The following is a 71,350-nucleotide window of genomic DNA, read 5'->3' on the forward strand; positions in this document are numbered from 1 at the left end:
TCCAACAAAGAATCATCTTTCTTCAGCTCTGTTAATAATAATGTAAACAAACTAAATAAATTACAGTGGCTCACGGCCGTAATCCTAGCTAGGCTGAGATCTGAGGATCATGGTTCAAAGCCAGCACAGACAGGAAACTCCATGAGACTCTTATCTCCAATAAACCACTAGAAAACCAGAAGTGGCACTGTGGCTCAAGTGGTAGAGTGTTCACCTTGAGCTGAAGAGCACAGGGGCAGCACCCAAGCCCAGAGTTCAAGCCCCATGTCCGACAAAATAATAAAATAATAATAATGTAAACAGACAGATTTACTTTGACAAAGCAGACATTTATTAACACATTAAACAATTTTATGTAGAACTTCTAAAGAAACAAGTTCAAGACAAAAATTCTAGTAAATAACAAAATAATTTTGTTTTAATTCTCTCTCATCAAGATGACTTTATTCCATAAAACAGTACATCATTTGCTGGGAAGGTTCACTTTTACCAAGCTTCAAATGGTAGTGTGACCATCACTATTGTTTTGTTCTGTAAACACAAATAGGATTCAATGGCAAGGTCATAATTCAGAGTCCTATGACCTTCAAGAGCAGGTGTGGAAACATCAGTGCCCAAAACACCTGGTAGTGGCTTCTCTAGTCTCTTAAATGTCAAAGTTACCTCAGTTTGTCTCAGTGTAGCCATGTCTTCATCCTGGAATTTAAAGATAAGGTACCTTCCTCTTTAAAAATCAAAGTGTCTCACAGAATATTTAATAAATTAAAAATAGAGGGGAAAAAGTAACTAGCAAAGAATTCTCCCTTTAAGGCGCTTTTCTAAAATTGGTATGTTGAAGGGTTACACATGAATCAGAGCATTTCACAAGTGCACAGCCACACCAAGGCCTTGGAACCAAACGCCAGGAAGAACAAGTAAAATTGAATTTTTTTCATTGTGAATTATTTTGAACAATAATTAAGTCCAGTGTGGTATAGCCAAAGGAGCATTTAAGACAAAGTAACTGGTTCTTTATGATCCACTTATTAAGGCAAAGTCAGAGATGAGTGTGCTGAGGCTTCTGGTCCCTTCTAAAGATTCTTACATGCTCCCAAAGAAGATTGTGGCAATTCCTAGACTTTCAACCATTCAGTGTGGACATGAACAACTCTCGAGTTTCTGGAAATTAGAGAATTCAAGAGATAAAACTAGCAAAAATACTAATAAATCTAAAGTTTACCAGTCACCTCTTTTTGCTACTTCTGAATAAAATGACTACCCAAGTATGCTAATGCCTTGTCATTTCTCAGGTCTTTTGCAAAAGAAAAAGAAAAAGAAAAGAAATACTACAATTTTACTAGACTCTTTGGTAGGACAGCTTTTACCTAATCTGATTTTTAGGAATGAAACTGAACAACCACATTTCAGTTCAGAAGGTGGTTTTATGACAAACTCCCCAGCTACACAGGTGCTGTGAGTGGAGATACTATGCCTCATAAGAGTTCAAGTTGTCATTCCTTTTTTAGTGTCTATAAACGGGGGTAGGGAGGAATGACTGCAATTATCCATTTCTTCGGTCCCACTCAAGGGTCTCCAGAGCAAAGCTGATTTGATTCGACTCACAAGGAAGAAATTGCTGAAAATTGGTAGACCCAGTCTAATTTCAGCTTACTAGAAAAATACCTTAGAGGATCAAAGAAGTAAACACTCATGGAAGTATAAGGCAGGGCGAGACCAGGAAGACCATTAACAGCAATTTCATGAGCTGGGTCAATGCTCTGTACTCTGCAGTTAAGACAAGCAGTGGTTAAATATCAAGAGAATCAAGCATTAGAATGATTGATGCACACAGCCTACAGCAGCACTAAGTGAGCTTACGTTAACTGCCCTGTTTGCTGATAAAAAGTGTAGCTGAGATCATGCAGGTCAGAAATTTTACAGGAAAGCTTTAAAAGTGGTGTGATAAAGCCATGCAAGTGAGTGGAGTTCAGGAACATCTGTAAGTGGTCATCCTTGCCCACCTCTCTGCACACAGTTCTTTTTCTCAGCTAATCTAGAATTACCCAGAATATCTCTATCACACACAATCTTGGTACACAACTGCAAGCTTTCATTCCATGTTGGTCAAAGCGTGAAGTTGTGTGGGCATGGAGTCTGTCTGTGGAGTCAGTTCACTGAGCTCACTGATGGTGGTGGCGAGCAGTGTGTCCTGGGAGTCATCTGCCTTGCAGGCGGTGTCTGCAGAACTGTTTTCATGCACAGGGGGTACACCACCTTGGACCGTGGCCAGGTTGTGAAAATGGCCATTTTCTGCAAAAGACAGCAATTTATCCGAAAGTTTGGGGGATGCATATTCTTCATCAGGCTGCTCCGTCTTGTGCTCTTCATCATTCTTGGGTGAGCCATCTACAATAACAAGGAAAGACTTCCATGGAGTATTCTTATCGTGTATCTACAAATCAAACACAAATACAAGTCACCATAATTGTCTCTGTAACTCTTGCAATTTATCTATATTTAATAACAAGTACAGCTTGTAAAATAGTCTCTCTGGAGCCAGACATGGTGGCACACACCTGTTAGTGTAGCACTCAGGAGGCAGAGGCAGGAAGACTGAGTTTAGGCCAGACTGTGCTACGTTGTAAGACTAAACCCCACCCCCAAAAAAGTCTCTCTCCAACTTAATTTTGGTTCTACTGCAGTGAAAGCCCTTTCTGTTAATTGTCAAACATCTGATTACCACTGCCACTGTTAGAAGGTGTCTAACAGGGACTTTGCTGGCCTGGGACCTTCACTTTATTCAGTGGGTAGAGGGACTATAGAGAATGCCTGGGGAGAAAACAGCTGCTGCCTCCTCTAACGATGACAGGCATTTCTGGCTGCTCAGGGTCATGTATCTAAGGACCAGCAGGGTTTCGAACTTCCTTCTCACACAGGCCTCCATCACTCACTGAGGTATGCCGCCGGAGAGTGGACTTGTCAGTAAACGTCCTTCCACATGCATTGCACATGAATGGCTTTTCTCCTGTGTGGATGCGATGGTGGCGCTGGAGGGCGTTGAGCTGGGTGAACTGCTTCCCACACTGGTCACAACAATAGGGCCGTTCTCCTGAGGCAGGAAGAGAAGAAAACAGGTAGGTGATGTCTTCAGCTCACGGTATTAAGTCAGAGTACAAACTCCTGGAAAGCCTTAGCACTCCCACCTAGGGGAGGCTGTGTTGGGAACGACTCCAAGGCCAACTTGACGGAAGAATCAAGCTATCCCAAGATGCCAAGCGTTTACACCTACACCAACAGCAAGCCAAAATTTTGCAGTTGATATGTTTACCACGATAATGGAGTAAAAATTCCAAGTTACATAGTAATTCAGTGCATGTGTGCATGTATGCTTATAAGTAACATAGAGTTAAGAAATTTGAATCCTTAGAAGTATAGCTGTGGCTCAGAGCTAGAGCACCAGTCTTGTGTAAAAAAGCTATAGAATACCCAGGCCCTGAGTTTAAGCCTCAGTACTGGAAAACAAAAAAATAAAAGAGGAAAAGTAGACAAGAGAGGAAGGAATGAACTAAGGAGGGAGGGAGGGAGGGAGAGAGGGAGGGAGGGGAGGGAGGGAAGGAGGGAAGGATGAAGGAAGAGAAAAATTTGAATTCATATACACATTAAATGTACACATGACAATGTCATCTGTTTGACCGTTTCAAAAAAAACTATACATACCAGCTGGGCTCTAGGGGCTCACACCTATAGTCCAAACTACTCAAGAGACTGAGATATGAGGATCATGGTTCAAAGCCAGGTTTATGAAACCAATTAATCAACAGAAAACCAGAAATGGAGCTGTGGCTCAAAGTTGTAGAGCACTAGCCATGAGCACAAAAGGGACTAGCCAGGCCCTAAGTTCAAGTCCCATGACAGAGAGAGAGAGAAAGAAAGAGAGAAAGAAAAAGGAAGAAGGAAAGAAAGAAAGAAAAGAAAGAAGAAGGAAGGAAGGAAGGAAGGAAGGAAGGAAGGAAGGAAGGAAGGAAGGAAGAAAACTCCACACCCCAAAGGGATGTAGCTGTCGTCCATATGTACACGAGTGCTTCTATTCTGCAGGCTCTCAGAACAATAAACTAGAAACTCAAAGTTTAAAAAAAAAATACCATAGTGGCATACAAAGTTTGGCCATTTTTCTCCACATGCTTCCAAATACTTTTAGGACTGTCTTCCTGAGGACACTGTAGCCATACCTGTATGGACTTTAATGTGCTGATAAAGAGAATTCCGCTGAGCAAAAGTCCTGAAACATACTTCACATTTAAAGGGTTTTGATCCAGTATGGATTCTATTGTGGTGTTTTAAATACTCCTTAGAAGCAAAACTCTTGCCACACGTTTCACACATAAAAGGCCTTTCACCTACAAGAAAAGATGAAATAGAATTAAAAGAAGACAAGCATTAAAAACACTTGGGAAGGAAGTGGTGCTGTAGCTCAAGTGGTATAGCGCTAGCCTTGAGCTGAAGAGCGCAGGGACAGCACTCAGGCCCAGAGTTCAAGCCCCACAACCGACAAAAATAAAAATAAAAAAGAATACAAAACACTTGGGAAGGGCACATCCACATTCGTAACACCCTTGATGGGGAGGATATGATCTTTCTAGTTAAAACTATCATACAATATCTGTTCATGCAAGATGCTTGCTTTTTGCTGAAAGTTGGTGTAAAACGTTCTCTTGGACTACAGTCCAGCCAACTCACATTTGAGAACTTTAGTCATTTCAAACAAGAAAATAATTTCACTTCTCTTTGGAAGACTTGGATTATTTTTAAATTGCTTCTGTAGATCTTTATCTTCCTTCCCTCTTGGAAGGAAGATTAAATGGATTATTATAGATAACTTCAAGAGTAGCGGCTCCAACTCAACTGTAGGACAAGGCAAGGAACAATCTTAAATACTATCCTTTTGAAGTTTAAGTCCTCTGTTCTCACAACCAGAACACATCTACTTAAGAGACATACCTATGATTTAGAAAAAAATTAAAAGTATTGAGTAGTAAAATCATAAATATTTTCATCAAATGACCAATTCTAATGCCGTCCTTTAAAATACTACATTGTCCCTAATTGCAACTTCCATTAAACACATATTCTACTCATTCTGCAGTCTAGATATTCACATCATTAAATAACTCAGCTCTCACTTGCATTTGAACTTGAGGCCATTGAAATAGTTCTTAGAGGAAGAACTGGTTTAGGATAACTACAATTTACAGATTCTGATCATTAGTGCACATGAAAACTTAACTTGGCTTTGTTTTGGCTCAGTTTATTGTGCTGAACCAAAATCAAGCCAACTCAAACAATTTTCCCCATTATAGATAGGATCATGTCACCAAAAATGTGGAAAGAAAGAAGCTAATTCTATCACTATCATTAATATGATAATTTATCATAAATAATTTATTTTCTTCTGGATTTTATGAGAAGATTTTCAATACAATTAGAATTAACTATACTTAGTTGTACATTTTAAAATTCATCATCTACTGAATGTATACATTCAGTCCTTCCTCTGGCTAGGTCATGAGCCAGGAGGTAGATTTTTATCAGTTTACTGAGTCACTTCTTGTGATGTCTCCAATTCTATCTTATTAAAAATAGCAAGAAGATCACTAATAACATATAGATTTTATTTAAGGCAGATTGTTGGAAATGTACTTTCAAGCTAAAAATGGTACAAAGTATTTCCCACAGCTGTACACCTAAAATCCATTTGTCAGATCCAGTTGTACTGTGGGGTAGAAGCCGTGACACTGTGAGCAGCAGGAGTACTTACCATCAGTTCTTACTAGATGGAAAAGCTACAACATGACTTGAACCTTCATCACCTCAGTAGACACCAACTTCTAAATTAGCCAATGACATTTTCCTTCTACGGCTAGGGAAGACACTGAATGACAACAGTGTAGGTATTTACCTGTGTGGCACCTTTTATGATAAATCAGCATATGGTTCTGAGTGAATCTTGCACCACATTCATCACAGACAAAAGGTTTTTCCCCTGTATGAATTCTGAAAGTACAACATTCACATAACTTAGGGTGTATTTCAAAGCTAATTTTGGCAATAAAATTTCCACTCTGTTCTACAAAAAATCATTTACTCCCGATGAGAATAACCAACAGAACAGCTGAAGAGTCTATGATCTCTATCCCCCCAAAAATGAGTTTCTGTGCAAGATAATGTGTAATCATCTATACACCTGAGCCATATTTATGCTGTAGAATAGGCAAAGATAAGAGACTATGCCTTTGCATATTCCTTCTAAATAGTAGGAAACACTAATATTTATAAAGCTTCCTCATTTAGAAAAGTCAGGAACTTGCTGACAAAGTACCACATGATCAAATATTTTACATCATTCCACAATATGACTTAACCAGTATGGAAAAGACGTCTATTTTCAAAATCTCAAAATGCTGAAAGAACTTGGTTTCTGAGGAGTAGCATTTTAATCACAACCAGCGTGATGAGGCCATCAGCCAAGCTTGACTAAACAAGTTAGTCAGATGTGTGCCTGTGTGTGTGCTGAGGGTGGGGCTTGAACTCAAGGCCCTGCTTTCTTGTTTAGCTTATTCACTTGAGGCTAGCTTTCTACCATTTGAGCCTCCGTTTCACTTCTGATTTTTTTTTTTTGGATGATTAATTGGAAATAGTCTCTAGGATTTGTCTGCCTGAGTTGGCTTTGAACCAGAATCCTTAGATCTCAGCCTCCCAAGTAATTAGGATTTTAGGTGTAAGCCAGCAGCACATGGCTTTGATTGGATTGGTTGATTGATTGATTGGTTTTTGCCAGCACAAAAGTTTGAACTCGGAGCCTCATGCTTGCTCAGCTTTCTGACCTAACTAGTGATCACCTCCAGTCTAGCTCTTTGCTTATTATTTTGGAGATGGAGTTTCATGAACTTTTCTGTCCAGACTGGCTTCACATTTCAATTTTCCTGATCTCAGCCTCCTGAGTAGTTTAGGATTACAGGCATGAGTCATTTGCACCCAGCTTCCGGAACAAGTATCTTAAACTTCCCCAGACTAAAAGATGATGATGAAAACACCATGCTACCTCCTTGAAGGCTAGCCTAAATTTAAAGGCAGACCTAGAAGAATAGAAAAACTTAGGTGCTTGCCTGGAATTCCCACGTCTATAAGAGAACTATGGAGCAATTTAAAGTAAAAGAACAGAAAACATGATCTGTTCTGACTTCAGAACTACACCAGGGACCTCCTGAAACCCATGAATGTCATCAAAGTGAACTATGGACCGGTGGGTACCAGTGGCCAGAGGAGCAGGTTGCCAATGAAGAGGAAAGGAGCTAGAAGGGTAGGTAGCCCCAACTCTTCCCCAAAGATGGAGAGCCTCTCTCGAAGCTACTGTGTTGCCTGCCACCTATGCGAGCTCACAGTGCGATTTCTGGGCAACTCTGCCTCTCCGGAGGCCTGGATGTGTCAGCCAGGGGGGCAACGGCCTCCGTGGCCACAGACACTTCTGGGAAGCTGGGGGAGCCATCTCTTTAAACCCCGACCTCCAAAGCTACCTAAAAACCAGCCTCCCGGGCCCCAGAGGAAACCGGTTCAGAAACGAACCGTCTGGAGACAGCACTGGTCCCGACCTCAAAGTCCAGAACGGTTTTGAGTCTCTGGGCACAGACACCAGCCACCACCTCCCCCTCGCCCCCCTGCCCTGGAGCCGGGTACCTCATGTGGGTCTTGAGCGCCGACGGCTGCGAGAACTTGGCGCCGCACTCGGTGCAGCCGTAGGGCCGGTCGCCGGTGTGCGTGCGCTCGTGCAGCCGCAGCGCCGTCTTGGAGCTCAGCCCCTTGCCGCACTGGCCGCAGCGGTGCCGCTCGCCGCCGCCCTCGTGCACCTGCACCACGTGCCGCTTCACGTCCTTCTTGCGCTTGAACTTCTTCCCGCACAGGTCGCAGGGGAAGTGGCGCTCGCTGCTGTGCACGTGGCGCTGGTGGCTCTTGAGGTTGCAGCGGTTGGCGAAGGTCTGGCCGCAGGTTTCGCAGCGGTAGGCCACTTCGGTGGCCACGCCGTGATGGTGCTTGATGTGCTTCAGGAAGCTCTTCTCGTACAGGAACGCCTTCTGGCAGCTGGTGCACTGGAAGTTGCTCTTCTTCTTCTCCTCCTCCTCCTCCTCCCCCCCCTCCCCGTCCTCCCCTTCTCTCTCCCCATCTCGTTCCTCTTCCTCTTCCCCTTCCCCTGAGGCTTTGGGCAGCGCTTCCTCCACCTCCTCGCCAGCACTGCAACCCTCGTTTTGTACCACAGGCCCCATCTCCACGCCCACAGGGTCTGCGCTTTGGTCCTGGGGACACCTGTAGTCCTCCACTTCCTCTTCGGCACTTTTCTGCTGCTCTCTGAGGCGTCTTGTGTATTTCTTCTTAGGGATTTCCACAAATACCTTCCTTCCAGCCAGCCTTCCACTAGCCCTTCTGATTTTGGGGTAGGGGGGCTTAGCCACCTCCTTCTTCTTCTCAAGTTTCTCCTTGGCCTTCCTGGGTGGCATATCTGGGGGTTGGCCGTTGCTGACTTTCTCCACTGGGTAATCTGTGGGATCTATAAGGCCAGTGGAGTGAGCATAGTCCCTGGCTGTGACAGCGTTTGTCCTAGAGCCCAGGGCAACAGTGACCTGGGGGCCACTATTCACCTCTGCCTCCTGAGATTCTGAGAAATTCTGCAATTCTAAGAGAACTGACTCTAGCATCTGCTTCTTTAACTGAAAACATGTTTCTGATAGATCCAAACACTTCAGCTTTTCAGCCATTTCCAGCATCCGCTGCACCCGATCCTCTTCTACTTGTACCTTGGCGGTGTAGACAAACTCCAGAAATGAAGCAAAGTCAACAACTTGCACTTCATTTAAGTAGACATTAGTCCTGGTACCAACTACAGTCTTCTCATTAAGGAACATCTCTTTAAAAAACTTGCTGGTGGCTGCCAATACTGCTTTGTGGGCCATGAAGTCTTCCCGGACGCCCTGATACTCAACACTGACTGTGACGTCACACAGGTGGCCCAGAAGGCGCAGCTCATGCATTTCATGCAGAAGGTTATAAGGCGAGGACTTTGATTCCAGCAGAACTGCACCACTTTCCATCTTTCTTCTTCCCCCGAACAGCTTTAAAAAACAAAAACAAGAGTTGTTTCACGCATTCACAGCCACAGGAGTAACAGGGCTAGAAACTGTTAAACTTATTTCAGCTCTTCAAGGGATTAACAACCTAGATTTTCTCATTGAAAGGTTCAAATCACATTCCACTTCTTAGCAGGTTTCTGAAAGTTCCTGAATATTCATATGACATTTGCATCCAAATTGGCAAGATTTTCCCCAGCGATAAATACAAATGACTAGTGAAATACATTAAAGCAGTCATTTGCTTATCCAGGTCACTGACTCAAACACTTATGGCAACATTACTATCTCATTCTTTGATCAGGAAACCAGATAATGAAAATGAAACACATATATGCCACTGTCTGGGAATAAAACTTAATCACTTCTGTCACTAAAATAAACAGATAAAACTTTGTCCCTTCAAGGAGGAAACCTTCCCATATCCATCATAATTCTAAACACATTATAATTCAAATTACAGTTATTCTACTGAAATAATGCATGGTGGTCCCATAGCTTTTACAAGTTCAAACTCTCTGGACCTTGACTTCCACCTCTGTCCAAGGCTCACAGGTTACTGTGAGGATTCAATGAGTGCAGCACCTCAATAAGTACAACTGTGCCTGAAACTTGCAGGCTTCCTACACACAGGAAGAGCTACTATTCTGATCCCCTCTTCACAGATGAGGAAATACAAGCAGTTTGTAAGGACTGAAGCTTGAGCCTGGTGAGACTCTTTGGGCTCAGTATACCTCTGCTTGGCATATGCCCAGAGCTACTTTTACAGCAGGCAGTCTCCAAGCATTGTAAGACCTCCTCTCCTGGGCCCCACCCCCACTTCGTTCCTGTGCTTTTCCTGAGAACCAGTTTTCCCCCTCAAGATTCATCCTGACTTTCAGTTCCCAGAATCTGCCTTCCTCTAGCAAGTCTAGCTTTGGTTCCTCCACCATCCCAAACACTGCTACCCATCACCCAGATTTTAGACATGACTTTGGATTCAACATCTCTGAAAACTTAACCCCACCCATCTCTGATCCCACAACCACTAGCCCCCAAACATGGCCTCTTTGGCATGCAGATGGAGAACCAGCACCTAGGGGGCCAGAGCAATGTCGCCTGAAGGAGACTCACTCCCTAGTAAGCAGAACACTGAGGAAGCCCAAATCAAAGGACACCGTGGGGGCGGGGGCGGGGAGCCAACAGCCTCTCAGTGATCCCACAGCAGCCTGGCAACAAAAGGCTACAGATGGCTCCCTCAGCCTTAAGCCCTAAATCGCCAGTCCCGACTTCCCCAGTTCTCTGCCATCAATCCTGGGAGAGGGCGTTAAGTCCTTACAGGTGGCCTGGCAGCGACTTCTCAATTCACAAAGTGGGTTTTCAGCACGGTTTCCTAGTTTGCCTCTTGCCTGGAGAGCAGGTAACAGGTCACAGCAGAGGTTACCCGAGGCCTGGTGCCGGCAGTGTGTGTCCCATTGCAGTTCATTCGCATTCTGGCTGCCTCTCGGGGCGCCAAGCATCGGCACTAAGGTCAGCGGGCAGCCCTCAGAGTCCCGGGGTGCACGGGCCAGGCCCCTCCCCCAGAAGACCCGGTTCTCCGCAACTCCCGCCCTCCGCAGAGAAAGCCTGGTCCTCCTGCTGGGCTTAAAGCCTGGGTCGCCGCGCTGACCACGCTACGCCCGCCCCGAGTCAGCCGCCACCCCGCAGCCCCCGGCGCCCCGACTCCCCCGCAGCACCCTGAAGGACCGAAGGGAGGAAGAACAAATCACTGCAACCAGGGTCAAACCTCCTCCCTAACGCAGGCATCCGGGACCGCATGATCCGGCCTGGACTTCAGCCCGGGCGGTCCCCAGCCTTGCTTCTACTGCATCCACCCCCCCCCCCCACCCCCCAATTCGCCGTTCCTCCGGACAGCCGACCACACCGGCCAGTCCGGAGGCGGCGGTGAAGAAAGAAGCCAGCAGGGTCCAGCCCACAGCACGCTCACCTCGCTGCCGGTACCCCCGCCACCTTCGCCACCATCCGCTGGACCAGGCCCACAGGAACAGCCGGCCTGGGGGGGGGGGGGGGGGGCGGGGAGAAGTCCAGCGCGAGCGCCGCTTATTGGCCCCCGCGGGCACAGCCCCGCCCCCTGTGGGCCCCACCTCCTCCAGGGTGAAGGAGGGGGCTGCGCGCGCACGTCCAGCTGCAAAAGCTGTCCAGACAAGTTACGTGATCTGACGTAAGCTAGGCGGGGCGTCTGACTGGAGCGCCTGACACGTCACCTGCGGAGAGCCGAAGCTTGAGCCTGCGCTGAAGGCAGCCACGGCGCCAGCAGAGCGGGGCGGGGCTAAGAGGGGGCGTGGCACATAACCGCAGTGACTCTGGACGCGGCCTGGCGTGGATCCCGTGGCCGGGGCACTGCGACCTGGCGCTGCTCTGCTGCGGCGCCTCCTCGGCGGAGGCCCTGGCGCCCCGGGACCTGAACCTTACTCCACAATCAGCCTTGCACACAACTTCCCGCTTCTCTAGCCTCTCGTGGGCCCGAAACCCTCTGCCTGCACTAGCCCTTACTTGGGTGCGCCTTTCCCAAAAGTGATCTGCCTCATTTACTTCCTTCATTTACTAGTTATCTGTACATCTCCCGTGGGGAGTGAACTCACAAGCCCTTTGTATCCCACTCCTTTTGTCTTCTTGTTGAAGGACTAGGGCTTGAACTCAGAATGCTGGGGCCTTCTGCCACTTGAGCCACTTCTCCAGCCCTTTTTTGCTTTAATTTTCGAAAAGCGTCTGGGGAAAGGGGGAGGGTGTTAGGGGAGATGGGAAGGGACATCCTAGACCACAAGCCTCCTACCTGTTGTGCCTCCTGAATTGGTGGGGTTACATCCACACACCACCATGACCGTTTATTGAGATGAGGTCTGCCTGGCTGGCCCTAAACCGTGACCCTGCTGATCTCTGTCTCTCAAGCAGGTGGGGTTGCAAACATGAGCAGTCACTCCTGGCCCCTTTGCTCAATTTAAAATTGGATTATGTTCTGTCTTATTATTGAGTTGTAGTTCTCATTTTAGATTAAAAGTCCTCTGTTAGGTAAATGATTTATAGGTGCAGTCATTTCTCAATATTTATGGGGGATTGGTTTCCAGGCCCCTGATGGATGACAAAAAAAAAAAAAAATCTTCAAATGCCTCAAATAAGCTCACATCTTTGGGCTCTTTATCTCCTGCCTGCTCTGTTTTTATGCCTTGAAGCCTTACTGGCAGTTTGCACCATTCTCCATTTGTTGAGTCCCAAGTATTTTTTCTAGACTCAAGAAAGAGTTCTGTTTGCTTCCTACAATCCAGGAGCAATCCAAGGCCTTTCTGTAAGCGTATCCCCTTCCTGGCACTATCTCCAAACTAATCTTAGTTGGGATAATGAAAAAGAAAACAAGAACAACATGTTTCTGCCTTACAGTGAGTGAGGCCCCATGCTTGTAATGTTACTGGTGTCACTCATTTCTCAAAACTCTAAAAGGGAGCAGTATCTGTCTTTTATAGATGAGAAAACAGAAGCATACAGAGGTTTAATAGAGAGGATTCTCACAAAGAGAATCCTAGAAAGCACAGAACCTAGATTTGAACTCCCAGACCACTGATTCTGCCCAGAACACAACATCTCTCCAATTTGACAAAGGAGCTGTTTCTTAGCAGATAGAGTAATATATATGGAATGAAATATGAATTCTGATTAAGAAGCATGTCTTTGGTTTCATACATCCAAAAGTGATTGTGGAGAAGTGTGTTTGAAGAATAAATGGGGTGGGGCTAGATGTAATGGAGGCTTTTGCAAAAGCTGGACAGATCTGGCCAGTACTTGCCTGATTATACCATTTGATCTTGACTTTCATCTGGCATTGGCCATATGCTCCTTACCACAGACCATTTGAACATCCCATTCTGTTCCCCTCTGTTCTGTAATTAATACCTGCATACAGCCTCAGTCTTCATTCAATTATCTACTCTCTAGGAAAGTCAACTCCAGCACTTTGACCTGGATTGAGCCCATATAAATGCATGATGAAATGAATGAATACATGACCATTCTTCTTTATTCTCCACAGGGTCCCCAGGGCTGTTGGGCTGCTTCCCTATATGAAACAAGTTTCCTGAAAACTAGACAATGGCCACGCAACTTCAGCCTGCTGTCATTTGCACCTTTCTGCCCAAGTTGATCTATCTTATTAACAGCCATACCTCTCATTGCTTCCATATTTGATGATATGGGATATGGAAAACCTAAAGGTCAATTTAGAAACAACTACAAGGTTGCAAATGGGCATTTCCTCCTCAACCTGGACACATCAAGTCCAGACACACTAAACAAGTAAAATTCCTATCAAATTTGTTTCATTTCCCTAATGCTAAAGAACATATTGGGGCGGTGGGGTTGAGGGGTCAGTAGTAGAGTGCTTGCCTTGCATACGTGACACTTTGGGTTCAATTCCAGCACCATATGTCAAGTCAATAAGAATGTTTTTCAGTTGTTGGTTTTTTATTAATAAAAAAGAAACATCCAGGAACCTGTGGCTCACAACTGTAATCCAACACCAGGAGGCTGAGATCTGAGGATTGTGGTTCAAAGACAATTAGCCACTAAGAAGCCAGAAGTAGAGCTGTAGCTCAAATGACAGAACCCTAGCCTAGAGCAAAAAAAAAAGTTTAGGGACAGTGCCTGAGCCCTGAGACCAGTACAAAAAAATTACCCCCCCCCCCCACCCCTCATCCAAAGACAAAAATGCAACTTTCCACAGGCCTCCACAGATCATCAATTAGAGATTGGAATATTTGGAAAATGCTACATCTAGAACTAAGTTCACTACCCCTTAAGGTGAACTTACTTCTTAACCTATACAATCTCCAAATTCGAAGCAATGTACTGTCTCAGGGGACCACATTGTTGCCAACCCCTGCATGTGATGACTAACATACTCTACTAGTGGCAAAGCTGAGTCAGCAGGAGTTGATTTTGACACAGATCTTTCACTGGTATCTTACATCTTGTTTTCAAAAAGATTTTGGTTTGATATGCCAGACCGTTTTGAAAGAAGGTGAACTATGGCTGACACCAGCTTCTTCCCTGGTCTTACCTGTCCTACATCTGCTCACATGGTTCCTCTCCTGCCTGCCAAGAACTCTAAATGGAGGCAGCATGTTTTCAGCCTTCTGGTGACAGGTGCATGTCCTCCATGTGGCAAGAGCACTAAGCAGTAAAGATTGAAGGATCTAGAAAAGGTCATTTGCCTCTTACATATTTTAAAACTGCAGATACTATCCTTAGAAACCTTCTCAAGATACCTTATGATGGTTCTTGCCTAATTTAAAATTATGGAAAAATATGTATAAGGGCATTTACCAATTTAACTTACTGTTGTATTGGTTTTGTTTTTTAAGGATAGGTCTCATGATGTAATCAATCATGGCCTCCCTCTAAGTCTCTTCCTCCAAATGCTGGGATTACAGGAGTCTAACACCATACCCAGAAAGATTAACAATTTTTGACCATGTATAGCAAGTATAGCACTAAAAACATTCACAGCTGGGTGCCGGTGGCTCATGCCTGTAATTCAAGCTATTCAGGAGGCTGAGATCTGAGAACTGCAGTTCAATGCCAGCCCGGGCAGGAAAGTCCCTGAGATTCTCATCTCCAATAAACCACTCAGAAAACTGGAAGTGGTACTGTGGCTCAAGTGGTAAAGTGCTAGCCTTGAGCTGAAGGCCCAGAGTTCAAGCCCCATGTAAAAAAACACATTAAACTCAAGCAGTAGAGCGCTTGCCTTGAGCTGAAGAGTGCAGGGACAGGACCCAAGCCCAGAGTTCAAGCCCCACAACCAACCAAAAACAGAAACAACAAAAAACACGTTAAAAAAAAACACAAAAATACTCACAATGTTGTACAGCTATCCTGCATACCAATTCTAAAACTTGTTTATTTTAGAATCTACAACAGAAACTGTATGCATTAAACAACCATTCTCTATTCTGCACTCCAGTGCCTGATGCTTTTGCTTTCTATATCTGTTAATTCATTGATTTTAGGCACCATCAATAAAACAATAACACATGTCCTCTTGTGTCTGACTTATACCATTTATTTTCAAGGTTTATCTATGCTATAGCATGTATCAGAACGTTATTCCCTTTAAAGTTTCATTATTCTGTCACAGGTATGCCCCTCATTTTCTTTAGTCATCTTGAGGCAGAAATAGATAAGGGAAAATGAATCAGAGATTAGCACTGTATTAAAAACTTGATTAAAGTATTCAGGCAGTCTCTAAGCCTCATACTCCCTTGATAAGCTACATTTAGTCAAAGGAATTAAATGGGGTAGGGTGTCCAAATAAATATTATGTCCTGGGTCTGAGAAAAAGTATCTTAAAGATATTTGTTCAGAAGGAAAAACACTTCTAAAACTGACTCCTCTAAGCGTAAAAAGTATTAGCAATGACGAATTCATATCTCAAGAATGGACACCTGTTAGGTGGATTTTCCATATTGTGTATTTGTTAAGGAAGGCAGGTTAAAGTAAAAGGACAGCCCACCCCCAACCCCTCTGTTTCCCTCCCCATTAGTCTGATAACAGCTTAAAAAACCACACCATCAACACCAAGTTTCAATGTTCCTTTTACAACAAAAGGCACTGACTTTTTATATAACCAAATGTGGTGTTTTAGTGACTTTTTGATAATGTACAGTTTTTTGTGAATTTAAATTTCTTTCTTTCTATATTTTTAGGACCAATCTCATTTTTAATAAGGTTTAAAAAAGGAAAAAAAAAGCCTAGAGAAAAAAACAACCTGTTTTTGCCATGTGATGTTCCACAAGTGCAGCTGTAGGAAAGTGCTTGTCAGTTGAATAAAAACCACATTTGATAGAGGAAAAACAAAAAGAATGGACACCTGACTTTAAAGGAACATCTGATACAACTCATGCTTAATTTTTTTTCCAATAAAACAGGATGTTCAAATGTCTATGCCATTAATGACCAAAGTTAATAAGCAGACAAACCTTGAGATTGATAAAAGTTACCGCAAAAATGATTAAATGTACCAGGTGTGAGATCAAAGGGGATCTGTGGTAAAGTGCTAGCTTTGAGCTGAAGAGCTCAGGGACAGTGCCCAGGCCCAGAGTTCAAGCCCCACTACCAAACAACAAAATAAAGAATAGCAGCTGCATCTTCTACATTCCACCAGCAATGGACAGGTTGGCAGTTTTTCCACATCTCACCATTGTACTACAACATGGTAAAGCACAGGATTCATACACATAGACAATTTTTAAATAGTTTTTATTGAGATTAAGTGATTACATAAATTTCACAGTATTGTTGGACAGTGATTCTTAAAATCACACATTCCAACCTTCACAAGGAAAACTGTCATTATCATGGTCTATGAATTCTGTGAGCTTTGACAATACAACTATTACTTCCACATTGGGTGATATGTGCATTTCTTCCCTCTTGCTTAGTGTCAGCTGTTCCCTCTTTCCCTCCCTCTCATTCCCTCAGTCCCATCACTGCATGAGTTGCTTCGTTCATTTTCATCAATGTTCAGTGCAGCTGATCGACCCCTCTGCTGTACATTTTCCCGTTTCCCTCTGGTTCTGTGCCCTCCTAGCTTCCCTCAGATGTTGCACAATATTTTATTTATCAAAATAGAATTACTTTTCCTTTTGAGATAGGCTTCAGCCTTCCAAATAAACCTAAGTAAAATGTATGCAAGAAAAACCTGTATTATAATTGGTGGGGAAATAAAGAAACATATTAACAAATGACACTGTTTTGGGAAGAATTTAGATTCTATTAAAAGGTACAAATGCAAAACTACTCTCATTTCTGAGCATTACTTTGGGGTAATTTAATATGGCCACAAAGACTTCTTTTATTTCTGTTAGATTATCTTTAGTCAAATCACTTAATTTATATTTTCCAATATGTTACCTAGAGTCATTTCACTCACTACCCTGTTTAGCTGTCAGCCCCTTGTCTCTGTCGTCAGCAATGGTAAGGTGTATTCCTTTTCCTTGGGGAAGAGAAATCCAAGGTTTGTTGCCATTGCCAATAACAAAAATGTAGGAAAGCCGGGTGGCAAAGCTTTTGTCATTGGCATCTTTCACATAACCCACATCAAGGATGTCTCTCTATGTTAGTGATCATACCAATTTTCCCCAAGTTAGCACCTCCAGTCATACACAGGTTATCAGGGTCAAACTTGATGAAATAAGTTATCTTGCCAGTCTCCAAATCAATCTGAACTGTGTCCTTTTCCTTAATAAGAGAATCAGAGTTGCGAATGATGTGGACATCATGGGTCAATAGATGAGGGACTCCTTTCACACCCACAAAGACCTTTCTCACTTTGCACAGCTTGTACTTGGCCTCCTCAGGTGTAATTTGATGAACAGCAAAGTGACCTTTGGTGTCATACATCAACGTGAAATTCTCTCCTATCTTGTGGATGCTGATGACATCCATAAAACCCACAGGGTAGGTTATATCAGTTCTAATTTTGCCATCAATCTTAATGAAGCGCTGCAGGCAAAGCTTTTTTACTTCATCTGCTGTCAGCGCATGCTTAAGTCTGTTCCTTAGGAAAACAATGAGAGGCAGACATTCTTTCAGCCTGTGAGGCCTGGTGGACAGACAAGAAGCAAACACACCAGACAACTTGTCCAACATCCAATGCTTTGGGGTTGATGCTTGCTTTGGATGTTTCCTGGGACCACCAGCTATAGCTGTATAGGAATAGAAAAAGACACAGTCCTTTAAACCAGAATCAGTAATATAGAACTTTGTAAAAAACAAAAAACAAATGGAGGCTGAGATCTGAGGATTGCAGTTCAAAGCCAGGCCCAGCAGGAAAGTCCATGAGACTTTTATCTCTAATTAACCACCAGAAAACTGGAAGTGGCACTGTAGCTCAAGTGGTAGAGTGCTAGCCTTGAGATGAAGAGCTCAGGGATAGCGCCCAGGCCCAGAGTTCAACAAAAACAAAATAAAATAAAAACCTTGTCACAATGTAGTCTTATAATAAGTATCAAGGATCACATCTGAGCTTCCAAAGAGCATAAGAAGTATTACAAATGTCCTAAGTGTGGGTCCCTGGTGGCTATTCAGGATGCTAAAACATGAAGGACAGAAATTTGAAGCCAGTCTGGCTAGAGAGGTTTGTAAGATTCCATCTCCTATTAAAGCAAATACAGGCTGGAGGCATGGGTCAAGTGGTAGAGTGCCAGCCATAAGAAAGAAAGTTTGAGTGAGACCACGAGGCCCAAGTTTAAACTTCAGTACTGCAACAAACAAAAGGAAGGAAGGAAGGGAGGGAGAGAGGAAAGGAAGGAGAGAGGGAAATAAAAACAAGATACTTGAAAAAGGTTAGGCTGAGAATTATGCTCATCTTAGTTCGTTTAGTGTAGAATGGACTTCTTTACTTTTTTGTGCATGTATACCAGTAGTGGGACTTGAACTCAGGACCTAGGTGCTGTTCCTTAGCTTTTTCACTCAAAGATAGCACTCCACCACATAAGCCACGGATCCACCAATGGTTTTTTGTTGGTTAATTGGAGATTAAGAATCTCAGGGACTTTTCTGTCAGGGCTAGGCTTCAAACTGTGATCCTCAGAGCTCAGCTTCCTGAGTAACTAGGATTATAGGCATGAGCCACTGGCATCTTAATGCTTGACCTAAAGAAGAAATAGCATATGACTGTCATAAATTTTACATTGTATTACCTTTATAAGTACTAGAGAATTAAAAATACTAGCAGTTGGGGCTGGGAAGGTGGTTCAGTGGTAGAGCGCTTGCCTTGCATGCATGAGGCCCTGGGTTCGATTCCTCAGCACCACATAAGCAGAAGAAAAAAAAAGCCGGAAGTGGCGCAGTGGCTCAAGTGGTAGAGTGCTAGCCTTGAGCTGAAGAGCTGAGTGACAGCGCCCAGGCCCAGAGTTCAGGCCCCACGACCGGACCAAAAAAAAATACTAGCAGTTTCCAAGGTGGCAAATATATTGTTTTCAAGGAGCCTCAGTAAATCAATAAGAAAAAATTACAAATAAAAATAGTATTCATCTTAGAGCAGGAATGGAAATCTTTACTGAACACAGAACACTATAAAAACAATAGTCAGGCACTGGTAGTGCCAGCCCAGGCAAGAAAGCCCATGAAACTCCAATTTAATCTAAAATGAACTACCTAAATGGCAGAAGTGGAGCTCTGGTTCAAGTGGTAGCCTTGAGCTCAAAAGCACAGGGCCAGCATCCAGGTCCTGAGTTCAAGCACCAGGATCAGCACAAAAAAAAAGCAAACAAAAGTGACAAAACAGCATCCATAGAACTGACCAAAACGTTAAACAATGCCTGATGCTGCAAAGCATTCAGAAGAAAAGCAATCTCAGAGGCAGGTAGAAATAAACCCAATATATTATATATACTATATATGTGCATACATAAACATATGTATACCAAATACTTATATGTGCATATGTGTGTGTAAAAAATTATATAAGCATACTCACTGCAATGCACTTTTCTTAGTGAAACTTTGAGAAAGAAATCTACACACTCACAGAGGGTCTATCCATACACAGTGATTTTTTTCATGTTTCAATATTTTATTTTCGTATATGCATATAAAGTATTGACATGATATTCAGTCTTACTCACCCTTTCTCGCTGGCCCACCCACTGTCCCTGGTACCTGCTCTCCCCAACAGAGCCTGTTCGGGTTTTGTTTGTTTTTTGGTCGGTCGTGGGGCTTGAACTCTGGCCCCTGGGCGCTGTCCCTGAGCTTTTTCGCTCAAGGCTAGCGTGCTACCCTTTGAGCCACAGTTCCACTTCTGTGTTTTTTGTTTTTTCCTTTGAATAGTTTACTGGCGAGTCTCGTGGACTTTGCTTTCCCGGGCTGGCTTCGAACCGCGATCCTCAGAGGTCTCAGCCAGCGCACAGCTCCAGCAAGCTGTTTAAAGAGTAATTCTTAAAAGCGGAACAGCATTTAATAGCTTGCGGAAATGCTCACCATACTATAGCTATCCCACGTGAGTTCCGATCTGATTTAAACAACAACTAACGCTAGAGAAACAGGCTGAAAGCACCGTACTGAACTCTTATTGAGGACACATTTGGAAGCTCGCACAGCCCCGAAGCCCGACGCTCACAGGGCCCTGCCCACCCAACACCGGGCACAAGCAACCCTTGGTTGATTTAAAGCTCGGCTCAACCAGCGCCATCCGAGGCTCCGCCCAAACCCTCAACATCCAATGGGCCAGGCCACTTCCCTTACGGGCTCTCGCGAGACCACAGGTAACGCCACAGTCTCCGCCCATTGGTTGTCGTGCAGCTCCGCTCGCTGTTTAGATCTCCTTGGAAACCGAAGGCGGAGCTGGGCCTTGGGAATCACGTGGTGCTTGCGCCGCGTTTTCCTAAAAAAACCCACAGAGTGTTTCAATTGGTGCTGGGTGGTCGCCGCGTGATGACGTTACTATGACGTAGCCACTCCTTGGCGGCGCGGGTGGCGCGGCCGCCGGAGCTGTGCTCAGGCTGTTTGAAGCTGCTTTGGGAGTGTGAGTCGCGGTCGCGGGCGGCCCGGGCGAGGGGAAGAACAGGAGGGAAGCGGAATTCTGCCGAGGAGAGTAGATCTTCCGAGCTGCTTACCGTGCGCCCCGGCGAGGGAGAGAGCGCCGGCGGTGGGCAGTGTCTCCGGTAGAGGAACACCGGAGTGGCCTTTTGGGACACTTCCCCTCGTGTGTGATTCTGATGCTCCAAAACACCGCAAGCTAGGCCTCATTCCAGCGGGTCCAGTTAAGACTATTTAGAGCAATGGTGGGACAAAGGGTGAACCAATGCAGCTGTGATACTCACTAGCCACTAATGTTGAAAATGAATTTTGTGGGCGGGGACGGGAGGGAAAAAACTGGGAAAGAGCGAGGGAACTGGGGACATTGTTCAAAAAGAAATGTACATTTTATTGGACTTACGTAATCGTAACCCCTCTGTATATCACCGTTGCAATAACAATAAATACATGCAAAAAAAAAAAAAAGAATAGGGCGACCTAAGGATCAGGTCAAGAGCTTGAGTTTGTCACATATCTTTAGCTACCTTAAGTGGGCAGATTACCACAGTTTTAAGATAAACCATTTTTCACAAGCTTGTGATAACAATTTTAAGATGAATATATCTTCTTGAGAGTCTAATGTCTTTAGTAAAACATCTACCTGGAAACGTCCACTGGGCATTTTCGGCAGCTCTCTTTCCCTCATGCAACCTGAGTGTTCTTCCTTTGATTCTTAAAGTACATTCTACGTTCTTTCTTGAATTTGTCTTTGAAAAAGCAAGATGTGCACCCTATAAAGGGAAGGTATTCCGGTAGCAAATGCCTTGTCCCCACATTAAAATAATTAAAGCTAGCCTCTTAAGACAGCTGTCTTTTTGCTTCCAGAAAGTTTGTACATACATAGTATGCCTATTGAAACCTTTTTTTTTTTTTTCTCTTTGGTCGGTAGTGGGGTTTGAACTCTGGGCCTGGACACTGTCACTGAGCTCTTCAGCTTAAAGTGAGCGCTCTACCTCTTAAGCTACAGCACTACTTCCGGTTTTCTGGTGGTTCATTGGGGATAAGAGTCTCACCGACTTTCCTGCCCGTGCTGGCTTTGAACTGAGATCCTTAGATCTCAGCCACCTGAGTAGCTAGGATTATCTGTGTGAGCCACCGGTGCATGGTTTGAAACTGTTTAAAAATTATAAGTCAGCTTCCTCGTGTAATATGATTCAAATAATAGAGAACAGATTGAACAGTTCTTGGGATGGTGTTCGTGTTAGTCTACAAGGAATTTACATGTTTTTCTGATGATCAGTGAACCTTAAAGATCGTTTATATTCAGAGCATATTAAAGGTGGGCCATTTTTGCTTTCTGATGGTACTGGGTTTTAAACCCAGAGCTTCTTGCTGGCAGATATAGTACCATTTAAGCCACATCCTTGAATTGGATGCTTTAGTTAATTTTCAGTAAAGGGTTTCCTGTTTTTGACTGGGCTAGCCTCAGTCACTGACCATCCTATCTATGCCTCGTGTGTTTCAGGGATTACAGATGTGAACTACCATGCCTAGCTTGTTGACTAAAATGGGAGTGGGAAAGTGTTGTCTAATATTTTTTTGCCCAGGATAGTTTAAACTGTTATCTTTCCCATCTCTGCACCAAATCCACCAAGAACCCAATCTTCTCCCTCTGCTCTTTAGTTCTATTGGATGATTGCAGGTCCCTCAAACAGCTAATATTGCAAGGGTAATACAGTCCATCCTAGAGATGGGTTTGATCCCCTGAAAACGTGCAGTGTGTAGGATTATAGTACAATCATCACAGCATTTTCTGCAGTTGTTTGTATTATACACCGTGAAAATGAAGTCAGGGAGGACACCTATTTGACAATGGGGGTCTATTTCTGTGCATGTTTAAGTCCTTTTCCAAATTTTCCATTTTGTTATCCCTTTTATGATTTATGGATGGTAAATATTGGTCTAAATGGTAAATTAATTACCTTTTTTGGTATTGGCTCTAGGGTTTGAACTCAGAGCCTGGGACACTGTTGAGCTATTTTGCACAAGGCTAGTGCTCTACCATTTAAGCCACAGCTCCACTTCTGGTATTTTGGCCTTTGGCCATGTGACTCAGCTATGTGAAGTGGCTTCTGTTTCCATATCTGTTAGCCCTGAAGTTCAGTCATGATTATATAGAAGAATGCTTATTATTAAATACTTGTAATACAAAAATTTGAATCAGTTATCTACATATCTACTTGAAGATATTAAGAAGAAAAATAACCTCCAAACAAGCATGAAGGAAATGACAAAGAGAACAGAAAGAGAAAAAAACAATAGTAGAGAAAAGTTAATGCTAAAACTGCTCTTTGAAAAGTCAATAAAATGTTGGGCTAGGTGGCATATATCTGTAATCCCAGCACTCTGGAGGCTAAGTAAGGCTGGAGAATCAAGAGTATGAGGCCAAGGCTAGGAAAGTGGCTCAGTGGAAGAGTGCTTGCTTTGCATGCATGAGGCCCCGGGTTTGATTCCTCAGCACCACATAAGCAAAAAGACAAGCCGGAAGTGGTGCTGTGGCTCAAGTGGTAGAGCACTAGCCTTGAGCTGAAGAGCTGAGGGATAGCGCCTAGGACCAGAGTTCAGGCCCCACAAATGGACCAAAAGAAAAAAGAAAAAAAAAACAAAACAAGAGTTTTGAGGCCATAGTAAGATCCTCTAAAAATAGATGAAAGTGGGGGCTGGGAAGATGGTTCAGTGGTAGAGTGCTTGCCTTGCATGCCTGAGGCCCTGGGTTTGATTCCTCAGCACCACATAAGCAAAATGGAAAAAGCCGGAAGTGGTGCCGTGGCTCAAGTGGTAGAGCGCTAGCCTTGAGCTGAAGAGCTGAAGGACAGCGCCCAGGCCCAGAGTTCAGGCCCATGACCGGACCCCCCCCCCAAAAAAAAAATAGATGAAAGTGAAAACAGGGAGTGATAAAAGGAAAGGAGGGAGGAAATTAAAATGGGTAAATGTCTAATAAAGTATAAATAGTACCCATTAACAGAAAGGAAAGTGGAGGCATTACTCTTCCTTGAGGAGATGCAACTAGAGATCCAGCAGGGCATGGGAGGACAGACCCTTGCCCATAGGAGACACCAAGGCCTGTGGGGCCAGCTGTTAAGACACCCCAGAGACAGGGCCCAACCAAGAAATGTGGCCTTGGTGAGGTAAGAGAAAGTGGTTCCTGGAGATTAATCTTGCTTTTTTTTTTTCTCCCCAGTCATGAGGCTTGAACTCAGGGCCTAGTCACTGTCCTTGAGCTTCATTTGCTCAAGGCTAGTCCTCTATCACTTGAGCCACAGGCACCACTTCCAGCCGTTTCTGTTTATGTGGTACTGAGTAATGGAACCCAGGGCTTCGTGCATGCTAGGCACATGGCATGCTGCCACAAAGCCACATTCCCAGCCCTTAATTGATTTTTATCATACTGTTTAAAGAATGCTTTCAGCAAGCACTTTTTTTTTTCTGTGCTGTGTTTGGAACCCCACATCTGGCACTTGCAGACAAGCACTCAACAATGAGCTTGCTTCAGCACTTTCCCTGTAAGGAAGCCTGTTAGACATCTCATGTCTTTATGAAAGCAAAATACAAGTAACGGCAGGATCTAGGATTGAGTTTGGCCATGACATTACAAAACTTTTGCTTACCTGCTTCAAACCAACAACAAAAACAGATCATGTAAATGAGAAAAAGAGAAGGCAGCCTCCTCTCTCCTTACTTTTTCAAGTCCACTACTCCAATTCCCTACTGCTGGTCAGCTCAAGGGCAGGTCAGAGGCTGGTAGGAGAAGGCTGATGTGCAGGAGGAAAAAGAGGCAAAACTGGTCAGGGTAGAGAGACAAGGTCTGGAGTCTGGGGCAAGGACAAAGCTGAAGCAGAGTGTTTTAGGATTCTAGCAGAAGAGAAATCGGAGTGGGGTGAGATGTGAAATGGATATTGAGCAAAGCTAAGGAGTACTTGTGAGACTTGTTAAATTCAGATATTTCAAGTACCAGGAATTTAGGAAGATTCAGAATTTCATCTGTTTCTGACTCAGATGATGCACGCTCATTCTGTTCTTGCTTATTTGGAACTTTTGGAGTGAGTTTAAGGACCTGTTATTTAGAAGCTTCTAGGGACAATGTGACTGTGCTGTCTCAGGGGCTTCTCTGACATCACCAGGCCTAGGTGAGAAAAAATGGTGATCTATCTCACTCTTAGGGGGGGGTTGGGGCATTTGAGACTTAAAAGTAGAACAGCTTCTCCCTCAAATCATAACCTTCCCACCTTACTCCACTTTTTCCATGGTGTCTTACTGTGGGATAGTGTTGTGCTCTCAAGATAAGTCTCAAGACAGTTCTGCATGTTGATTTGGAATCTCATTTTGGTATCTCATGTTACTAGCTTCTCTGCTGAATGGCTAAGTCAGCTTGTTAGGTACAAATCTGTAGGACTTGTCTGACCACTCTCTAGATGGAGCTTTAAAACTACATTTACAGTCAAGTCTTGCTTAATGATAGGGCAACGGGGCATGTTCTCATTTTATGTGAACATCAACTAAGACTACCCTAAACACAAGGCAGTATATTCTGGAACCAGTCCCAGAATTGACTGAAACACTGGTAGGGGGCACAGATTATACTTAATTTGCCTATTCAATATCTCCTAATTAGGAAATTCTTAAAGTGCCAGGAAGACACCTACTAAGCCTCCTGGGTTCCCCAGGGTGCCATGTAATAAACCACTCTGCCTTTCTTACAAATCTCTTTTCCTCATTTAGAAGTATTGTTACAGTCCATGACATATAGCCACAGCTGATAGTTAAGATCAGATTCATTTCTCATTTGAAGTCTCAGGGTATGTAATCTAGAGCTATTTTGGCAGCTCCATCATCACAAAGGCACCAGACCTAGCTTAACGTGAATCTGTAGAATGCAGCTAAGCTGTTCTTATAGCCCAAGATGGAGCCAGGGTGGTGGTCTAGCCACTGTAACTGCTTCCAGGCAGCAGGGTAGAAGCAAAATTCCAACTAGTTTTGTCCTTAATCTTCTACTTTATTGACATGATTAATCATGTCAAATCTAGCTATAGCTGGATGCCAGTGGTTCCTGCCTATAGTCCTAGCTACTCTAGGGACTGAGATTCCAAGGACTGAGGTTCAAAGCTTTCCTGGGTAGGAAAGTCCAGGAGATTCCATCTTTAATTAACCAGCAAAAAAGCCAAGCTGGAGGCACAGCTCAAATTGGTAGAGTGCCAGCCACGCAAGCAAGTTGATCAAGTACCGAGTTTAAACCATGGTGCCAGCAAAAATACAAAAAGCTGTATATTGGACTAGAAAACCAAGTCTTTAAGGTAGGGGTTCTGTCTCTCAAAATAGTAGGTTTAGAAGGGGAGGGACATCAGGACATTGCTAGCTTTTCAGTTCTCTATTTCAATATTCTTATAATCTACCCCAAAACTAGCTTATTACAAGAAACAAACAAACAAACAACAAACCTTAACTGAGGAAGAAGGTGAGATGGTACCTACTGGTGGAATCCAGTGTTTTCCATTCTGTCTTTGACAATTAGAATTAGCTTTTAGGGTCAGAAGAGGAACTTTGAACTCAAATGTCCATCCCAACTTTGATATTTCTTAAAAGCAATGCTATTATTTTCTTTTTAGAAGTTTCATAGATACAGAGCTCTATGTCACCTGTATACACACAAGTACACGAGGTAAAGAGCTCAGCTTAAGACCTAAGTTCTGCAGGTGCTGTCTAGTGTACATTCTGCCTTTAATCTTCCTTCTCCCTTCTCCAAACCTAGCTGAACATATCAAGCAAACGAACAGAACAACATTTGTATACTTTTTATTTGTCAGAATTTCCAAATCAATGTCTCTACTGGATAAGTAGAAAAATAGAAAAAGTTTACTACTTTTAAAAGGCAACTATGACAAATGAGTATATACTCAGGAAAAGGGGTGCTAGGATCCACACACATACCACACACACGAAATTCAACTTCAGCACAGTGTGGACTGCAGTGTTGCTGCAGAGACAGAACTGAACTTGTGTTTATCACATCCTGAGATTTGAGACAAATTTCTCTACAGAGCTGTCACTGAAGCCAAGAGGCCTTCTGCCCCTACTAGCTGGCCCAGTCCTGGAACCGGAAGCAGTCACTGGCTATCTTCCACACTGTGTTGCTGGGTGAGGCCTGGGCAGTAAGGATGAAGTTCTGGTTGAAGTCCCGTTGTTTGTTGCCCTCAAACTTCACTGTTCCACAGATCACCACAAGGACTGTGGTTTGGCTTGGTGTGGCTTCATCATGAACAGGCTGGCAGTCTACGACATTAATTTGGAACTCACTAGAAGGCAACATTTCAAAAAATTCACTCAAGGATTCTTGTCCTGAAACAGCATTCCCATTCCACACCAAGGTGGCTGTGCCCATGTACAGGCGGGACAGGAGCCGTCGCCGCTTGTCCATGGTGGTGTAGTAGACATTGACAAACTCTTCAGCAGCTCTGCAGGCCTGGTCCACATAGGTCTTGAAGTCCACAGATGCCATCTCAAGTTGTGGGAGGTGGCCCCTGCCAGTGGTCTCCTGTGACCTGGGGGACTCAGAGGCTGTGAAGTAGGAAGGGTGAAGAGATCATGTGTGAGTGCTCAAGTACATTCTGCCCTAACCATCTTCCATTTCTGTTGGTGACAAACGACAGACAGATGGCTTTAAATTCAAATTGACCTCACTAAGCTTCAGTTTGCTCATTGTATAATGGTACTACCTTACTATAGCAGCTGTGATAGAATAAAATGGGACAGTATACATCAAGTGCTAAAAAGCATGAGACCTACGTGCTTACAATACTATCGCATTTTTTTATTTATTTTTATTTTTTATTAAACATATGGTTAACAAGAGATAAAAATCTACCAGACTTTTCTGCCCAGGCTGGCTTTGAAACCATTCCACCTGGCTATTATGACTTTTTAAAGTCCCAGGATATTTGACCCAAGTTCCTGGAAACTTGGAATAGGTGCAACTGCCTTCAGACAGTTGTTTTAGTCCTGGGTAAGAGTAGAGGACCAAACTGCAAAAAACAAGTGGACTGTGGCCCAACAAGGTCAAACAGAGAAACAGCATAGACCTGTCTGTCTCTAGATGAGTCTGGGAAAGATTATCATGGGCACACCCACAAGGATTGGGTAGGTAAAGATGTCTCAGCTTCCTGAACGCCACCACGCCCAGCTAGGGAAGGCAGGCGAACAAACACCGTGAGGGGAGTATTTAAATGATGGTTACAATCCACGTAAGCTAAAGAAGCAAACCTAAGAATGTGTGGAATCAGAAGGGAGAATGCCTAGCTTCTGTGGCACTAAAAGGCACCCCAGGTTAAGTGCAGTGTAGCCACAAAGAAGCACAAAAGAAACACAACCTAGAATTCAAAGATCTCTTGGAAGTTGGAGGGAGACACATGAATTTTATGTGTCTGAAATGTCACATTTTCTTTAAAAAAAAGTTTGGAAGCATAAATACTAACATGTTTCTTCCTTAAAAGTACAACTAATTATTTTTTCCCCTACAATTAAAATAATCTACTTAAAAAACAACCCTGTTGAGCCAGGTATCTGTGGCTCATGCTTGTAATCATAGCTACTTAGAAGAGATAGATTTGAAGCCAGCCATGGCATTAAAATCTATCTTCTGACTCCATTAAACACCAAAAAAAAAAAAAAACCAAAACAAAACAGAGCTGTGGCCCAAGTGGTAGATAGCCTTAAGCAAAAAAGCCAAGGGACAGAAGCCAGTCCCAAGTTCAAGCCTCAATACTGGCACAAAATATGAACAGCTCCTTTAGTCCCAACCCAGTTGAGGGTGGGTATTACAAAAGAGCAGATGTATAGATTTAGATTTTTTTGGGGGGGTCCGGTAGTAGGGTTTGAACTCTGGGCCTGGGCACTGTCCCTCAGCTCTTCAGCTCAAGGCTAGCGCTCTACCACTTGAGCCACAGCACCACTTCAGGCTTTTTCTATACTTATGTGGTGCTGAGGAATCAAACCCAGGGCCTCATGCATGCAAGGCAAGCACTCTACCACTGAACCACGTTAGCAGCCCCGATTTAGAAATTTAAAACAGTGATTAACTTTTCTTTTTTCTTTTTGTTGGTTGAGGCTTTAACTCAGGGTGTGTAGGTGCTGTCCCAGAGCTATTTTACTCAAGGCTATGACCCACAGAGATACTTCCTGTTTTTTAAAGGTTAATTGGAGATAAGAATCTCAGGGACTTTCTGGGCTGGCTTCCAACTGTGATCCTCAGATCTCAGTCTCCTAGGTAGCTAAGATTACAGGCCTGAGCCACTGGTGCCCAGCCAACTTTTTTTTCTTAATATGAGTTTATGAAAGAATTTTCTACAAGGGTTAGGTCATGTACTCTTAGGGCAAAGAGCTGGAAGGGAGCTGGCCTAGAAACTGTCTAAGGTAGGGCAAAGTCAGCTGTTAGGTGCTTCTAACATACCCAAATATAAATCACACATTTCAGTGAGTAGAGTGCTTTTGAAAAACGTCAATACCCAGCTACATAATAAATGCAGGAAAAAAACAAAAAACAAAAAAAAAAACCCTCAAATACTTACTGAAGAAATAACTAAGGTTGCTCCTCCAACTTACTGGGTTAAACTGTGGTTTATTGTAATATTTGTTCTACTGGTTGAATAAACAATCTAATAGTTCCAATAATTAGTGCAGAAATAAGTAGAACTGTTGTTTTGGACTAAAGATAATGTTTTATATTAGAACCCTGAAAACATGGTGCCAGTTATATCGATAATCTGAGGAGTAGGAATGAATGAATGAGAAGACCTGATAAACTTTAAGCCAACAAAAATAATGTTTTTTTTATTATTATAGCTATGTTTATCAATTAAGATCCAGTCCTTTTTTTCTTTCTCCAAGGACCTCAGTGAGGTCTCAGCAAACTCTTGGGACTGTATTGAAGCGCCGTACTTCCCTCACTTGTCACAAATGGATGAGGAGGGTAGTACTATCACAATTTTAGAAGAAAAGGCATACTGGCACACTCCCGATGTATCATTTCCAGGCCACAGAGGGGCCTTAGAATTTAAGATCCCACTGCTCTTTTTTTTTTTTAAATAAGTTCCTGCGCTTTGGAGAACCAATGTGAAAACTCCAGGGTACTTCATTAAACATTTCCTCCCAGGGGCAACCATTAATGTCTCCAGCTATAACACCTGTAAATCACTCTTCTCCCTAACATGCTCGTCCTTCCTTCTCCACCCGATTTCTGACACCCCCCTCGCCTCCGCCGCGGCTCCCAGCTCCCATTCACTTCCCTTTTCCTAATCCAACCCAACTGATCTGCCATCCGCAGATGAAGAGCCCGGCTTCAAGTTCTTCAGGTACCTACCACACCTGGCCAGCTGGGAAATCCGAAAAGTCGGGGGTGGGTGGGGGGGGTAACTAAAGGCCGAAACAATGTAAAAGATCTCTCGGATCCCGGTCGTTAACTTCTTTGAAGCGGGGCCAGAGAAGCTGCAACAGTAGCTCAGGCCATCGTTCCCAGGCTCGAGTCATGAACTAGCCCGACGCGGGTCGGGAGCACGCTCTCCCCGGCCGTCTTCCGGTCCTCCCAGCCCGGCAAACGCACCGCCAGCGTTTCGAACAGGGGGAGAGAAAGAAAAAAACCCTCACCTACAACTGCTGAGAGAGAGAGTGGAGTGGGGGGGAAGGAGGAGGGACGGACGGACGGACAGAACCCAGTCTTAACTGACAATGGAGGGGCGGCGAACGGATTTCCGTGGGAGGGGGCTGCGGGGGTCGCTCTGCCGGTCTCCGCGGGAGGGGGCGCCCCGCCCCCCGATACCCCAAGCCCGGGCGGTAACCTACCTGCGCCGTAACGTCCCCGGGGATCGGCGCCGGCCGCGGCCACTCGCGTCCGGGCGCCCCCCGCGCGGGCCGCGGCTCTTCAGGGGGACCAGCCCCCGAAGGTCACCGAGTGGGCCTACCGAAGCTTCAGCACCTTTCACCGCTCGCCTTGGGCCGGGGCTCGGGAAGAGCGTTTTTTTCTCCCCTCCTCTTCCTCCCAGGAGGCTCCGCCCGAGGAGCCCAGATCCCAGCGGCGGGGAACGAACGTTACCGCGGTGCGGTCCGCAGGTTCCCGCGCGCGGCCTGCCACGCACCGGTGCCGACTCGAGCGTCCCGGCCGCTCCCGCCTCCCGGTAATGGGCAGCTAGATCTGCCAGTGGGACGGAGGGACAAAAGCTAGCTCCGCCCAAGTGTGGCTGGAAGGAAGAAGTGGCTTCCGGGGCAGGCTCTTTCTCAGACGACGCCAGCTAATCCGTACTCGAGTTCTCATTGGTCGAAGCGGTTCAAACCTCTTTCTGATTGGGTGAAATATTCCAGAGTCCGCCCCCGGAACTGAGAGTAGGGTCGGCTTTCAGCAGAGGTGGGGAGGGGGTGGGGAGCTTGCTGAAGAAGCTGGAGAAGGTGTGCTGGGGTGTGGCGGGGTGTTTTCTGCCTTCTCCAATCACCTGTGTGGGATTGATTCCAGCGATGATTCGTGAAACTTCTTGGCTTGACGCCTTCACTGCCGACCGCACCGTACAACGAAGGCTCTCAGGCAGACGTGGGGCCACAGCAATGTTGAATCCGCCTGCAGCTCAAAGCCCGCGGGGACCTTTTGGAAATCAACCTGGTTTAGCACCAGAGCTGATCACACCCCTTTTTAGTTTCAGCGGTTTAGAGTTGACATCCTAATCGGCTCGAGGGGGCGAGAGGGAGGGAAACTGGAACTGGGGTAAAGTTTTACTCTATGTTAAATTAGATAGAACCATTTAGTGTGGAGATTCAGGAGACTGAAGTGTAAATTAAAGGAAGAACAACATAGCTTCTTTTCTTCAACACAAAGTTCATCTGCTGGTTTTAGCTGGAAGAGCACTGTGGGGATGGCTGATTAAGTAAAATAGCTTAACTTCCCTTCCTTCATCCTCTCCCCCCCCCCCTTCCTTCTTTACGGTGCAGATAATCGAACCCAGTGTTAGCCCAGTGGTCTACTATTAAGCTACATCCTAGTTTCCAAACCTCTACTTTATTGACATTGAGAACCCTTGTTCTCAGACTACAGGACAATTTAAGAAACCACTCAGGTTGTTAAATATGGGCTACTTCCCACTCCAATCAAGTAGGTGGGTGCCAGTGGCTCTGCCTGTAATCTTAGTTGCTCAGTAGGCTAATATATGAGAATCTCAGAAAGCCAACCCAAGAAAGAAAGCCATTGAGATTATTCTATCCAACTAATCAACAAAACAAAACAAAAACAAAACACCAACCTGTAAGTAGAGTTGTTGCTCAAAGTGGTAGAGCAGGGCTAGCCTTGAGCAAAAGAAGCTAGGGACAGTGCCCAGGCCCTGAGTACACACACACACACACACACACACACACACACACACACACACATACACACACACACACACACACACACACACACGCAGAGGCCAGGGAGGAGAAAGTAATTGAGAGAGTATTTTTAGGCAGAATATATACATCTGAAATACCATATTGAAACCCCTTGATTTAATTTATATACACTGAGGAAAAAAAATGAGTGAAAAGAAGATAAAACAGCTGTGCTCTGGTGGCTCACGCCTGTAATCCTAGCTACTCAGGCGGCTGAGATCTGAGGATCGTGGTTCAAAGCCAGCCTGGGCTGGAGAGTCCATGAGACTCTTATCTCCAATTAACCACCAGAAAACTAGAAGTGGAACTGTGGCTCAAGTGGTAGAGAGCTCACTTTGAGCTGAAGGACTGAGGAATAGCACCCAGGCCCAGAGTTCAAGCCCCACCACCGACAAATAGAAAGGTAAAAAGAATCTGATGGAGGTGGGTAGGGATAAATACTAACAGTAGGCAGAAGGATGAATAGCATGGAAACAGTTAATTTACATGTATGAAAATGGAACTCTTAAAACTTTTAATAAGGGAGTGGGGTAATGGAGAGTGATAGAAGTGGTGAAGATATATTGTATACATTTGTAGAAATGTCACAAGGAAGTCTCCCTTGTACAATTAATGTATTTTAAAAAATTAATTGAAGGCTAAGTTGAGAGGGAGAATGAGTGTCTTTGGATCAGTGGTCACACCAAAATAGGTAACCCCCAGGGGAGTGATATTAGGATTTCCTGTCTAAAATCCAAATGAAAGCATCAATGGACAGAAAATTAGAATGATGGTTGACTTACTGCACACTTACTCCAGCATTCAATAGTCTGAATGTTGTCCTGCTTTAAATTTCTTCATGTGTCCCATCCTCTTTCCAGTTCTTTCTCATAACTCTTTGGCAATGTATTGTTATCCTGATTTGTATAGAGAAGGAAGCTGACAGACAAATTAGATAACCAAATTGAAAGTCACAGAGTCAGTTTACATCTAGAAAAGCTGGTTAAGAGATCATTTATCCAGCTCCTAGGACTGTAAGGAAGTAAGACTGTAACCATGACAGGCCACAGAGCCACAGCAGAACGGGTAAGAGGGCAAGTGACTTTCAGATTTTTTTCCCCAGTAACTAAAATTGTATCTGGCCACAACAAAGGCTCAATAAATCTTGTCTGAACAAATCAAAAGTCTGGGTTCAAATCATTGCTCTGTAAAGTTATAGCAAAAGTAAGCCTTCTTTTGGAAGGAATTCTGGGATTTATTCTTTCTTTCACCTTTGAGTTTGAGTAGACTAGAGGTACCACTAGATCTGGGACATACTACTAGGAATGTAGACCCTGAGCATAATTGAAGATGATGGGAGGCTCAGGCCACAAAATCCAGAGAAGGTGTCTGCTAGCGGATTCTGGGAAAAGAACCTTTTCTCTCTTCCCTTCTGGATATGTAGTATGTGGATGGCACCATTACAGTCACTTGTCACCTTTAAAGGGAACATATTGGTGATCAGGCAGACAGGAAAAGTGAGATGCTATCAGGCCCTTGATGACTGAAGAGCCAAATCAGCACTCAATTTTTGACTTTGCAGTTTCATGAGCCAGTGTGGAAGGTTAGGCACAAAAGTAGTTACATCTATAATTTTAGCTACTTGGGAGGCTGAGATCTGAGAAATGGGGTTTGAAGTTAGCTCCAGCAGAAAAATCTGAGATTCTTATCTCTGTTAACTAGCTAAAAGCCAGAAGTGGAGGTATGGCTCAAGTGGCAGTGTCCCTTCTAAGAGGGAGCTGGTATAACTATCCATCTTCTTGGGTGATGCGAGGAGTGAAGGAAACAGCATGTGGGAAGGGCTCTGTATGGGACTGAGCCCAGAATAGCATCCAGAAAATGTTAATGAGGCTGATTTATGCTAGGACATTTTATAACAACAGTGCTTTCTTCACTTGCCAATGGTCTCTCTAATGACTGGCTTTTAAACTTGGGACAAGCCTGTCAACAAATTGGTGGGATTTATTACCAGCTCACATGAGTACCTTCTGATGATGAGTCTGGCTTACATAATTATGGAGCCCATGACTCCATTGCAGAGTGGAGTCCATCCAGGGAAGAAAGGCACATCTGGTCACACATTGTCCCGGGTGGCACAGAAGATGGGCCTGACTTAGGGATCTTTAAGTCTGTAAACACAGGACTCATCCTCTCCTCCATTACTGGTGTTGTTCCCTGGGACAGGATCTTAGCAGCATTTGTTTGCCATGAGCAGCTGCATGAGTTGGAGTCCAGTTGATTCACAGCAATGGCAGTTATGTTCCAAATGTGCTGCTGCCACCACTGTGTCTTTTTATTTCTGCCTTAGCAGAACTGTCTGAATGGCTATGGACCAGGATGAGCTGATGCTGTATTTCTGTGAGCTTTTAGTTGGGGATTTGACTTTGGGGAGACTCCAGGTGTTATGGAAGAAGCACCCTTGATAGTGTCAAATAGTGATTAGTGAAATCAAGCTTTCCTTCAGTTATTCGTCTATGCCTCTGTTATTACATTCGTAAAATGGGAAAGTGGCAATGCATCGGTGAAGCTCTATGTGGAGCTTGCTCAACCTGTAATGATGCTCTTTGCTGGATGTTCTACAGATCCTCTACTGATTACATATCTAATATCAAGTTGCTTTCTTCCCAGTTTAGCCACTGGCCATCTGGAATTGTGGGAAGGCAACACATATCTACAAAGCCTCTGAGTGGGACTGGAAGGGAATCTAGGTATTTATGAACATGTTTGTAAGTAACAGAATCTACTTTTTGCTAATTTAAGCTAAAGGTGTTTATAGGGAGAATGTTTGCAGGATCCACAGCAGGCATTGGTAAACCTGGGGTCTAGAAAAAAGAACCAGACAGCAGGTGTTTTGAGTAGTAGACTCTCTGAGCTGTGACCAGTTTCCAGCTTTTAGGATTCTCCACTTGTGCCTGATTCCTGAGAAACAGCCAACTTACCTAACTTGAACCATGTGCTATTCACTTACTGGAAAGTCCACTGAAACTGCACAGAGAAGAAGTGTCCCATGGAAATGTTAGTGGAGGGGCATTAGATTAGGAGCTAGGGTGTGGCCATGAACACACCTGGGAGAATGGAGGAAAAGTAAAGACCATATGACCAGAGCAGGGAGAGCTGGAATAAAAGACATATGTGCATGCCCATGTGTGCAGTCTCATGCCTCATACACAACCACAAGCTCACACATATATGCCAGCCCATAAACATGCATGCTTGCTGGCTTATAGGCTCACCCACATGCACAGTTACATGCACACCCACTTACTTCCATGCACACACATATGCAAATGGAGTGTGCTGAGCTACAAAAAAAATCTGTCTCCTACTGCATAAGAAATGTTATGAAACTCGGTGGCTTTAATAACAACAATCACTTCACCCCACACCTGCCATTTAAGCTGGGCTCAGCAGGATGTACACACATGCGAGTGTGGACTCAGAACACCCACATGGCGGGTGCAGCTTCCTTGATTCCCAGTGGTCTCTCATTCCTCATTGTCGCAGATTATATTTTCCCAAACTGGTCATAGAAATATTTTCAATCTCCTCTGCCCTTCTGGAATACTGTCTTACATCAACTCACTCATCCAAATCAGGAGACTATTAATATAATCCCTTCCCTTGGACTAGGATGGCCTATGTGACTGTTGAGCTCAGAGGAGATGTTGTTGCTATGGAATTTATGTAGTTGGGCCATAAAAGGAGCATGTCCCCAGAATCCAGCTGTCAGCTCAGCTCCTCCAACAAACGTGCCCAGTGGTCCACGATGTGACATTGGAAGTGGACCCTCTGGTCCCTGCCTGGGCAGCCCCAACTGGCTGACTTACAGTACAAATTAACCTACTCTGCTAAGCCCAGCCTAAATAGCTGATCTTTGTTAAATGTTAAACCACTGAGTTTTGGAGCTCAGTAGCTGTTCTCAGGAGAGCTAGACTTTTCGTAAAGTTCAGGCTGATCTGGAATGCTCAGTCCCCCTTCCTCAGCCTCCCCAGTGCTGAGAGTACAGGTGTGTACTACAATGCCTGGCCAGAATTCTTTTTTTCCCCCCAGTCCTGGGGCTTTAACTCAGGGTCAGTGCCCCTGAGCTTCTTTTGCTCAAGAATAGCACTCTACCAATTGAGCCACAGTGCCACTGCCAGCCTTTTCTGTTTATGTGGTACTGAGGTATTGAATCCAGGGTTTCATGCATACTAGGTATGCTACTACTAAGCCACATTCCTAGCCCAGAAATCTTAACTAATTACTTAGCCAACTGCTGGTACTGTTGTGGCTCCCCATGCTGTGGCTCCTCTCTCTATGACACATAGAGAGAATGTGCCTGCCTAGTCCTTGGGAAACTGACTTTGGTATGAACCAACCATCATCCCTGTCTGAGCTTTGTGAGCTGGTTCCCATGACTCTTCCTGTTGCAGAGAGCTGGAGTGGGAGGACATTCTCAAGATAGCAGTGAGTTCTTTAAGATGACATCACCTTGTAAATCCTCATAGGAACCTGAACTGGCAAACCCAGTTCAAACAGACAAGTTTAAAAGGGGTTATTATAGGCACTAGGCTTTTTCCTGGAGCCTAGATCAAGATCAAGGAGGCCAAGTTATGCATTTAGTCAGTTTTTCATTACTGGGACCCTATACATGAGATAATCAAGTTATAAGGAGGAAGTGTTTGTTTTGTCTTGATGCATGAGTGTGGCGGGTTCTTATTCTCAGTAGTATAGAAATAAAACCATGAGTGATGAGCACAGTTGCAAAAAGGTTATTTAATGAAGAGAAAGTAAAAGCCACTTAGTACTGGGATTTAAAGTCTGGGTTCATGCTTGCTAAGAAGTTGCTCTACCATTTGAGCCATGCCTCCAATCATTTTTGCTTTAGTTATGTTTCTGGTAATGTCTCATTTTCTTTGTTTGGGCAGGCCTATACTGTGATCCCCCTACTTTACCTATAACACATAACTGATAGGACAGAGTGCACCAGCATACCTAACTTTTTGTTACTGAGATGGAGATCTCTCTAACATTTTGGTAGAACTGTCGTTGAACTGGGATCTCCTTAATCTCAAACTTCCAGCTACTTAGAATTATAAGAATGAGCTATTTTTCTGACCTCCCCCTCCTCTTTACTTTTCCTTAAGTCAGTACAGAAATAATTATCAAGGTTATTAAAAAGGAAGAACATGTAGAATATGTCACAATCAAGTGTTTAATGAAGACACATAACAAGTATATGCAATATGGTTTCCTGGATGAGATCCTTGGATTGAAAAATTACACTGGAAAAGAAATAAGGAAATCTGAATAAACCATGAAGTTTGCTTAATTAAGATATTATATGATGTTAGCAATAGGGAAAATTGGGCAAAGGAAAATCTTTGCACTAATTTCTGTAACATGAAATTAATAAAAAGTTTAAAGCAAAAAAAAAAAAAAGAAAAGAAAAGCCACTCAGGAGAGTGAGCAGTGGGACCAGGAAACCTACTCTGCACAGAGTGGTCAGGGATCAGCAGTTTTGTATTGTCTGTCTCCACCTCTTTCTCCTCCCTTTTAGCAGTTTGTGAGATGATGACTGGTTTGTTTGAAACAAACAAGACCTGCCCCTGGGTGGTAGCTACAGGATGATGGCTTATAGGAAGGCTGCCCTGAGTTATGGCCAGAACCAAGACCCCTTAGGGGGTGGCCACTGGCTGGGGTTGGGGTGGGGGGGGGTGGGGGGAGGAAGGGGATAAGGGAGGGTGGAAGCTGGCCTGAACCAGTTGGCTGATGTTTTCTTTCAGTCTCAGAGATTTCAGTCCATGCTTTCTTGATTTTGTTGCTTTGGGTCTGGGGTTGCATAGTATATCATGGCAGAAGTATATCATGGTGGAGATGCTGCTCTTCTCCCAGCAGCTGGGAAACAGAAGAACAGAAAAGGCCAGGATTCCAAGATCTTCAAGAGCAGATCCCCCAGTGACTTTGGTCCCACCTCCTTAAAGATTCTGACTTTCCAGTATTGCCACAAGCTGGCCACCAAGTCTTTATTTAATATCTAGACTTCAACAATCAAGTGAGCTTGGGTCAGAATAAGGTCTTCAGGGTCTCCAAGCTGACAGTGGTTAAAGGATGTGTATTCCCAGGAAGGAAAGTCACTGAGGGGCTCAGAGGCTCTCCGTTGAGTCCAGGACTCACAGGTCCCTCATGAGCACCACCCATGTTTGTCCTTGTGAGTGATACCATCTTTCTTCTTGTGTGTTTTTACACTGTGGTGACAAATCTGCCTAGTCATGCCATAGCCTTGTGCCAAAAAGCTTCTTTTCTCTTCATGATGAAGTTGCATATATTCTTTTCCCTGGATAATGTGACTTGGATCATTGTCTCGCTGACTTCTAACTCTTGAGGGTAATGTTCTATGCTTCTAAGCAGGCTTTATGAATTCATACATAGCAAGTGCCTGGAACATGACAGATGTCTTAGCTTGAATTCTCTAAGAAGCAGATCTGGAGGAGGAATTGGTATGAGTCATTGGCTGGAGATATGTAGGGGAGCAAAGAAATGAGATGGGCTTGGATTACTCAGACAGTTATAACTGTGGGTGGCTGAAGTCTAATAATGCTGCAGAACTCAGTACAGAACAATGAACACAGGGTTCAGAATTGGCCCATCTTCGGTGGGTGAAGGAGCCAAGGTATTTACACACCTACCTGGGAGAGTAGAGACTCAGCTGGTGAGCCCATTTATTTGGCACTCTTACCCTGTCTGTCAAGAAGAGAAGGTACCTTTGCTTGTTTGTAAAAAAAAAGTCCCTTTGGTATTTGCAAAGCATATGGAGACTATGGACATGGAAAGCCCAGGACCTAGGTGAGCACTGATAGTGTTAATTGTAAATGGCTGTACAAGAACCCCCTGCATGTATACACTCCCACCCTTCACAGGCAGCCCCTTGTTGATATTGAGTAAAGCATGAAGTTTGCTTAATTAAGAAAGAAAAACCATTTGAGTCCTTAGCTTGGGGTTCATTTCACCTAATATCATATTATCTGACCATTTCTGCTTGTCTCAGACATATACTAGTTATTGCAAATAAGGGAAACCATGGGAACCTATGTTTCTTTGGGCCTGGCTTAGTTCACTTAATATAATTTTTTCCAAGTCTTTCCATTTCCTAACATGTCTGCCCCTCTTGACTGAGAACTGGGGAGGAGGAGGGCCTGGTCACCTTCCTCCTTCACTCTGAGACTCACACTCCACTTCACCTTTTCAGGTCATTTGCTGAATAGCTCCTACTGCAGATTTAGAGTTCCCCTCTGATTGTCTTTCTTGGACCATTTAGAACAAGGCCAGGTGGATGAAGCAGAAGGAGCTTGGAGATTCAGAGCTAGACAGAATTGCATGACCTTGTGTGAGTTATCTAATTTCAAGGGCTCAGCTTCCTCATTTGAAGTATTAGCCACATCTAAAGCTATAATATCACGTCTGCTCTGTTCATGTGTCCTGTCTCATTTGTAAAGTTCTGCCCAATCATGGCACAGTCCAGGGTATAAAAGGAAACCAAGACTCAGCTCTTTGGGTACAGTAGGAGCCCATGACCAGGACACTTGTCTCCTGGAAAAACGTTTTTTGCAGTAACCCTTCATTGTCCATGGAATTTATTCTTCAAGTTCAAAAAAACCTGACACAAGGATGTGAAGAGCAGTAGCAGCCAACATGAAGCCACAACACTAGCAGGTGTTGCCTGCTGTAGAATTGTGAAACTAGCGGCCATTGCCTTCTGTAGGGATGCAACACTAGCTGTCTGTGCCAGCTGCAGAGCCAGAAGAGCTATAACGCAAATGGGCTCCAATCACCTCCAACACATCCAACAAAACCAACCAACCAACCAAAAAGCCAAACAATCCAAAAAGCATGGAATCATATCCAGAATTGTCTTGTAGTTGCTGCTAAGGAACAAGAAGTCAGGTCATGCTCCAGAGCATTTGCCTTGCATGCCTGAGGCCCTGGGTTCAATTCCTCAGCACCACATAAGCAAAAAGAAAAAAACCCAGAAGTGGCACTGTGGCTCAAGTGGTAGAGCGCTAGCCTTGAGCTGAAGAGCTGAGGGACAGCGCCCAGGCCCAGAGTTCAGGCCCCACGACCGGACCCCCCCAAAAAAATAATTACTTGGGAATCTCGAGAAAGTTTTCCTTTTTCCTAGAATTGTAAGTTGTTTGGCTATTAAGTCTCTATTTTGTGAATTGACTGGAGTAAATCTAGCCATGTTCAGAGCTAAGAGTAGTACTCAAACTCAAAAAGAGTGTGACAATTCTATAGGGAAATTGTTAATATATACATGAACCTACCCAAATTTTAGAATATTATCTATTTTTTAAAGAATTTTTATTGAGATTGATTACATATATTTCACAAATTTTACAGTACTGTGGGATAGTGATACTTGATTAAAGTCACAAACATATTTTAACCTTCACAGGGAAAATTGTCATTATCATGGTCTATAATGACTGTGAATTCTATGAGCTTTGACAATACAGCTATTTCTTCCACATCGAGTGATATGTATATGTCTTTCCTTTTGCTTAGTGTAAGCTCTCTCCTCTTTCCCTCTCATTTCTTCCCTCCCATCACTTCCCTCAAGTTGCTTAGTTGGCAGAGATGTTCTGTTAACTCATACATAAATGCCTTTTGGGTATTTCAAGTCTCAGTCCATTATGTATGATCTAGAGTTACTATTTCACTTGAGCATAAAGAAACAATAAAAAGACAATTGTATTAAAGATATGTGAGATTTTCTTTAAGTATTAAAACCTGGGAAAGATCTAATATGGCATCTAGGTGAGCAAGCTCTCTCTCTCAACTAGATATCAGGGCTTCTAAGAATTTTAAGGGTTTAGTCTTATTGTATGACTTCCTGTCATCAGTTTCTCTCTAATGTTTTTGCAGTGATAACAAATAACACCAAGCCTTGGGTATCTCATGCACACATGACAGCAATCAGAGACCTATATATTAACTTGTCGGAATTCACTTGGATCTCATTGAAACTCAGGCATTGACTGTGCCCAAGTCTTTTCAGGAATGTTGAATACTGCCTTTGAGGTGGCTGAGCCATCTGATCCCCACCCATATCAGCCAACTGCGAGTTTCGGTAGGAGGGGAAAACTGTGGAGCTCAAGTAGAGTTGAGGTCACAAAGAGCAAGACTATGATTCTGCCTACCATGAACTGGTCTTGAAGCTGAGGGAATGGTGTCTATAAATTGGAGGAACTGTGGTCATGTAAGATGATCTGCTCTGCTTCTTTTCTCTACCAAGAATACCTTTCCCTGCGCATGTAAATCAAAACCCAGTGAACAAGAGTTGGTTTGCAGATGGAAAATTGGGAATACTTGTGCAATGGTGGCAGTTGTGAAGTGGTTCTGTCTCTATTAAAAATGCTGTGGAAGATGGATGAACCTTAAAAACATGGTAAGTGAGAGGCCAGACACCAAGCCTCAAATTAGTCTATGATTCCACTTACTTGTATGAGGTATCTAGGCGAGGTAAATCCATAGAGTCAGATTGTAGGTTGGTGTTTTCCAGGGAGGACTGGGGAGACATATCCTACTAGGAAAGGGCTTACATGTTGGAATGATAGAAATGCGATGTGTGAATGCACTAAATGCAATTGAACTGTTGGCTTCCAAAATGACTCTTTTATGTCACATGACTTTCATCTCTAAGTTTTAAAGAGAAAGAAATAAGCCCTTCTGCTCAAGGCTCAGTTTTTAAGTGCTACCTGTTTTCAGGTATGTCCTCTAATTGTAGCAGCTGGAGGTGGGACCTTTGGGACTTGCTTTGTCCCCCATTTACCATCTGTCTGTCCCTCCTGACCAGTGTATTTGTGAATAGTGATGTCTCAGGCAGAGAAGTCAGAAGTCTAGGGGTATTTTGTGGGAGTCCTGTCAGAAGAGGGTCTTAGGTAAGAGGACCCCAGGAAGTGATCTCATCTTGACAAAAGACCAGAGAACTTGGAACCCGGGTATCCAGGCAGCCACATTCCAAAGCCGCCCCTAACTGGCAAACTTGCCCAGTGACAGCAAGGAAAACGCCATGTTTTCTTGTTGTTTTCCGATTTTCAAAGGCTCAGACTCCAGGAAATCCTGCAGAGAGCGTCTGGTGGACACCTGCAGACACTGGATCAACCCTGGAACCAGACCCCAACCCCAGAGCAGACCCAGAAGAAGATTCTGGCCCTTTGTCTGGAGAGACCGGCAGGTGACTTCTGTCAGTCCCGCCCAGGACAGCAGGGATGGGGACCCTGCTGTGACTCCTCCACGCCAATCCCAGGTGCCAACCGCGGTGGACGCCCATTGGGCTGAGCCCACTCCACTGAAGCTGAAGCTGTGTTGGGCTGCGGCAGCAGCAGCTGAAGAATCAGCATGGGCTCCAGCTGCCATGGATGCCAAGATGGCCGTGTCCACTTCATCTCAGACAGGTGAATCTCCAGTTGGGCCTGAAGAAGGGCCACCACTGCCCTGCTCCTATGTGGATCTCCTGGTGGATCTGCCTCTAGCCGCTGAGACAGACGGTACGCCACCAGAGGCATCATCTGAAGAGGCACAACTGGGAAGAGCCGCTCTGCATCTCCAGGATCTGCCCATGGCGTGTGATGGCGCCTCTCCAGCCAAGGCAGAGGAGGAAGAAAGAGCACGGGGCGCAGTCCCTGTGGCTTGGCCCTCACCACTTGAGGAAGCACAGTTTTCACCCGCAGAGGTGGCTGAAGGGGCACAACAGGGGGCAGATGATCTGTATCTGGAGGATTTTGTGTCCACAGCATCTGAGAAAGACTCTCCTGCCCCTGTGTCAGAAGACGAAGAGCCTCAACTTGCTGCAGCCGAGCTTGATCTGTGCAGTGTTTCTGACACAGATGCCATTCCACCAGAGGAAGAGGAGGAAATTCCATCACATGCTAAAGCAGTTTGGCATCACGAGGTGTCTCTGACCAATGCGTATGAAGAGAATCCTCTGCCACCAGTAGCTGACGTCTGAAGAGGTGGTTCACATGACAGCTGACCTCAATTTCAAGTTGTCCAGGTCACTTAGGACTTTTTGGGTTCCCGTCTGTGACCTGCTTCTGAGATACCTAGCAGGCTCTACAGACTTTGATATAGACCCATCTTGACCCACAGAGGGCAACTCAGCTCCAGTTTAATTGTAATTTCAGACTGACACAACTTTGGGTGTGGACTTAGAGACTAAGAATCTCCTGAGCTCCAGTGAGCACCAGCTGAAGCACTTAGGGAAGTCCCTTCAAAGCTATCTGCTGTTTTGTCCCTGTTATTTTGGAGTGTAGTGTTAATGATTTATTTAATAAATGTTTTTTGTTTGTTCAAAAATACTAAAACTATAAAAAATGCTCACTCCTGTACTCCTATTTTCTCAGGAAGCAGGTCTGAGGATCCTAGTTCAAAACTGGACTGGGCAGGAAAGTCTGTGAGATGCTTACCTGAAATGAACCACCAGAAAACTGGAAGTGGTGCTGTAGCTCAAAGTGGTAGAGTGCTATCCTTGAGTGGACAAGATCAGGGACAGTACCCAAGACCAGAGTTCAATCTCTAGGACCAACAAAACAAAGATCTGTTTGTGGAGCTGCTTTATCTACCCGATGCTTCCATTTGAGTTGCTATTCAAGGCACCTACCACAGGAGGTTGCTCTTGTCTTTGTAAAGATTGATGTTCCTTTAGAGTCAGAGAAAGGATCTAAGTTTTATAAACAAAAGCATTCCTCTCCTAGATCAAATGTTTGAAAATGTGGAAAAGCCGAAGGATAGTTGGGTGGGTGGCTGTACACAAGGATTTCTTTTTTTTTTTTTAAATTTCCTGGAAGTGTTAGAAACGTTTTGAATTTGTATCTCTCCCTTCCCAAAGCAGCACAGTGGACATTCTCTGGTTCTATAGAGCATCTCTGAAGTGTTGTCTGAAATGCTTCTTGGTTAGCATTTTGGCAAATGGTTGGCATTTGTAATTTTGACCCAGGTGTAGTTTCAGTGGGATGAAAAATGTGTATTGGATCAAGTGGGTAAAAGAGTCACCTTGGGGTAGTTTGCAGATCCCCAGGCTGCCATTTTTGCACAAGATACTGCCAATAGAATATTCACTACCAATAGACTACAAAGACAAAAAGGCTGAAAGAGTTTCACTGGGGGACCTGGACTTGGAAAGGAATCAAAGGATAGACCAGAGGGCCACCCCCTCCCAACTTTTCCTTAGGAACTGCAGCAATCATATCACAGGCTATCATATTGGTTTGTGTCTTCCCCTTAAGTTAAAGGCAATCTCTGTTTCCACCTAGGGTGTGGTTGGGGTAGCGGCACAATAGTTATCAGGAAATGAATAGTACCACCTGGCCTAGTACTTCTAGCTGCCCTTCTCTGTTCTCATGATGCCACGTCCTTTTAGGTGAGTAAGAACCACAAACCTGTTTTATGTCATTTTGGGTTCATTTGTTAGTGTACATCAAGGCTATTTCTAACATATAGCCATGACTATTATCCCTGTGTATACAACAGTAGTTCTGACAGTGATTACATTTATTCATGTAGAATGAACCTAAGCAGAAACATGAATGTATAGCTCATGTTCCCCTTCCACTCTTTACTTTCTATAGAATTGCTGGTGTACAAGGCCTCACCCTCTTTCTCCTGACCATCTTTGTACATGAAGGGCAAAGCCACAGGTTCAAAATCCCAAATACTCTTTTCTGCATTCCTTCTAGGATGATCCCTTTACTGTGCTTCTCCAGTTGACTATCTTTCTGGGGAGGAGTTTTTCTTCCTAGGAGTTGGCAATTGCTTTCATCTTTGTTGCTTTTGCTGTTGATGAATTGATAATATATCTTAGTAATACCCTGTAATGACCAGTCTTCACAGTAGAACATCCTCACTTGCAACTCTTTTTGTTCCTGGGTTCTCTATCAATCTTCAGACCTTTCAAGTCCACATGGGTTCCCTCCACCCACTGGTTATATTTCAGTGGGTTGTTTTTTTCATTCTTATACTGTGAGTTGAGGTGTGCTCTCTCTTGGCTTGCTTGCTTATGGTTGGTCTCCTACTGCTTGTGCCTTTCCTTCAGCCAGGGGTGTTTTGCTACCTCATTAGAAATGGATTCTTGCTGGCTTTTCTGCTCATACTGGTTTAAAACCTCCATCTTCTGATATAAGTCTCCTGAGGAGCTAGTATTACAAGCTGGAGCCACCAGTACCACAGTTCTAATCTATTCTTATAGTGAATTAATAAATCACCATTTCTTGTACTTCTCATGTACTCTCTCTTGATATCTATCTGTCTGTCTGTCTGTCTACCTATCTGTCATGTATGTTTGCATGCATGTTTGCATGCATGTATATATGTATGTATATATGTATGTATGTATGTATGTATATATGCATCTATCTATCTATCTATCTATCTATCTATCTATCTATCTATCTATCTATCTATCTATCTATCTATCTATCTATCTTACTCTATTTCTCTCTTCTTTATACCCTGTATTGATATTTCAAAAGTCAGGGGTAAGTATGTAGCTCAGTGATAAAGCATAATTTTTATGTGTGTGAGGGTCTGGGTTTCATTGCCTGCACCACATAAACATTAAAAAAATAATGTTGTTGTGATCTGAAATGCCCTAGAATATAGAACTAGAGTTCAGAGGTGGGGGTGTGTGTGAGCCACTGGAGTATGGAGATGAACAGAAAATTCAGACAGACCAAATGGACATTGCATGCCTTTTATTGCTACCCAGCCTCCACAATCACATCTAAGTCCTTCTGTTGTATGGTTGTTTGGGTTGGTTATAAGACTCTGTTCCTATAGCCCCAAATTGGCAGAAGAAATATTGACTTGCACTATCTGAAGAATGTATTGGATGGGATATAGACTGAAGCGTCATCCTTGGAAGCAATAGTCTGCTATCAGTTCCATTGTCTGAAAGTGCTTTTGGGGGATTTGGATGGAGTCAGGAGGACAGATCAGAAGCCAACACAAGAGCTTTCTAGTACATTAGCTCTGAGATTGCAGGACATGGAATTAACATGATTGGGAGAAAAGTCTGTATGACTTAGGAGCTGAGATGGAGAGAGATGAATGAGGAGGAACCTGGAGTCTTGGATATTTCTCCACAGTGATATCAGTAGGTGAAATGGGGAGCAAAGAAGAGGAGTGGATTGTAAGAGGGATAGGTATAATTTTGGAATATTGTGTCAGAGGCAGGGTGATGGCTGTCAAGTGGAGAAAGTCCAATGTAACCATTATTACAACAATGGTTGCTGTAACAAACACTTGAGTGAAACACGTTAGACAAAGAAAGGGGTTTTGGTTTACAATTTCACAGGTTTCCATCCATAGTCCACTGGCTCCATTGCTTTGGGCCTGTGGCCATACAGAAGATGATGGTGGTGGGAGCAAGTGGTGAAATTCAGTGGCTCATTATTGAGCTAAATCTTTCCAGAGCACACCTTCAGCAACTCATTTCCTACAACTAGCCCAGGCTCCTATTTCTCACCACCTCCTAGGGATGCCACCATATGATAATGAATACATCAAAGGATCAACCCATTGACTAATCCAGATCCAAGCACTCTCCAAAGCTGGCAACTGAGCCTTGAACACATTAGCCTCAGGCAACATTTCATGTCCAAACCATAACAATCTGTTTTAGAGAAGTTCATAGTAGACTACAGCTACCACCATCATTTCATATTATCTTTCTCTTCTTAAAACTCTCCCTAGGGTTGCTTGTGTTGTTGTATCAACTAACACATTAGTTGTAATTTTCTCTTTCTATAGGCTCTTTCTGTGTCTGTTGAATTTTAGAATTTATTATAGTTCCAGTAGGAGGGAGAAATGGAAATGACAAGCAACATAGGAAAACATAGAAAAATTTTCAGGGCTAAATTGAGCTCAGGAGAAATTATAAGGGTTCCATGAATTAGAACTTCCATTTCCAGGGGCTGGGAAGGTGGCTCAGTGGTAGAGTGCTTGCCTTGCATGCCTAAGGCCCTGGGTTTGATTCCTCAGCACCACATAAGCAAAAAGAAAAAAGCCAGAAGTGGCGCTGTGGCTCAAGTGGTAGAGCGCTAGCCTTGAGCTGAAGAGCTGAGGGACAGTGCCCAGGCCCAGAGTTCAGGCCCCACGACCAGACCCAAAAAATAAAAAAAATAAAAAAAAGAACTTCCATTTCCACTGGGGATACTTAGATAATTTAAGTACCTGGAAGTACAAAACATGTGGACAATTCATGGAGGAAAATTGTCAGGGAGAAGTTGGGGGGCACATTGTGAAAGAGTTAAGAGTGAGGGCTTTCATTGCAGGTCCAGCAAAGAGCAGGGGTTCAGATCTTTTCCTCTTCGCAAACTTCTAACATTTAGAGAACTCAGGCCTGCATGCACTTGATCTGATCACTACAGTAATGCAGTGGTCAACCTCAGGTTTGAGCATGGGACTCAGAAGGAAGCAGTTAGACTGCCCAGGTTTCCCTGGCTGGATTGGACTTTTTAGCCTCTAACTTCAAGAAGTTTCATATCCCCTTCCTAAGTACCTATCAAAAATCTTGTCAGAAGCATTTCTCTGCAGGCCCAACAGCCAGAGTTTTCCTTAAGTAACAAAGGAAGATAGCATAGAAAAGCAAAGTCGTCATGCCTGGGACCCTGAGCCCTTCAGTAAAGGTTGGTGATTGCAGAAGGCCATCCCTAAGGTGAAGACTGAAGAAAGAATGCATTGCTGGTGGTAATATTATTTAGCCAGGGATTGATGGAAAAAATAGAAGAGGATTCTGGTTCCCTGATGGGGAAGACAAATGAGAGAGGAGGCTGAATTATTCATTTTTATTTACTTCTTTGGAACAGGCTGCAAAGGCTTATTTAGCAGAAGAATGAAGGCAAGGGAAAAAAGGGACCCAGCTGGCATTGGAGAGAGGCAAAGGCAAATGACACCTGGGTTCTGAATTATTTATTAGTCTGTATTCATAGCATTGGTTTGTTTGGTTGTTTTTCTTTGACCATAGCTCAAGAGCTATAATCCGTATTAGAAGGATTTGAAAAACACAATAAAAGGTATAAAATGAAAACCAGAGGTTATAGAACAGCATTATTCAAGAAGTGATATTTTACTAAGAGAGTAGTAATTAAGAATTCTTTTTTCCCTTTTCATTTTTTGGCTGTACAGGAATTTGAACACTCCAGAGGATATACTCAGAAATAATATCTAACTCAGTCATATGGGCATCTAGTAACCCAGTAAAGTTGACACATAAAATGATCTTCATACTCAGGGATGTTTTATTGTATCCTGACTTGTGGGTGTCTGACTATTTGGAACAATGCAGCTATTCAAAAGCATGCAAAGTGCCACAAGTTGTATCTCCCAATTTCAATTCATCAGTGGTGGTGATCAAGAATATTCGGTTATGAGCTAAGAACAGCATCTCATTTCATTAGAGGAAGTTCTTCAGCAAGTGGAGTGATTTCAAGCTTTCAAGGACCTAATCCTTTTAGATGAAAGCAAATAAATGGTAGAAGAGCAAAGACAAGGTGCTTGCCTAAGCCAAGGCAACTGGTCTATCCTCAGTTCATCTCATTTTTTCAAATCGATGGAACCCACTGAAAGGAGCCTCAGTGGGGGTCCAGCTGGTTTCAGGCATCAGAAGCAGAGCTGTTGAGGAAGAAGACTGATGTGGTAAGCCTATGCCTATTGAAAAGTGATGGACAGAACCTAGTGAGAACCTGCTGACATGTATAGAATGGGAAAAGAGTGGGACACCCAAGGAATGGGGTATGAACCAGAAGCTCCTGTATAGAACCAAGGACCATTAGTATTAGGAGACTTCAGAAGGCATCTCCGTGTTGGAAGGCAACTGGCCTTGGTGCTCAGAGACCTGCTATTGGGGGATCCATAGGATCCAACTGAAGTAGGACAGGGGTAGGGGACAGCTTTGTCATCACAGGTCTGTGGAACATGAGCCCAGACAAGCAGAGATCTTGCCACCTATAACTTGTAGGTATTGTGGGCACTTTTGCTAGCCCTGAAGTTTTGGAGAAGAGCAATGGATGGTAGCTACAACACCATGTTGAGAAGCACCATGTAAGGTAGCCTGTGTAGTGGAAACACAATATAGCAACCTGTGGGGGCTGTGATAATCAACAAATGGTACATCACATCAGGACTGGGGCCTGTCTCCCTAAGAAGAAGCCAATCTTCCCATCCAGACCCACAACTGGCCGTCACTTGATAGGCCTCATTCTCTGCCCAGCTGTTGCTAAAAACAACCCTAATTCTCTCCTTCTTGTCAATATTTCTTAGTGCCTATGCGTGTTGCTTAGAAACCAACCCTGCAATTTAGAAATCAAATCAGATATGTTTAATTGGAAAGAACTCGTGTAAAACGGTCACAAACTTACCATTATGTACTGTCAGGATTCATGATTGGCAGCAGCTCCAAAATGACAGACTTACTTTTTTTTTTTTTTTCTGAAAAGCCAATCTGATGTTCCACACTGAACATCATTGCTCAGAATTTTGAGTGAAAATCTTTTATCGCCTTAAACAATGCTGATTACTCCTGGATATGCTTGGCCCTATAGCATCCAGAGATCTTCATAATCATTCTGAGAGATGATTTTTTTTTTTTTGGGTCCGGTCATGGGGCCTGAACTCTGGGCCTGGGCGCTGTCCCTCAGCTCTTCAGCTCAAGGCTAGCGCTCTACCACTTGAGCCACTTCCGGCTTTTTTCTTTTTGCTTATGTGGTGCTGAGGAATTGAACCCAGGGCCTCGAGCATGCAAGGCAAGCGCTCTACCACTGAGCCACCTTCCCAGCCCCTCTGAGAGATGATTATGTGTTCCTCTTCTTCTGCACAGGGAGAACATCAGGGTGAGGTATGAGGCTGGAAACTGGTGAGCAAAAACAGCACAAGTACAGTACCCAGGGGGCATTTGTCTCTGCAGAGCTGGATTCAACTCTCCAAGTTCTGAGACCTGAGCCTCCTGCTCCTTCAGCCTTGGTTAGAGCTGGCCCAGGTAGCTGCCTGAGCTTCTGAGAACATGCTGGGTCTAGAACCATCACTCCATACACCATTGTTTGGGCTACAGTGACAGGCAGGTATGTAGGAGGCTTTGGCCAGCCCCAGGTGGCCTTGGCCTCCTTTGCTTGCTTACCATCCAGCTGGTCTTTCTGACTGTTCACCCTGCTGAGAGTAGCAACCCAGGATTGCCAGTAACTCCACTGAGATAGCTCCCAACACTAAGCAGTTGAGGTCCATCTGCCTATTAGTAAGGTATTTTGTCCAGATAAACAAGTGCTTGGCAGAAGTACTGAATAGTTCCATATAGAGCTAACCCTTTAGACTGTAGGATGTAACTGACACTCTACTTCTTTTGCACAAAAGAATAAAACAAAATCTGAAGGGGTCACAAAGATTGGCTGGTATCAGCCTCGTGTTCCTCTGCTCCCACTGCAATCCTGGAGTACCTGTGCAAAGTAGCAGCTGTTACGGAGACCCTGAATAGTGGGCAAAGGTCCAGTTTCTCAGATTCCTGCTCATTTGCTGAAAAAAGTCCTGTTCCTAAAGCACTGGTGAGAAATATTATCTCACTGAGATCCTCTGGAGGAGAAACTGTTTCAAGATCCTCAAGGCCTACAGCCTCCAAGGCCTTTCCCCTACATCGTGAATAAAGCCTAGTTGTGGGTCCAGCCTCTCTTTCCTCTGGTGAACCTTGCTGTCTGCATGTTCCTATGTAGACCTTGGCTCTCTCTGCAGCTTGCCTGTGACATAGGCAAAGAGCCTGTGCAAGTTTGTCCTGCAACATGACCTATTGTGTTTCTGTCTGTGATAGGAAGGACAGACCCTCCACTGTGGGGATGAAATGGGGAAGGGGAATTTTGTACAGTTCTGTAGCCAGTTGTCTGTAACCACGGTGAGAGGATCCAGTGGGTTGATCAGGTGGATCATGCTATAGAGGGAGCAGGGTGTGTGGGGGGAAAGCAGAGCCATGGAGCTCTCCACAGGGGCCTCAGCTGACCATGCAGGGGCTCCTTGGGGTTATAAGGGCTCTTCTGACTGGCCAGCTGTGGGGAGGGTCTTCACCCTTCACATACACGCACATAAGGGCACACAAACACAGAGCTTCAACTGTATTTTCCTCCTTCTCTCCTAGAGGGAAGTCTTTTAAGGCTGGGCATATCTGGGCTCTGCCTTGTCTATGGAGTGTCTGGCACACGAGTTGCTTAGTTGAATGTATGGTGAGTAAAGGAGCTATGTTGAAGGGGGAAATACAAACTCGATGCAGCTAATCGAAGGACTGGGAGGCTTGGAACAGATCGCTACGGAGTCTGAGATCTGGTTTTCTGCTTAGCAGTAGGGTCGAAAGGGTAGGATTCTGTAGAGTCAATTAATTCTTCCTGAGAATCTCATGGAGCAGAGTCAGGAGGGCTTCTTCTGAAGTGGTGGTTCTTGTAGATGGTAAACCAGAGTTTTCAAGGGGTTGGTTGGCTTGGCTTGGCACAAAACTGGAACTCAGTGATGTGACAGAAATGTTCTGCAGTATAGATGACAGATCCCACAGTAAAGATTTAACCAGCCCCTAAAATGAGCAGTGCTGAGAAGCAAAGCCTCTGGTTTAAGCACATGCTGTGAAATTGTAGCCTTTGAGTCATAACTTGTTCTGCTGATGTTGATGCACAGCCCTGGGAGCCTCTGCAAGTTCAGATGATAGAAAGGGCTCTGCTTTGTCTTCAAGGTGCACAAGCTATTGAAATGTTCCATCAGCCAGGCACCAGTGACTCAGACGTATAATTCTAGCTACTCAGGAGGCTGAGATCTGAGGACATGGTTCAAATCCAGCCCAGGCAGGAAAGTTGGTGAGACTTTTATCTTCAATTAATTACTGGAAATTCTGGAAGTGGAGCTGTGGCTGTAGAGAACCAGCCATGAGCAAAAAAAAAAGCTCAGAGATAGCACCCAGGCCCCAAGTTCAAGCCCCAGGACTAGTACACAAGCATGTGTGCATGCATACACACAATCAGTAGAGCAATAATCTAACAAGAGTACTCCATGTGTGCAGTGCCTTCTTTTGGCTTTTTGAGATATATCTCAGGCTGGACTCAAACTCACAAGTGTGAGGGTGTGTACCTCTATGCCTAGTTAGTTACATTTGTATTCCTCTCTGTCTCTGTTTTTGTCTCTCAGTATAAGGCTTAGGTTAGCACTCAGGGCCTTGAGCTTGCTAGGCAAGTGCTTTTTTCCACACCTAAAAAAGGTGTGGCTTGAGCCATACCTCCAGATCTTTTGCTCTGAATTTTCCAAACAGGGTCTCATGTTAACTTGACTGGCTGGCCTGTGACTGTTAGCCTTCTGTCTTTACCTCCTGGGTAGTTGAGATACAGCCCTGTGCTACCATGCCTGGTCTCTTATTTCTTTCTCTTCCTTCCTGCATTTCTCTTCCTGGTCTATGTTACTGGACTGTTGTAGTCTTAACAGACATTTGAATCTTTTCTAAATCATGAATGAATGAATGAATGCAATGGAAGAGGTTTTCAGGGGTCCCTTGGCAGCTTACCTGGACTTCTAGGGATCAAAGGCATAACACAGTATCCTACCTAGCTTTCCCCACATGATACTGATTTATTTAATCAAAGCACCATTCTCTTATTTTATGAGGGGAAACCCAAATAAAACCTGCTCCCAGTTAAACCCAGATAGCATTGCCTATGACTGGATATTATCCTCAAAGATGAGTAATGAAGCCTTACAAGTGTTTGAAAGCTGTAGCTGCTTTGGTTCTGATGAAGGCCTTGGTTTACAGTAAAACCAATATGTACAAAACCCAAACATGCAGGAAACAGGTGGGGAGAGGAGGCTTTAAGGATGGATCCCCCCCAGGATGGCTTTGGAAAGTTACAGTCTCCAGCATCCATCAGCAAGCTGATTTGCTAGAATGAATTTTTATGTGTCTTTTGGGGAAGCCAACCATGGTTTTTTGTTTGTTTGTTTGTTTTTTGACTGCCATTTTTTTTTTTGGGTCCAGCTGTGGGGCCTGAATTCTGGGCCTGGGCGCTGTCCCTCAGCTCTTCAGCTCAAGGCTAGCGCTCTACCACTTGAGCCACAGCGCCACTTCTGGCTTTTTTCTTTTTGCTTATGTGGTGCTGAGGAATCGAACCCAGGGCCTCATGCATGCAAGGCAAGCACTCTACCACTGAGCCACCTTCCCAGCCCCTTGACTACCATTTTATACCTATTTCTTCCATCTTTCTAGATGTATAATGCAAACTCAGTAGACCTCTAACAATGAGAATGAGTAAAGTCAGCAAGAAAGAACACATCCACATGATATAGTGTGCCTCAACCTAACTAAAGCCAGAATCCATCCAGCCCTGGCTCTGTCTTCTCCTATAGCTCTTGGGTCATTTACAACATTGACTCCCATTTTGGGGGGTAAAGTATCTAGCTAATGAGGGACAGGGGCAGAACCAACAGGAGCTTCTGTACAAGCTCCATGCCTGAAAGATTCAGATAAAATACACATGCTAGATTATTTTGGTTTTATCCTCTCACTGTTGTTAGCATAATTGTTGTTTATTTAGAGGACTAGAGCAGACAGAAAAAAAAACTGAGACTGAATTTATTCAAATTCAGGCATTTGGCAGAAAATCAACATGGGACTTTCTTCTACACTCCCTTACTTTGTTGCAGGGGCTTCTTCCAAAGCACAAGGACCATAGACCCATAGGGACTAACACAAATAGAAATAGTGTAGAGCATTAGTGCATGGAGAGATGAGGAGATGGCTCCATGTCAGCACAGGATTTATTTGGGAAGGAAAACCATCTGAAAGAGAAAATAAGATAAAAGGGATAACCAATCCAGTGTTTGTAGGCATGGCTTAGTTGGTAGAGTGCTAGCCAATGAGTGAAAACCCCTGTTTCAGACCTAAGAAACCATCTAAAATTAGAAATTACTGTCATTTATAGACTGGGTAGATTTAGTACTAGGTGCTTGGTTATTAATAGCAGTTCAGGGAGATAAGTGATGACTAGGCTGCTTGGTCACCCAACCAACTCTCTTGCCCCTGGTGACAATGGCACAGGTGGATGTCCATCTTTTGGGCCAGGGCAGGTTGAAGTTTTTCTGTAAACAGCCTATGGGGGAAGGGAGGGAGCCACTACGGTACCTGATACTAACATAGCTGCCCTTAAGTCCACCCTAACATAGGAAAATCATCAAAGCCTTTCCAAAACTACTTTCCCATATTGATGGGAAGGACAGATGGGTGGCTGTTCTGCCTGTCTGCGGTCCCATTTCAGCGGCTCTCATTGTCAAATGGGGCCCTCAAATCTGAGAGCCCATGGTCTGCTTCCAGATGTGCTGGGGGAATTTCTGATCTTGAGAGCAGAGAGGTCTGGAACTTGGAGGAGACATTTCCAAAATATTTTTGAGAAGTTCTGTGGACAGGATTGGGCCTGAGCTTCCAGGCTAGGGTGATGTCACACTGACCTAAATGCGGTATGAAAGTGAAGCCTTCCCCTTAGCAAACCTCCAGAGCACCCCCTTGGCAGTTGAGAAGAAACCAGAAAATCCTGATTTGCCACTCTTCTTCCCTCAGACTTTTCTTCCCTCCCCCCCATTCCTTCCTTTCTCCCTCCCTCCCTATTTTTCTTCCTGAAGTTGTTAACTTTACTTGCTGAGCACTTGTTTTCAGTTTTGTGTTTTAGAAAAATTATTATAATTTTACATGTGGGAAGCAATGCGAAGGTGTGTGTGTGTGTGTGTGTGTGTGTGTGTCTGTATGGGGCTTGAACTCAGAGCCTTGCATTCTTTCTTGGCTTTTTGTTCCTCAAGGCTCTTTATCACTGAAGCTACACTTTCATTTTCAGCATTTAGCTGATTAATTTGAGGTAAGAATCCCTCATACTTTTTTTTGCTCTTTTGAACTTTGATCCTCAGATCTCAGCCTCCTGAGTAGCTAGCATCACAGGCGTGAGCCCCCAGTGCCCAGCAACAATGTGAAGTTTTGGCACTGTAAACCTTGTATAATGATCTAATGATAGTAATTAGTAACAGTCTTCATCTCAAATGTATGTCATTACTTTGTGGAGAGAGCATTCAAAATTCACTCACAGCCATTTTGAAATTTAAAATTCAATTCTTAGCCAGACCCTGCTGGCTCATGCCTGTAATCCTAGCTACTCAGGAGGCTGAGATCTGAAGATTGTGATTTGTGATTCGAAATCAGCATGGGCGAGAAAGTCCATGAGGCTCTTATCTCCAATAAACCATGCAGAAAAAGCCAGGAGTGGTTCTGTGGCTCAAGTTGTAGAGCACTAGCCTTGAGCAGAAGAAGGTCAGGGACAGTGCTCAGGCCTTAAGTTCAAGCCCCAGGACCAGTAAAAAACAAAAACAAAAACCCAAGAAGTATTTCTTTTTATAGTCAGCCACTCAATTGTGTCATAGACTACCAGAATTCATTCCTTCACCTGACTTTCTACCTCTCTCTTCTTTCTTTCTCCCCATTCTCTGACCACCACTATTCTACTCTGTACATCTATGAGTTCAACTATTTCAGATTCCACATGTGAGGGAGAATGTGCAGTATTTGGATTTTTGCACTTGGTTTCTTTCATTTAACACAGTGTCCTCCAGTTCTGTCCCCATTGTTTCAAATGACAAGAGTGCACCTTCATTTGTTTGCTGAAGAGTGCATATACAGTTTCTTTATCTATTCACTTTTGAGAGGGCTGAGTGGAAGAAAGCTGTGGGCAGGCTGCCCAGGTAACAGCAACTTGGCTTCCTGTCCTTGGGGCTCAGGACTTTTGGCTCCCCACATTACCCCCGAGAGCCAATTTGCCACCCATAATCACCAGTCCAGGTGCTTGATACTGGGGCTAGCTCAGACAGTCATCAAGGCTTCAAATGCCACTGAGCTAGCTTTACTATTTCCAGGTCATCACCTTAAAGTCTTAATCATTTTTGAGCAAGGACCCTGCAGACCATATAAGTAGTACTGCCTAGAAGATCAGTACTTTTTATTTGGGGCAGTCCTGGTGCTTGAACTCAAGGCCTAGGTACTGTCCTTGAGGTTTGTTTAACTCAAGGCTAGTGCCCTACCACTTGAGCAACAGCTTCCACTTTTGGCTTTTTGGTGGTTAATGGGAGATAACAATCTCATGGGCTTTCCTGCCTGAGTTGGCTTTGAACCACAGTCCTCAGATCTTAGATTCCTGACTAGTAGGATTACAGGTATGAGCCACCAGCATCTAGTATATCCTACTTTTAACTAAGGGAAAGGAATATAGATTGGGCCTGGTTACCCTCTAGAGAAGCGGATGTGATATTTGAACTTATATTCTAGACTGGATAAGGCCAGGAGAAAGAGCAAGATACCTTTAGATAGCATAAAAAATAAAAAATAAAAGCAACATATGAAATCCACTGAGCAAAGGCTATGTTCCCTGGGAAACTGACCCCGTGTGATGAAATGAGAGGAAGGGATCAGCCTTGCTCTGACAGGGAATAGTGGTGGAGCTGGGGACACAGACTGCCATGTGCCTGTGGCAGTCATCTTTCAGAATAAGAGTGGTTAGTGAGCAGCAGAAATCAGTGGGGGCCAGACACAGAGTGGCTGAGGGATGTGGTGGCTGATCTGTGCTGGTGGCTGCTGACAGTAGCCTATGGGCCTATCTATGCAAGATGGTGCTGTGGGGGGGAGAGTAGGACTATGAACCCTGGGGGCACTGTTGGAACACTGGTAAGATTTGTGGCCTAAGAGTTTTGAAGCCCAGAGACATTTGGGGGACAGGTTCAACAAGAGTTAGAAGTTTCTGGCTCAGGACTGCTAAGGGGCTGAGGAGCTTGAGTGTTAAATTTGATGGGACTTGGCCTAGGCCTGAACTGACAGTAGTTGCCCCTATACTCTGTAATTCAGGCCATGAATTTATAAAATTGGCATCAAAATACAGAAAGAGCTGTTTAGAAACAGCATATAAGACTGAGCAGGCTTTCAAAGTCACACAGCCCAGCATCTTCCTAATCTGGAAGGAACTAAAGCCAAGAGTTATATGGATGTCATTCTTTGAGTCCCTATCTGCTGACTCACAAAGGAATGTTATTTCCCACTGGGGCATCCCAGAAGGCATCAGTCTGGAATTCTGGTCTCTCTGGCTTTGAAAATTTAGGACTAATGTGTTGGTTGGATTGAGGGAGTGGAGGGTATAGAAGGCTGTCTCCTTAATCTTCCCATTCTTCTTATCTTCTTCTCTGATTCTTGTTCCCTTCTCCAGATTATATGTCATTAAATCAGAAAGGCTTCCAGAGCCCTTTGCTATATTAGAGTGTAGTGGATACTCAGAGAAGTGCCACAGAAAGTGACTCTCAATCTTCCCATTGAGTCTGTGAACCCTGATAGCCTTCCACCCATTTTGTTTAATCCAAAGGGATCTGGCTTCAGATTCTGTTGCATGTCAACACAACACTGACCCCTCTGTATGGCCTCAAAAGGTAATGAAGAGAGGGATTGCCTAGGGGTTAGATGTGTGGAGATGTCACAGGGAGGATCTTGCTGGGTTGGGATGCACTGGCTGGCATGCACTAAAATCTTGGCATCCATCCAATGATGGCTCAAGATGAATGAGACACCTGCTCATTGTGACTTTGGCTGGATGTTGCTATCTTTGTTTAGAAAGTAGGACTCATGTTCCTGTGCTGTCAGGGATGGCTGGCAGGAGAGAGCACAGAGGTGAGGATTGAAGCTCTTTTAAACCTGCTGAATATATATTTTAAGAGAGGTATACTTTGGGCCAATCAGATCTTTGATCCTTCTGCCCCAGTCCAGGGTACAGACTTTGGGAGCCTGAATTTTTTGGGTTGCAAACACAGCATGTTTGTGTCAGCTGGTGTTTGGAGGAGCTTTGGATGGTCAGTTTCTCTTTTAGAATAGGAATGAGTAACCTGACTATCGGTCTCGAGCAAAGCTGGGAAAACACATTGCTTCATAGTTGTGTTTGGCAAGGGAGCACTTGACCACTGTGGGCTTGGCCAGGGACCCTGAATGAAAACTGTTTTGCAATGGCACTTCCAGGTGGAAAAGCCCCTTAGGAGAAACCCACTGGGAGATGCTCCTGATAGTCTTGTTTGAAGACTGTGCCTTAATAGATCATGAGACATGTGCTGCAAAGTGTAGCTTGGGCACTAGGGCCAGATGCCTACCCTAAACTATGCTCCCTTGGACATCATGGGATCTTTTGGGAATTGACCTTCCTTTAAACCTTTAGCAGAGGTCAACCTTTTGTACTGAGATTTATTTGTGTTTTGCCTGACACTGATGGAGGTTATAATAATGCTTTTTCCACCTCCCTGTTGCTCCTTTGTCGTGTGGGGCTGATCCTTCCCTGGGGAATGGATCTGGCTTCTTCATTCCTCCAATCTAGGCTGGCTTGTGAATTGCTTTGGCCAGCATCATATGGAAGAAATGATGAAGATCAAGTTCTAGAGCCTTGAAGAACCCTTGAAGCTTCCTGCTTTTACTCTCTAGGGACATAGCCTACTCATGGGAAGAGGACCAGCCAGGCCAGCCCAGGCCCGAGATTAGGGATATAAAGCCACACTAGTGTGCTGAGATGAGTATAGAGAGAATTGACCAGATAACCCGAAGGATAGTGAGAAATAAGAAGTCATTATTTGAAGTAAAAAACTATTGGATTGTTTTGTTATACAGCAATAGATATCTGAAATTCACACTTAACTATCTTTTATAGAGGGATGATGTTAGCTTTCTATCACTGTAACAGCTACCTGAGATAATCAACTCACAAAGACAAAAGGTTTATTTTGGCTCACAGCTTTAGAGATTCTAGTCCAGGACTAAGTGGATCTGTTGTTTCTAAGCCTCTGGTGAATGTATCTGATGGCAATGTGAGGAGGCTTTGGTACAAAAAGCTGACTATTCATGCAAAAAGCAAGGAAGAGACTGAGTACTGGTCACTCATGCTTGTTGTCATCCTGGCTATTCAGGAAGCTGATATCTGAGGGTCCAGGTTCTAAGCCAGCTCAACTTTTACCAATTTTGCCAATTAATAGTTTAAAAAGTCAGAAGTGGAGGTGTGAATCAAGTGGTAGAGCATCAACTGAGAGCACAAGTCCCTGAGTTCAAGCCTTAGTACCAGTGCGCGCGCGCACACACACACACACACACACACACACACACACACACACACACAGAGCACAAGAAAGAAGATGAATGGGCTGAAATCTGTTTGGGGATGCCCTTGCATGGTCAAGCTGGGACTGGTATTTTTTTTTGTTTTGTGAGCTCTAGGGATGTGGGTCAGGGATCCTGCTCTATGTCACAAGTCAGCAGTTCGAGATGTGATTGTTTATCCAACATGCAAACCTTAGTTCTCTGCTATTAGCTTTCTTAACTCCCTGCCTAGCTCCTTCTATGTGATTTAGACCACTGAGTTCCTACAAAATGTGAATGTTCTTAGTATCAACCCTGTGCAGGTTCTTGTGAGAAAACCTCCTCATTAACTATGTTAGTAAACCTCCAGTAAAGGTTAGGCCATACTAGCAAATCTCTTCTTCTTCCTACCCTGATATCTTTAACCTCCAGCTGAAGTGAAGTCCTTCTGATTATCTAGCTTCTCTAGAGCTCTGCTTCGCTCCCCTCCCCTCCCCCTTCTCTCCTCTCCTCTCCTCTCTTCTCCTCTCCTCTCCTCCTCTCCTCTCCATTCTTCTCCCCTCCCCTATCCCCTCCCCTCCCCTTCTTCCCCTTCTCTTCCCTTCCCCTCCTTTTCTTTTCTTGGTGGCCCTTATATTCCTCAACTGCCCCAATGATTAAACTCAGGGTCACCTCCAACATTGTTCAACCTTGCCATCTTAAGATTGTTTATTTACCAGCGAATTTGTGGAAGACAGGACTCTGTTCATGTGCTTGCACTCTGACTTAGAACTTACCAGTATGAATGCTCTAAATCTGTTTTGTATTTCTATCAGGGATGGGAAATGTCTGGCCTGTGGGCATATAAGGCCTTCAAAATCATTTGGTCAGACCCTGCCCAGATAACTATAGGCAGGACTTGAAATTCAATAAATCAAGGAACTTTTTCATAACAACACAAATTTATATTAAGTGAATCAAAATAGTAACAAAATTTTGTGGGACAGAAGCATCCTATGGACTAGTACATGAGGAGACAGACATACATGCTTCTCATTGACTGCTCATGCCTGTCAGCCTGTATTGTGATGACTCAGAGGGCAGTGAATGCCAGCAGGCTGGGATTGTACACAATGCAAAAGTGTGAATACTCTATGATGAAACTAGGGCAAGCTGGTGATGATGGCATGATTCCTCATGAAGTTGATGATCTTGCTTCTGGTGACCATAGTCTTGTCTACTTCTTTGTCCTCACAGACTGTAAGTCCAATCAACCTTTATCCACATGCCCACGATGAACAATCCTTGCAAAGAAAATAGACTGTTAACAGATCCAGGTGAGGGTTTGTGAAGTTTCCCTCTAAAAAGTAGGGACTCTTTACTCAGAGTCTTTGACTTTGATTGCAGAAGAAGAATTTCTGGACAAGTCCCAATATAAGAAAACTTGGCAGAATGTTATTAAGTGAGCAGGCAGGTAAACAGACAAACATAAACAAAAAGGCAGCTGCAAACCCTAGCAGAGTAGATTCAAGATGGCTGAGAGGGGATGGGAATTTGGCTTAGTGGTAGAGTGCTTGCCTAACATGCATGAAGCCCTGAGTTTGATTCCTCAGTACCACATAAACAGAAAAAGCCAGAAGTAGCACTGTGGCTCAAGTGGTAGAGTGCTAGCTTTGAGCAAAAGAAGCTCAGGGACAGTGCCCAGGCCCTGAGTTCAAGTCCCAGTACTGCCAAAAAAACAAAAACAAAACCAAGAACAACCCACAAATAAACAAAAGAAAAAAGATGGCTGAGAGGTCCTCTGTTGGCTGAGAGGTGGTATCTGACTCCTTCTCCTAAAATCTAGGCTGACCTCAGGGACTTGGTTCACAGATGCTGCAGGGAGATGCTGTAGAGTTCTCGGGATGGTTGTGAGCAGCCTCGTGGCTTCTAGTCTGTTCACTCTCAGTGTGTTATCTCCTGGGACTCCAGGCTGGGAACAGAGCCAACCACAAATCTGCCTTAGCAGCCAGGCTGAGCTCCTGCATCTACTGTCAGCCATGGGGTAAGCCACTGTGTCAGTTGTCTGGGAAGGCTGGCAAGAGTGCTTCAGGATGGGTGGCATGAACAACAGGGCTTCAGAGACCAGAAGTTAAAGATCCAGGTGCCACAGAGCTGGCTTCTCCCGAGGCCCTAGAAGCATGTAATCCATATTGCTCTCCCTGTTTCTGGTGGCTTCTGAAATCTGCACCATGTCAACCTTTAGTCTTTATCTGACACTCTCCCTATGTGTGTCTGTGTCCAATTTCTCCCCATTTTGTAAGGAATTATGTCCACTTTCTACATAAAGTCATATTCTAAGGTACTGGGCTTTATAGGATTTCAACCTATGGATTTGGGGGACAGGAACACAATCAGCTCATACTAGTCTTTGATGTTCAGCCTGTTTGTGTCTCTAAATGACTCTTTAGATGCCATCTGACTGAAATTTCCCAAAAGGCCCTGAGGAAGAACTGCCCAGCTGAGCCCAGTTAATTCAGAACTATAAGTTTATAATAAATAGTTGTTGCCAGTCACCGGATGTGAGGTGGTGTTTGTGTTGCTTGTTCCACAAGGAAAAGATTATGAGCTGGGTGCTGGTTGTTCACATTTGTAACCCTAGCTACTCAGGCAGCCGAGATCAGAGAATCTCAGTTCAGCCAGCCCAGCCAGGAAAGTTTGTGAAACTCACATCTCCAATAAACCACAAAAAAGAAAAAGACAAAAAAGTGGAAATGGACCAGTGGCTCAAGTGGCAGAGCACTAGCCCTGAGCAAAAAAGCTCAGAGACAGTGCCCACGCATATCTATTCACATGAACATGTGTACATGTGTATATTCACATGCATACTCATATGAATATATACTCACATATATTTGCAAATGTTCCTGTGTGTGTGTACTCATATATATTTGTGCATATGCTCTTAAGAATGTGTGTGCAAAATTAAATTAAAAAAAAAGAATGTGTGTGCATATACACATTCACATATGCTAATATGAGTATAATCTACATAACACTTGTTTATGTGTTTATGTGAATGTATATACAAATATTTATGCATGTGATCATATAGCACACATGCACACACATATTCACACATGTGAGTATGCTTATATGACCATGTACACACATATATACTTACAAATTGTGCTTATAAACACCTGCTCTCTAACACTGAATTTTCCTGTGGTCCATAGTGCTGTTGATCATGTTGCCCAAGCCCTTCCCCTCTGTTAGCCACTTGTTAGCTTTGGTACTGTGCATTCACACATTTCATTCTCAAGGACTTACTAAGTCAGTTTCTCTGAAGATGACTAGTTTTCAGTATGTACCACCTGATCATGAAGGAAGAAATAATGGAGGTTGGCTGGCCTCTGGATGCTGTCATTCCTTCACTGATTTACAGTCAAAGAGAACTCATCTTTGTTTTACAGCCCCAACATCTGGATCCTTTCTGCACAGTGCATGGGTCCAGCCCTTCCTTTGCCCCAGGAACTCAGCCCTCCCTGTCTGTGGTTAAGCGTTATGTAAGAGTTGGGATCAAGGTCTGGGTGTGGCTGGACTGCCCTCAGTAGGACTTTGGCTTTGAGCGCCCTCTTGGCTTCCAGAATTCACTTACCCAGAATGGAGAACCCTCTTCTCTGGTGCCAGCACTTCCCAGGGTCACCACCCAGCACAGCTGACACCTGCCCTGAGCCCTGATCCCTGGACATTCTGTTGGTGAGTCAATCAGAGAAGTGGGAACCCTGGCAGATTAGGTTATAAAAGTGAGTGATGCCAGGCACTAGTGGCTCATGCCTGTAATTCTAGCTACTCAGGAGGCTGAGATCTGAGGATCATGGTTCAAAGCCAGACTGGGCAGGAAAGTCCATGAGAATCTTATCTCCAATTAACCACCAGAAAACTGGAAGTGGTGCTGTGGCTCAAGTGGTAGAGTGCTGAAGAGCTGAGGGACAGTGCCCAGGCCTAGTTCAAGCCCCACAACTGACAAAAAAAGAGTCACATGGGCATGTGTTTTCATGTCTTTGGGATAAATACCTAAGAGTGAGGTAGTGGTGCCATGGGTTAAGGGTTTGCTTAACTTTAGAAGAAACTACCAAGCTGTTTTCAGAGTGGCTCTATCACCAGGCATTTCCATCATCAATCCAGTCAAGCTTGTTTCTGCACTGTGATGCCCCAGGGACCACAGATGAACTATGACCACAACAGGTCCTTGTGGGGGAGGTCTTTGTGACTAGGCAGAGCTAATTTCCCAGCCTCCTTCCCTTGGTGCGGTGTATGTGCTTTTGTTTCCAATGGGCACTGAGGTAGATTCCCAGAATGTGTTATTGGGCAAGATCCTAGCTCACAGTACTCTTTCTCTAGATCTACCCAGTCTTTCCTAAGCTCACCATGATCTCTTTCTCCAATCTGAGAAGACATCTGAGCTGCTTCATGTCCCTTCTGTGTTAGCATCATGGCCTTTCCAAAGTCTTTGGGACCATGTCAAATGTGCGTGCATTTAGAACTTGAATCTTTCTAGATGAGTAATCTGCCACTCTCAAGCATCATCCTCCAATGTCTACCTACAACCACAAGCAGCTATCCATAACAGCAAGCAGGGAGTATGGGCCTTGCAGTCTTACTTCTGACGCATCTGATGTGTGCAATTATTGGAACATTTATAGGGATGCCTCATCCCTCAACTTCGACCTTTCAAACCAGCAATATCTGTTCATGGCAAGGAAAGGCATTCATTAAACATGGACAGGATGGCATTGGCTGTCTGATCCTCCCAGCTGCATGTCTGCTGTCTTGGAATCTTCTTATCTTCTGGACCCTCAATTCTTTTGAAAAGTTGTTTTCTGAGGTCCTCTGTCACTGGATTAGCAAACACTTCAATAGGTTTCAGCCAAAGTCCGACAGAAGCTAATATAAATGATGCTATGGATGAAACCTGGCGTGGCAGGCTTGGAAGCATCTTCCTTCTGGAAACACCACATCAGATGGTGGCAGGCAGATGCTGGTCAGGTGGGCGGGGCTGGCACTCCAGAAGGGGCTGGATGTCTTATTGGCCTAGTTTTCTCTTGCTCTGTGTTAGTTGAAGAATGAATTATTTCCACTAGGATGTAAGTTTTTCTGTTTGGAAGCTTTACAGAGTCCTAGGGAATATTTTGGTTTTAAGTATGTGGTCATGGGGAAAGCCTTCAACCAGAATGCTTCTGCCTTATTTCCTGGTAGGGGAAGGGTGTCCATAAATATAGTGATGGTTCCATGTTCATAACAGCATCAGAGTTATGATACAGATGGCAGCACAGCAAGGGACAGTCCATGGTAGGACAGGGTATAGCTGTGTTTTGGTCCCTACTCTATAGTTTAAGGAATATTTTGGCTCACTGGTCTAGAGGCTGGAAATCCAAGACCATGTTGCTAATGTCATCACAGTTTCTGATGAAGGCTTTATGCAACTTCAACTCTTGGCATGCACCTGAAGAAATGGCTACATACAAGAGGCAGCCTTGATTGATTAAAACCTGCTTACATGGTAACTGATTTAGTCCTGTGAGAGCAAGAACTCATTTGTTCTTGTTCCGGAAAGTTGGAATTAATGCATCCATCCTCAAGGGTGGAGCACCCATGATGCACACACAACCCATAAGGCTTTCACTACTACACTGGGACCAATACATGAATCCTTAAGACACACTCACACCTCAGTGCCCTGACTGTGCAACCAGGAGCTTGGGGGTGAATCTCTTACTGCAGTTAGCTTCAGTCTTATAAGTGCTACGAGGAAGCAGTAATCCTGATTAGCTGTGGTTGGAACTTAGCTGTGTGTGTGCTTGGCACCAGTCTTGTGTGTGTGTGTCTGGATGAACCATGACATTTGGAGAACACAACAGAGGAGACAAGAGTTAGGTAAGCTAGCCACTGCAGTAATGGGCATAGACAACAGTCCACTGGACAGCCTCAAGTCTACCTTGAGTTCAGAAGATAGAAGGGCATCAGCAAGGGATGATAGAGTAGGGCAGTCTCTACAAATGGAGGAGCAGAGATGCTTCTGTGCAAGAGAGCAAGAATATAAGGGCTTTGGGGCTCTAGGGAGTCCAGACAGAAAAGATACTTCCCAGGTAAGATGGGTCTCCCCGGGCTTGTAGAAGACCAAAATGTCTCCCAATCCTTGGGAGAACCTAAGGGATGTCTGGGAGGGAGACAGTCTGGAGTGTTGTGGCTTTTGACATTTTCCTAACATCATTAGCCACCAGAAGTCATATGGGAGTGTTCTTTCCTGCAGCTCTGGAAAAGATTCATAGTTTTTAGCAAAGTGAGAGAAGGAATTACAGGATAGTTCTAAGATTGGCCTTGGTTCCATCTAATTTCCTTTGCCTTTCGCACTTCTCAGAATAACCGAGCAATATGCTGGGAACATGACATCCCCAGATAGGGAGGAACTGGTCACAGTAGCCTATGTTTTGTTTCTCTCAGAAGCAGCATATCCTTCAGTCCTTTGGCTCAGTGTGTCATATGACCCCCATGGTAGAAAACCCTGATGGACTGTTCTCTGAGGTCTCTCACCTGAAGTGCAAGTGGAGCACTTGAAGTTGAAACAACATCTGCTTTGGGGTGGCTTTTTGGAGTCTTGGTTCTCAATGAACATGAAATATCATCCTGGCTGCCTGTCTGTAAGCAAGGAACACATTTACTTGCATGGACATGTGTTGTGCCTCTCTGGACTCAGACAAATTGGTAAGTGGACTTGTTTCACAGGATTTTGATTCATTCTACAATGATAGAACTGAGCTGAGCCACTCTTCTTGAAAAAGCAGAGGCATTCCAGAGAGACTACCTTAGGGTGAGAGATGGGAGAACATCTTCTGGTCTTCAGCTAGACATGAGGCTTTGGTGAGAGTTAAGGCTCCAGGAGAGGACAACACTTAGGGTCCATCAACCAGATTCATGGCCAGACCTCTCTACACTTCTGCTGCATTTAGTTCTTATGTACAAACTTGTTTCTGCTTCAGATGTGAGGCATCATTGTTAGTACCTCATCAGCTCTGCTTGATACAGGAAATACAGTATCTCCTGACCTGCTGGGTTTAGTTTCCACTCAGCAGCAAAGAGCTAGCTCTTGGCTTAGGACGTGATCAAGCTCTCATGAGAAACTCTAGGTGGACTGGAATTGTGGCAGATGGGAAAATAAGCTGGGAACTGCTCTGATTCCCAGAAAGGGCAAAGAAGACTGGACCAGCACACCTCCTTCCTGCTATTAGCCTGTGAGTGGCCCAGATTCCCAAGTTGTCACTCTGACCTGGGGCTGACAAAGTCCTTAGGGCCTTCCCAGTATACAGAGGGAAGCTTAGATAGATAGTGATAAATGTTCTATTAATAGTTACTGTTAATAAGTAATCATATTCACAGGAATATTAAGTCTGAATATTAATTTCTTCCTCTCATTTCCTGTCTCAGTTCCATTGGGAGACCAGGAGTTTTGCTCCCTTGGATCAATGGAATTAATTAAAGCCATTTTTTTCCCCTCTCTAGGCTCCTGAAGGTGGAGGTGGTAGGGGCCAGAAAAAGAGGAATGGCTGATTCTGCTTATCTAGTGAGGGGTTGGAGTACCAAAAGCAGGTTTGTTTGTTGTCAAGAGTTTGAGATGTGGGGGGTTTGCTTCTAGGATAGCCCAGGCTCTACCCCCAATATGCTAATAACCAGCACAGGATTAGGGGGATGCAACAGAGACTCCTGGGGCACAACTTTTAGGAACACTGTCACCAAGCATGTTGGTGCCTCTTTAAATGTTTACTCAGAGGCCTCTCTGGCTTTCCTCTGGTTCCAACCATAGTAGTAATTATTAGTAGCACCTTGATCACTACCTGAGATTTCCAAGTTGGGAAGAGATATCAGATGGATTTCACTTAGAGGAGAATGAGGTTTGGCCTCCTTAGAGAAGTGAGTCCTGCAGTTAGCATCCTGGGATGGGCAGATAGCTGTGCCCGGCTCAAGAGGAAGCAGTGAGGGGTGCAGAGTCAGGATACCTCAGCTTTTGAGGTGGTGAGCAGGACATCCTATGCTGCAGGCCTGAGCTTTCCATCGACTGTTCCTTTGCATCCAGCGTAAACCTCTGGACTGCTGTGATCACAGGGGATGGGTGACATTTCTCCCACAGGTGACTTTTTTCCCCCAGCTTAGGGAGATAGGGAACTGGAGTCAGACTTACAGACTTGTTAAGAAACAAAAGAACACGTATGGGGTTGTATTTGAATAGAAGCATCTGGAAGGACAGATAAGAAACGGGTTGTGTTGGACCAGAGGATCATTGGGTAGTTAGGGAGCTAAGAGAGATTTCATTTCTACCTTATACCTTTTTGAACATGTTGCATATAAATGATAAAATTACAAGGTTAGAAGATAAAATGGAACCAGAAATGCAACTTTTCTTTTCTCCCACCTTAAGTGTCGGAGAGTAAGACTGCAGGGCTGCTGCATCAAAGCTTTTCCTCTGTGTTTCCTGGAAGCTGCGTAAATTGGTTAGGATGCAGCTTGGAAACCTTTCTTTGTCTTTGCAAGGAAAGCTGTGCTTTCCCCCTCACTGTCTCCAGTCAATAGCTGCGAATCTACTGAAGCTACATTGGCATCAATTGGAGACAAGGCAGTTTTTTCTTTGCTTTAGGATAACAAATTTCTGTGGGAGTGTTCAGAAATGCTTTAGGTAACTCTGGAGTAGACTTCCTTAGCAGAGTGGTCCCTCCTAAAACCACAGGGGACAGGGGACTTCTTTTTTGGATGTCTCCCATACACTCCTTCACGGTCCATCAGGCAGAGTTAAAGGCTGCAGAGCTATGGCATCCTTCCAGAGTTTAACTCTGAGGAGGCAAGGAAGAGATACAAACAATCAGCACATAGCTACATACCCTGCCGGCCAGCGTACGACCACTGAGCAAATGCCAGCAGCTGTGGAGCAGTGAAGGTGTGAGCAGCTTCTATTTGGCATGAGATGGGCCAGAAAGACAACAGAGAAGGACTTGATATTTGAGCAGAGAGTTGAAGAAGATGAGGCAGCTGGAAGAGCACTCCTGGTAAAGGAAACAGCTTGCACAAAGGTCCTGAGCTCTGAACAGGGAATGGTAGGAAGTGACTAGGGTTTAAGAAAACTTAGTTCTAAGGCTTGCCTAGAACGAATTGGGAGACACTGCCAGAATCCAAGCAGGGAAGCATAAAGGCTAGAGCTAGAGGTCACAGAGGGAGATGAAAGGGTGAGAGAGGGAAGAGGAAGAGGATGGTAAAGAGGAGGAACTTGAGCCAGGCAGGCAGGAGCTGCGAATGTTGGCCTCAAGCCTAGCATTAAGCACCCAGGCTAAAATGGGTGGGCACCTGACCTGGGGCCACTTCTCCCTGGAGACACCATCTCTTCCTTTTACCCTCCTGTTGGGTTCTAGTGAAGGAAGTGTTACGTTTTAGTAAAGCTCAGCTAACTGATGCTGTGGTTGGGAAACAATTTCCACGGAGGAGAAATGTGCTGAAGAGGCAAATAAAAGACCCTGACAAGCACTTCCCCTACAACCCCGAAGACAGAGGTCAGGTGGCTGGGCTCAACCCAGTAGCCTGTTTCCAGAGGCCTGCGTGGTACTTTCATGCTTGTGCTCCTCCCGAGCTGGGAACAGATGGTTTCCTCAGCTAAACAATAGTTTGCAGTGGGGTTCAGACAGAAATGCTGCCTTTTGCCAAGGACTTTCTGGAACTGGATGACCTCTTGTTCTCTTGGGGTCATCTGTCCTTGGTCCTCCCTTTCCAGTCCTCTTACTGAGGGAGAGGCCGGCAGCACAGCCTTCCCATAGCTCTCCCCTCCCACCTTTCTCCAGTTTTCTGGCGACAATGGGTTTGCCCTGGTAGGAACCAGAATAGTCAACAGCAGCCTGATCATTCAGGGGGGGAGGGGTACCACCATGTAGGCAAGAGCCTTATGGAAGGTGGTATACATGTTGCTTAGTGATGCTGTGCCCAACAATTGATGATGTATTGACTCCTTACGAGTGGAGACCTAGGGAAAGCTGCTTGCTACTGATCTTCCTCCATGAACAACAGAACTTGAATCTTTTTTTTTTTGGTTGGTCGTGTGGCTTGAACTCTGGGCCTGGGTGATGTCCCTAAGATGAGCGTTTTACTACTGGAGCCACAGTCCACTACCAGTTTTCTGGTGGTTAATTGGAGATAAGAGTCTCACGGACTTTTCTGCCTGGGCTGGTTTTGAACCATGATCTTCAAGATCTCAGCCTCCTGAGTAGCTAGGAATATAGGTGTGAGTCACCGGCGCCTGGCTTAGAACTTGAATCTTATTGAACCAATAATACAACCCAACAGAGTGATGATGTTCTTGCATTAAAACTGGAAACCTAGGCTCATCTCAAGCCACTTAACTTCAAAAAGTACAAATCAGATGAAATGAGCAAATGTAATTCCATATCCAACCCCCAAATCAACAATCAATGGGTGGTAGGTGCCACTGAATGTTAGTTTATATTTTTTCTGTTACCAAAAATATGAAAAAAAAGTCTTGAATCAAGGAAAAACTGAAATCATTTATTCTAAAGTCAGGAATGAGGGCAAAAGTGTCTTACTCTCTTCGTGTGTGTTTTTGTGTGTGTGTGTGTTTGTGCATGCATGTATATGTGTGTGCACATGCCAGTAATGGGGCTTGAACTGTGGGCCTTGAGCTATCACTCAGATAGCTGTCACTCGACTACCTGAGCCATGTCTCTACTTTCAGCTTTTTACTGATTAATTGGAAATAAAAAGTTTGAGGATTGGTTTGCCTGAACTGCCTTTGAATTTGCTTCAGATCGCAGACTCCTGCTAGTTAGGATTATAGGTGTGAGCCACTATTGCCTAGCTCTCTCTACTCTGATTCAGCATCGTACTGGAATTTATAGCCAGAACACGAAGGCAATAAGTCAATAATTTTATGTTGTTTCTTATTTTAATCCTATTTATTTACCTAGAGGTTCAAGTAGGAAAGGAAGAAGTCAATTTCTCCCTATTTGCAGATGATATGATCCTAGTCTTAAAAAAACCCACAGAGTCCACAAAAAATATCCTGGATATGATAAATTCTTTCAGCAATGTAACAGGATATAGAATCAACATACAAGAATGGTAGCTTTCCTGTATACCAACAATGAGCCAGCAGAGAAAGAAATCAGAAAAACAATTCCATTCACAATAGTTTTAAAAACAAATTAAAAATGAACTTAACCAAGGATGTAAAAGATATCTACAATGAAAACTAAATTTAAAGAAAGAAGACATCAGGAGATAGAAATACCTCCCATGTATATAGCTTTGCAAAATTAATACTGTAAAACAGGCTATCCTACAAAAAATAATCTATGGATTCAATGCAATAACCATCAAAATCTTGATGACAGTCTGTGAAGAAGTAAAAATCAATCCTGAGATGCTATGGAAGCACTTCAGAAGACTCTGAATAACAAAAATAATCCTGAACAAAAAGAGCAATGCTGGAGGTTATCTTACAGAGCCATAGTCACAAAACAGCATGGTTTTGGCACAAAAAAGCAAATACAAAGACCAGCAGAAAAGAAGGAAGAGCCAGAAACAAACCATAAAGCTATAGCCACTGTGTCTATGACAAAGGAGCCCAAACATATAAAAACTGCCACAGAAAAGCATAGGGAAAACTTTGGAAAATGTAGGAATAATTATTTTCTGAATAAGACTCTAGTAGCTTAAGAAATAAAAACAAGAATTGAAGAATGGAAATGCATTGAATTAAACATTTTCTGTACATCAAGAGAAGCAAAGACCAAAAAAAAAAAAAAGAAAAAAAAGAAAAAAACAACTCCCCAAACAGGAGAAAAAAAATTGCCAGTTACTTACTGAGTAAGAGACTAATATCTAGAATATATAGAGTTCAAAAAGAGATCAAATGATACAATTAAAATTAATATCCAGATAAATTGGATAGTCCTCCAAAGAAGAAATGTTCAAAAGAAGAGATGCTCATCAGCCTTAGCCATTA

At 44.1% G+C, this 71,350-nt stretch overlaps 2 protein-coding genes and 1 pseudogene across 4 annotated transcripts; all 3 read right to left on the bottom strand.

Annotated features, from left to right (window-relative positions):
- Positions 1 to 318: 318 nt before the first annotated feature.
- Gzf1 (GDNF inducible zinc finger protein 1) lies at positions 319 to 11,183 on the bottom strand. Of its 2 annotated transcripts, none has more exons than XM_070006649.1 (6): positions 11,119 to 11,183; positions 7,711 to 9,137; positions 5,936 to 6,030; positions 4,209 to 4,376; positions 2,931 to 3,088; positions 319 to 2,385 (listed from the first exon to the last, which is right to left on the bottom strand). In XM_070006649.1, the coding sequence occupies exons 2-6, from the start codon at positions 9,114 to 9,116 to the stop codon at positions 2,146 to 2,148; spliced, it is 2,067 nt and encodes a 688-aa protein (XP_069862750.1). In that variant the 5' UTR covers positions 9,117 to 9,137; positions 11,119 to 11,183; the 3' UTR covers positions 319 to 2,145. The 2 variants fall into 2 exon arrangements, with proteins under 2 accessions (XP_069862750.1, XP_069862748.1); XM_070006647.1 differs by having other exon boundaries at positions 319 to 2,431.
- A 5,912-nt stretch (positions 11,184 to 17,095) lies between these two features.
- LOC138817204 (small ribosomal subunit protein eS4, X isoform-like) lies at positions 17,096 to 20,053 on the bottom strand (annotated as a pseudogene).
- A 6,477-nt stretch (positions 20,054 to 26,530) lies between these two features.
- On the bottom strand, positions 26,531 to 30,926 carry Nxt1 (nuclear transport factor 2 like export factor 1). Of its 2 annotated transcripts, none has more exons than XM_070006650.1 (2): positions 30,585 to 30,926; positions 26,531 to 27,308 (listed from the first exon to the last, which is right to left on the bottom strand). In XM_070006650.1, exon 2 carries the CDS (start codon positions 27,247 to 27,249, stop codon positions 26,827 to 26,829), a length of 423 nt encoding a protein of 140 aa, XP_069862751.1. In that variant the 5' UTR covers positions 27,250 to 27,308; positions 30,585 to 30,926; the 3' UTR covers positions 26,531 to 26,826. The 2 variants fall into 2 exon arrangements, with proteins under 2 accessions (XP_069862751.1, XP_069862752.1); XM_070006651.1 differs by lacking the exon at positions 30,585 to 30,926 and adding an exon at positions 30,106 to 30,129.
- Positions 30,927 to 71,350: the final 40,424 nt, after the last annotated feature.

This window comes from Dipodomys merriami, unplaced genomic scaffold (genome assembly GCF_024711535.1).
Source record: "Dipodomys merriami isolate MVZ:Mamm:240054 unplaced genomic scaffold, mDipMer1.0.p SCAF_7, whole genome shotgun sequence".
Taxonomy (NCBI): domain Eukaryota; kingdom Metazoa; phylum Chordata; class Mammalia; order Rodentia; family Heteromyidae; genus Dipodomys; species Dipodomys merriami.

Bases quoted from the DNA above. Each gene is read 5' to 3' on its own strand.
- Gzf1 (XM_070006647.1), bottom strand. From the start codon at position 9,116: ATGGAAAGTGGTGCAGTTCTGCTGGAATCAAAGTCCTCGCCTTATAAC. The intron at 3,089-4,208 runs GTATGGCTACAG...TTCCTGCCTCAG, and splicing joins GCACATTAAAGTCCATACAG to GAGAACGGCCCTATTGTTGT. The intron at 2,432-2,930 runs GTGAGTGATGGA...TTTGATTTGTAG, and splicing joins CTCTCCGGCGGCATACCTCA to ATACACGATAAGAATACTCC.
- Nxt1 (XM_070006650.1), bottom strand. From the start codon at position 27,249: ATGGCATCTGTGGACTTCAAGACCTATGTGGACCAGGCCTGCAGAGCT.